We start from the raw sequence: 72,089 nt of genomic DNA on the forward strand, positions 1-72,089 counted from the left end.
CCTTTCACTGTGTACATCCCCCTCCTCACAGATTATTAATTCGTCCCCACTGGAATCCACCATCTCAGATCCCCGTGTACTTTCTGGTGGCAATTGCTGCTGGTGAATGTCTCCATGGAGTAATTGATTATAATTCATTTTAATGAACATCATCTTCTCCACATTTTCTGGAAGTAACCTCGTACGCCGATTGCTGACAAGGTGAGCGGTGGCACTAAACACTCTTTCGGAGTACACACTGGAGGGAGGGCAACTTAGGTAGAATAAAGCCAGTTTGTGCAAGGGCCTCCAAATTGCCTCTTTTCCCTGCCAGTATACGTACGGACTGTCTGACGTGCCTACTTGGATGCGGTCACTCATATAATCCTCCACCATTCTTTCAATGGTGAGAGAATCATATGCAGTGACAGTAGACGACATGTCAGTAATCGTTGGCAGGTCCTTCAGTCCGGACCAGATGTCAGCATCAGCAGTCGCTCCAGACTGCCCTGCATCACCGCCAGCGGGTGGGCTCGGAATTCGTAGCCTTTTCCTCGCACCCCTAGTTGCGGGAGAATGTGAAGGAGGAGATGTTGACAGGTCGCGTTCCGCTTGACTTGACAATTTTCTCACCAGCAGTTCTTTGAACCCCTGCAGACTTGTGTCTGCTGGAAAGAGAGATCCAACGTAGGTTTTAAATCTAGGATCGAGCACGGTGGCCAAAATGTAGTGCTCTGATTTCAACAGATTGACCACACGTGAATTCTGGTTAAGCGAATGAAGGGCTCCATCCACAAGTCCCACATGCCTAGCGGAATCGCTCTGTTTTAGCTCCTCCTTCAATGCCTCCAGCTGCTTCTGCAAAAGCCTGATGAGGGGAATGACCTGACTCAGGCTGGCAGTGTCTGAACTGACTTCACGTGTGGCAAGTTCAAAGGGCAGCAGAACCTTGCACAACGTTGAAATCATTCTCCACTGCGCTTGAGACAGGTGCATTCCACCTCCTTTGCCTATATCGTTGGCAGATGTATAGGCTTGAATGGCCTTTTGCTGCTCCTCCATCCTCTGAAGCATATAGAGGGTTGAATTCCACCTCGTTACCACCTCTTGCTTCAGATGATGGCAGGGCAGGTTCAGGTTTTTTTTGGTGGTGCTCCAGTCTTCTGTATGCGGTGCCTGCACGCCGAAAGTGGCCCGCAATTCTTCTGGCCACCGACAGCATCTCTTGCACGCCCCTTTCGTTTTTTAAATAATTCTGCACCACCAAATTCAAGGTATGTGCAAAACATGGGACGTGCTGGAATTTGCCCAGATGTAATGCACGCACAATATTGCTGGCGTTGTCCGATGCCACAAATCCCCAGGAGAGTCCAATTGGGGTAAGCCATTCTGCGATGATCATCCTCAGTTGCCGTAAGAGGTTTTCAGCTGTGTGCGTATTCTGGAAAGCGGTGATACAAAGCGTAGCCTGCCTAGGAACGAGTTGGCGTTTGCGAGATGCTGCTACTGGTGCCGCCGCTGCTGTTCTTGCAGCGGGAGGCAATACATCTACCCAGTGGGCTGTCACAGTCATGTAGTCCTGAGTCTGCCCTGCTCCACTTGTCCACATGTCCGTGGTTAAGTGGACATTGGGTACAACTGCATTTTTTAGGACACTGTGGAGTCTTTTTCTGACGTCCGTGTACATTCTCGGTATCGCCTGCCTAGAGAAGTGGAACCTAGATGGTATTTGGTAACGGGGGCACACTACCTCAAGAAATTGTCTAGTTCCCTGTGAACTAACGGCGGATACCGGACGCACGTCTAACACCAACATAGTTGTCAAGGCCTCAGTTATCCGCTTTGCAACAGGATGACTGCTGTGATATTTCATCTTCCTCGCAAAGGACTGTTGGACAGTCAATTGCTTACTGGAAGTAGTACAAGTGGTCTTCCGACTTCCCCTCTGGGATGACGATCGACTCCCAGCAGCAACAACAGCAGCGCCAGCAGCAGTAGGCGTTACACTCAAGGATGCATCGGAGGAATCCCAGGCAGGAGAGGACTCGTCAGACTTGCCAGTGACATGGCCTGCAGGACTATTGGCTTTCCTGGGTAAGGAGGAAATTGACACTGAGGGAGTTGGTGGTGTGGTTTGCGCGAGCTTGGTTACAAGAGGAAGGGATTTACTGGTCAGTGGACTGCTTCCGCTGTCGCCCAAAGTTTTTGAACTTGTCACTGACTTATTATGAATGCGCTGCAGGTGACGTATAAGGGAGGATGTTCCGAGGTGGTTAACGTCCTTACCCCTACTTATTACAGCTTGACAAAGGCAACACACGGCTTGACACCTGTTGTCCGCATTTCTGTTGAAATACTTCCACACTGAAGAGCTGATTTTTTGGGTATTTTCACCAGGCATGTCAATGGCCATATTCCTCCCACGGACAACAGGTGTCTCCCCGGGTGCCTGACTTAAATAAACCACCTCACCATCAGAATCCTCCTTGTCAATTTCCTCCCCAGCGCCAGCAACACCCATATCCTCATCCTGGTGTACTTCAACACTGACATCTTCAATTTCACTATCAGGAACTGGACTGCGGGTGCTCCTTTCAACACTTGCAGGGGGCGTGCAAATGGTGGAAGGCGCAAGCTCTTCCCGTCCAGTGTTGGGAAGGTCAGGCATCGCAACCGACACAATTGGACTCTCCTTGGGGATTTGTGATTTCGAAGAACGCACAGTTCTTTGCTGTGCTTTTGCCGCAAGTCTTTTCTTTTTTCTAGCGAGAGGATGAGTGCTTCCATCCTCATGTGAAGCTGAACCACTAGCCATGAACATAGGCCAGGGCCTCAGCCGTTCCTTGCCACTCCGTGTCATAAATGGCATATTGACAAGTTTACGCTTCTCCTCAGACGCTTTTAATTTTGATTTTTGGGTCATTTTTTTACTGATCTTTTGTGTTTTGGATTTTACATGCTCTGTACTATGACATTGGGCATCTGCCTTGAAAGACGACGTTGATGGCATTTCATCGTCTCGGCCATGACTCCTGGCAGCAGCTTCAGCACGAGGTGGAAGTGGATCTTGATCTTTCCCTATTTTTTTAACCTCCACATTTTTGTTCTCCATATTTTGCGCACAACTAAAAGCCACCACAGGTATACAATGTAGATGGATGGATAGTATAGTATTACTTATACTTATGGACGACGAGTGACGACACAGAGGTAGGTACAGCCGTGGCCTACCGTACTGCTGCTTAGTGCTTATATATAAATATAATATACTGTATAACGGACCTGGTGGACAGTGTCAGCAGACTGCTAAACTAGTATGAAGAAAGAAAAAAAAACCACCACAGGTATACAATGTAGATGGATGGATAGTATAGTATTACTTATACTTATGGACGATGAGTGACGACACAGAGGTAGGTACAGCCGTGGCCTACCGTACTGCTGCTTAGTGCTTATATATAAATATAATATACTGTATAACGGACCTGGTGGACAGTGTCAGCAGACTGCTAAACTAGTATGAAGAAAGAAAAAAAAAAACACCACAGGTATACAATGTAGATGGATGGATAGTATAGTATTACTTATACTTATGGATGACGAGTGACGACACAGAGGTAGGTACAGCCGTGGCCTACCGTACTGCTGCTTAGTGCTTATATATAAATATAATATACTGTATAACGGACCTGGTGGACAGTGTCAGCAGACTGCTAAACTAGTATGAAGAAAGAAAAAAAAACCACCACAGGTATACAATGTAGATGGATGGATAGTATAGTATTACTTATACTTATGGACGACGAGTGACGACACAGAGGTAGGTACAGCCGTGGCCTACCGTACTGCTGCTTAGTGCTTATATATAAATATAATATACTGTATAACGGACCTGGTGGACAGTGTCAGCAGACTGCTAAACTAGTATGAAGAAAGAAAAAAAAACCACCACAGGTATACAATGTAGATGGATGGATAGTATAGTATTACTTATACTTATGGACGACGAGTGCACTGATGACACAGAGGTAGGTACAGCCGTGGCCTACCGTACTGCTGCTTAGTGCTTATATATAAATATAATATACTGTGTGTATAACGGACCTGGTGGACAGTGTCAGCAGACTGCTAAACTAGTATGAAGAAAGAAAAAAAAAAACACCACAGGTATACAATGTAGATGGATGGATAGTATAGTATTATTTATACTTATGGACGACGAGTGACGACACAGAGGTAGGTACAGCCGTGGCCTACCGTACTGCTGCTTAGTGCTTATATATAAATATAATATACTGTATAACGGACCTGGTGGACAGTGTCAGCAGCAGACTGCTAAACTAGTATGAAGAAAGAAAAAAAAAACACCACAGGTATACAATGTAGATGGATGGATAGTATTACTTATACTTATGGACGACGAGTGACGAGTCGACACAGAGGTAGGTACAGCCGTGGCCTTACCGTACTGCTGCTTAGTGCTTAATTATATATATAATATACTGTATAACGGACCTGGTGGACACTGCAGTGTCAGCAGACTGCTAAACAAACTAGCATGAAGAAAGAAAAAAAAAAAACAGTGTTTTTCAGGCAGACAAACGTATACTGGACTGGTGGTCACTGTCAGCAAAACTGTGCACTGTACTCCTGCTATAACTGCTCCCCAGTCCCCACAATTAGGCAGTGTGAGCAGTGCACTCAGCACAGATATATCATGCAGCAGTGCAGCACACTGAGTGAGCACAGATATGGTGGAGCATTTTTTTTCAGGCAGAGAAACAACGGATTAAACTCAAAACCCTGCACTGTACTCCCTAACAGCTGCTCCCCGTCCCCAATCCTCCCCACAATTATAACTAACTAAGTTCTAATATAATACAACGGACTCGGAGAGGACGCCAGCCACGTCCTCTCCCTCTCAATCTCAATGCACGTGTGAAAATGGCGGCGACGCGCGGCTCCTTATATAGAATCCGAGTCTCGCGAGAATCCGACAGCGGGATGATGACGTTCGGGCGCGCTCGGGTTAACCGAGCAGGGACCCGTGTAAAAAAAAAGGTGAAGTTCGGGCGGGTTCGGATTCCGAGGAACCGAACCCGCTCATCACTACCAGGGTGTACCCAAAAGTAATAACTGCAGATACAGTACGCACTGGGACGGGCGCCCAGCATCCTCTACGGACTAAGAGAAAAGGATTTACCGGTAGGTACTAAAATCCTATTTTCTCATACGTCCTAGAGGATGCTGGGGACTCCGTAAGGACCGTGGGGTTTATACCAAAGCTCCAAAACGGGCGGGAGAGTGCGGACGACTTTGCAGCACCAAATGAGCAAACATAAGGTCCCCAAAACACAGGGTATCAAACTTGTAGAGCATAGCAAAAGCGTTTGATCCCGACCAAGAATCCGCTCGGCAAAGTTGAACCGCCGAGACTCCTTGGGCATCCGCCCAAGAAAAACCCATCTTCCCAAAAAAAATGGTCCTCCACCGACTTCGGTGACGGCAATTCAACCGTAGAACGAACATGCCAAACCGCATCACAGATTCAGCGTGTAACAGACTGCATATCGCAGTCTCCCAAACCATGCTGGGAACATACCAGACAAACAGAGCCTCTGTTTCTCCAAACTGAACCTAATTTACGACCTACATACCCAAATCTCTGGCTAGATCGAGGGAATTTGAATCAGCTAATGACTAAGTAACCACCGGCATCAAAATAGGCCGAATTCTGTGAAACCTAGAAACCCTACCAACTGAGTACTCAATTCCTCTCCATCCACCTGAAAGATCAAACAAGGCTCTTGTGAGACAAAACCACCACTTCCGACACCCGCCCTAGCTGAAAGTCCTCCATAATAGCCTTCCTGGATACACACCGAGACACACAATTACTCCAACTACGGTGGTAACGCTTTGCCGTTAGTTCTTTCCTAGCCTGAAGAATTGAGGAAACGACTTCACTGGGAACACCCGATCGGCTTAGGATATGGCATTCAACCGCCCCCACATCAGACGCAGTCGCAGGAAGTCCGGATACACGCCCTGATCTTGTTGTAACATTACCTCACGTAGAGGAAGAGGGCAGTAATCTTCTATGAGGAAACCATGAAACTGGATAGCCAACCCTCGCTGGCTAGACCGGATTCAAGAGGATCAGTCGACCAGGAGTTGACTGTCATAATTTTCTCTCCGCGTTGTGAACAGAATAATATTCGGACTCCTTGAGAGGATCAAAACCAACTCGTCACGGCCAATCTAGAGCTTAATCAACAGAGCGACCAGCACATGATAAGAATACCATTATTTCAGCATTCATGGATATACCTCATGTAATACACAATAAAACACATATATCCTAACCATGCATATAGAACCTATCTCCTATATAATAGTCCAGATCTGTGACTTTGTGACTCATTTGCTAACGCTGGGCGGAGTCACAACACTGGGTGGAGTTAGTCAAATGAGTCACAGATCTGGCCAAATCTATAGGAGACTAGGAGCAGAAGCAGATAGTATGGGCATGGCACAGGCAGGGGTGCATATCTCCCAGCTTTCTTCAGGAAGAAGGAGGGACACACACGTGGCGAAAATGGGGCGTGGTCAACAAAAAGGGGGCGTGGCTTCACGGGAGGGCCCCCGTTTTCGTCAGTGAGGGCATGCCCAGCGCTCTGTGAGCTGCTGGCATGCCCCCAGGGGCTGATTATGAGTCCGGGGGGCCCAGGGCACTTAAGACAGGGGAGCCCTATCTCATTGCTGTGCCTGCTGTGGGGTTGGGGGCGTAGCCTAATCGCGGGATGCAAGGCCACGCCCCCTTATGCAAATTCCAGGATATTTTTTTTAATGGAATATTGGCCCCTCAGCTAGGGCTAAATCCAGAGGAGGTGGTCGCTCCCCCCTACACACCCGCACAGGCAGAAGAAAGCAGGGATACTGCTGCCTCCCTGCAACACCACAGACCTGCCAATACACAGCAGCGTGTGCTGACTGTAGCACAATGCTGCCGCTGTTGCTGGCAGGACGGGGAAGCTTCTGAGATGGGACAGAGCTACTCCAGCCAGGGGCCCCCTAAAACTGTGGGGCCAACGGTACGTACCCCCTGCCCCCCCCCCCTTAATCCGGCTCTGCTGCTGGAACCCCCCCTTAATCCATACCCCCTGATGCCCCCTCTCCCTCTGTCTCCACTATTCACCGCTGCTCTGCTAAGCAGAACAGCGAGTACAGGAGCTTTCCAACTGCCCCCCGCCCCCCACCGTGGGACACTGCGACCCACAGGCGGGACAGCGGGACAGACCCCAAAAAATGGGACTGTCCCGCGAAAATCGGGACAGTTGGGAGGTATGGGGGTGTGTGAGGGGGTATGCCATACAGACAGACGGGCACCGGCTATGCAAAAAGAGAGGTAACCAATTACTTGGAAGGGGCGCTCAAGCTGTGGCTCCAATTTAATAAGTGATTAGCAGCTGTCTGTATAGGCTAGTCACGCCTATAACATAATACAAACAAAATTACCCAAAAAATTAGACAGCGCTGACTGAGATGAATTGTAAAAATAGTTTGCAGTGTTATTTAATAATAATTATACAATAAAATACATAAAAAACATAAAATAAATGGATATCTCACTGCGCTAATGAGCTCATAGTCACCATATGTGGGATATAATTCGTTTGCTGCTTGATGAAATGTCCCTGTAGGATCCGCACATTAGAAAATCCCTTATCCTGGGGTTGTAGCACAGTCCCCGGGCCGAAGAATTTATGAAGACGACGCTGGAGGAATAACTGTCCCAGTAGTTTGGCAATACAACGGGGGGTCCTCACCAGTGATGCGTGGTAGTCTTGATATTCGGTCCTTGTTAGTGGATATGGGTGTAAATAGCGCTATTTTTGCGGAGTCCTTAGGGGTCCAAGTGATAGTAGATATCCAATGGAGGTGACACAGGCTCACACCTGACGCGTTTCACAGCTACCTGCTGTTTTTTCAAAGGTGACTTGTTCCTTGCTGGCAGTGTATTTATACCTAAATTGATTACTCTATTCATTACAGCTGATAGAACAATTCATCTCATCACACATTTTAAAATTTACTAAAAACATCATAGGATAAAGATAGACTCAAGGCAATAAAGGAGATTATATATAATTCATAAGTTTTAGTGATTTATTGATTAAGAAACTGTATTTAAATCAGTCCGCTCGTGCTGGAACGCATGCGGACTTCCGGACTTCCGGTTTATGACGTGTGTGGGCTTCCGTACTTCCGGCTTTTGACCCGCATTCGTCACTAGGGGGGGGGCGGGGGGGGAGAGAGACGGAGTTTCTCTGTTTGCATGTCTCGGACAGGGTTCTGTATGGTCCGTGACGTACATCAGTTGTCATGGAGATAGAGTCCGTCTCTCCTCCAATCATAGGGTGTGTATATGGTCACGTGATCAGTGCTCCGTGGAGCGCTTAGTAAGTTACATTGTTTCTAATCCGTGACCCGCATGGATTGTTTATGGAGATTAAGTCCTCCCTCTTCCAATTGTATTAGATACACACTCACATATGATCAGAACTAATAGGATACATAGTACATTCATATGTAATCTAGTAAATATGAATGTAAATTAATTTTTTCTGTTGTTTTATTGTTTTTTTGGACGTAAATAGAATACAAAAAGAATTTCATTTCATAGGACAATCCTATCTGAGCAATCAATATGGAGAGTTGTCTAACGATCTTCCAATACATTGTCGTTAGTGTAAACGAAGTGCCTATACTTCATATAATTGGTTAGATAGCTATATACAGATATCTCAATGAAAACATATCGATTTAAAATTACTACATAATTTCCAAATAGCAAATATTTCTTATTTCTTATATCAATTATATTCAAAAGACAATTTATAAACATGACAGTAGATTCCTCTCAACTAAGAAACTCATCGTCATGTCCATAATATTTAATTATTGAAAGAGCATGGAATAGGCATAGGGGGTGTGTATGAGAAATGGGGAGGGTGGAAAGGAATCATGGAATTAGTTTTATATATTGTATCAGGCAGGTATCTATAGTTTAAATCACACAATTAAGCTCTACCGACTCGTTTAGACCTGACGGAAAAATACTATTCATTTTAAGCATCCAGAATACTTCTTGTTTGCAAAGGGTCTTATATCGGTCTCCCCCTCTTATTGTCTTATTGATGAATTCTAGACCTATCACCTTCAGACATTTAGGGTTTCCTTTATGGGAATCTGCATAATGTTTTGATACACTATGTGTTAACACTTTTTTTAGAATATTTCTGCGGTGTTCAAGGAATCTTATTTTTAAAGGACGTGTAGTCCTACCAATATATTTTAAATTACAGTCGCAGGTTAACATGTAAATTACATAAGATGTATTGCAGTTTATGTATGTTTTTATCTCATATGGTTTTTCTTTCTCATCTATGTTAACCGTTGTAGTACGGTCAGTTATAAAATTACAGGTTAGGCATCTATTCCTGCCACATTTGAAGAACCCTTTGGTTTTATTTCCTAGCTGTGTGAGCCAGTCTGTTCCTTCTGTATCTCTTTTAGGATCTTTCTTCACCTCAGTTTTTCTAAGGTGGCTGGGAGCCAACATATTTTTAAGAGATTTATTTTTTCGGAAAATGAAATTTGGTGCTTTCGGAAGAATATTTACTAGTATGTTATCTTGTTTAAGTATGTTGTAATTTTTTGATATAATTTCTCTTACCTCTGCATGACAGTTATTGTAAGTTGAGATAAATGATATATCAGAGGACAGGTTCACCTCTATATTATTTTTATTTTTATTTTTAGAATTATCTCTGGATGGATTCAGAAGTTGGTCTCTTTCTATATTTTTTACCTCATTTAATGCTTTTTCTAATATATGACTCGGATATCCTCTATCTGTAAAAGAATCTATCATAGTTTTTGCTTGGGAATTAAAAGAAGTCAGAGTGGAGCAATTTCTTTTGATGCGTAGTAATTGACTCTTAGGGATACTTTTTTTCCATGCTGAATGGTGTGCACTATTAAAGTGTAAATAGGCACTGGTGCCAGTCTCTTTTATATAATTACATGTGACTATTTCATTATTAATCACTTCTAATGAAACATCTAAAAAATTGATACAAGAAGTGTTGAAGGAGTGAGAGAAAGTGAGATTAAATAGATTCTTATTAAGGTGTGTAACAAATGAAAGTGCTGATGCAGAATCCCCATCCCAAATAATAAATAAATCATCTATATATCGCCCATAGAGGACCAGGTGCGCGTCGAACCCGCCTCCCCACACGAGCTGGTCTTCGACCTCGCCCATGTAGAGGTTGGCGTAGCTCGGCGCGAACCTGGTCCCCATGGCTGTGCCCATCACCTGAAGGTAAAACATGTCCAAGAATAAAAAATAGTTGTGCTTTAAAATGAAAGAAATAGAGTCCAGAATAAATTGTTTGTGTTTCTCCCTGAGGTCTCCATCTTTTTCCAATCTCTTAGCAATTGTATGTATGCCAATATCGTGCGGAATGTTCGAATAAAGACTCTGTACGTCTAATGTCAAAAATGCATAAGAGTCTTTCCATTTTATTGTTTTTATCATGTTTAAAAAATGTGTAGTATCTTTGATGTGAGACCTCAGGGTAGAAACACGTGGTTGTAAATATGAATCAACATAATGGGATAAATTAGAAGTGAGGGAACTGATGCCAGAAATAATAGGACGACCAGGAGGTGAAGTGAGGGACTTGTGTATCTTAGGGAGGTGATAGTAGGTGGGTACAATTGGGTGAGAACAGAAAAGGAATTGATATTCTTCTTTAGTGATAACCTGCTCCTCAACTGCAGCTGTGAGTAAGTATTTAAGTTCTGTTAGATATTTCTCTGTTGGATCAGTTGGCAGTATTAAATAAAAGGTTTTGTCTCCCAACTGTCTCTCCGCTTCATTTATGTAGTCTGTCCTATCTTGTATAATGAGACCCCCCCCCCCTTATCTGCAGCCTTGATAATAATTGAACTATCTTTGGTGAGTTTTTTTAAGGCTTTCTTTTCCCATTTGTTTATATTCTGTTTTTTCTTTACAATTTTAGTATTATCTGCGCATAGTGTTTTAAAGTCATCCAGTGTAGTTTTGTAAAAACTTTCTATACTAACACCCTTGGATTTAATCGGATAAAAATCTGATTTATTTTTGAAGAATTTTCGTTCTCCTTTGATGTCAAAAATCTTCTCAGGGGAAGACGTTTCTGGGTTCTCCTCTAAGAGTTCGGTGAGTATCTGTATAGCTGCTGTATCTCCCGTATCTAATAATATGGGGTATGCTTCTCCATTTTTTATTAAATTTTATTTTGCAAAATATTTTTTGCGACACAAGGTCCTCACGAACCGATTTAGTTCTACAAATAAGTCAAAGATATTTGGTGGTGCCGTGGGGGAGAATTTTAATCCTTTAGTTAATATTTGTATCTCATTTTCTGATAGTTTTTTTGACGATAGGTTAAATATGTTTTTACTTTGGTTCTTTCTCTTAAGGGCCTTCAGTCTCTTGAGTATTTCTTTCTTACCTCCTCTTCTTCCTCTAAACTTGGATTTCTTCCTCTCTTTTGGGAGTCCCTTTGCCACTCTCTGTCTCTGTCCCAAGTCCCCTGTTTTCGTTGTTCTAAAAAACCTTCTCTATTATTAGTTGGTGTAGGTTCCTTATATTTTGGCCTTGCTCCAGGTTCTAAAGTTGTTCTTTTTTTGTTATATTCTATTGATTCTATTTTATTTTCTCCTTCCACTGTTCTATCCCTGTCAGAGAAACGATATTTATTTTGTGGGCGATATTGTTGTCTGCCTCTGTTTCTCAGATTTCTAGGACTGTCTGTCCTGAAGTCACTAGATTGAGTGTGTCCCATGTTCTTGGTGTCATATTTCTATTTCCATTTTGGCTTTTATCCCTATTTTTCTGATACCTATAGGTCCTAACATTACCTAATCGGTAATCTTCCAGATCTCGTTGGAATTTTTTGCATTTAGTGTTAATCAGGGACTGCTCAAATTTTGTAACTTGTTCGGTTACAAATGAATCTCTCTCTTTGTATTCCCTATCTTGACAGAATGGCTCTAATTCAATTTTTAAGGCTTCAATTTCAGTTTCTAGTTTTTTTACTTTGGAGCTTCTATACTCCATTACCAGTTCCATCAATGAAAAAGAGCATTTGTCTAATATTCCTTCCCATTTAGTTTGAAATTCTGTTACATCCTGGAATATGGAGGGTTTGAAGAGTCTGAGTCCTCTTGGTATTAATTTTTTATCTAAATATTTTTGTAAGTTGACGCTGTCCAGCCAGTGTCTGGACTCAGACTTTAACATATCCTCTAGTTTCCTAAAATTATTCCTAAGTTTATCATCAAATGTTCCTTCTTTGTTTTTTTCTACAGGCATATCCCATTTTGAAAGATATGATTGCCTTCTATTGAGTCTATCTTGAAAATTGGAGAAACAGCTCATGCTGCCCCTTAGTGACTATGTGTATATGCAAAAAGAGAGGTAACCAATTACTTGGAAGGGGCGCTCAAGCTGTGGCTCCAATTTAATAAGTGATTAGCAGCTGTCTGTATAGGCTAGTCACGCCTATAACATAATACAAACAAAATTACCCAAAAAATTAGACAGCGCTGACTGAGATGAATTGTAAAAATAGTTTGCAGTGTTATTTAATAATAATTATACAATAAAATACATAAAAAACATAAAATAAATGGATATCTCACTGCGCTAATGAGCTCATAGTCACCATATGTGGGATATTATTCGTTTGCTGCTTGATGAAATGTCCCTGTAGGATCCGCACATTAGAAAATCCCTTATCCTGGGGTTGTAGCACAGTCCCCGGGCCGAAGAATTTATGAAGACGACGCTGGAGGAATAACTGTCCCAGTAGTTTGGCAATACAACGGGGGGTCCTCACCAGTGATGCGTGGTAGTCTTGATATTCGGTCCTTGTTAGTGGATATGGGTGTAAATAGCGCTATTTTTGCGGAGTCCTTAGGGGTCCAAGTGATAGTAGATATCCAATGGAGGTGACACAGGCTCACACCTGACGCGTTTCACAGCTACCTGCTGTTTTTTCAAAGGTGACTTGTTCCTTGCTGGCAGTGTATTTATACCTAAGTTGATTACTCTATTCATTACAGCTGATAGAACAATTCATCTCATCACACATTTTAAAATTTACTAAAAACATCATAGGATAAAGATAGACTCAAGGCAATAAAGGAGATTATATATAATTCATAAGTTTTAGTGATTTATTGATTAAGAAACTGTATTTAAATCAGTCCGCTCGTGCTGGAACGCACGCGGACTTCCGGACTTCCGGTTTATGACGTGTGTGGGCTTCCGTACTTCCGGCTTTTGACCCGCATTCGTCACTAGGGGGGGGGAGAGAGACGGAGTTTCTCTGTTTGCATGTCTCGGACAGGGTTCTGTATGGTCCGTGACGTACATCAGTTGTCATGGAGATAGAGTCCGTCTCTCCTCCAATCATAGGGTGTGTATATGGTCACGTGATCAGTGCTCCGTGGAGCGCTTAGTAAGTTACATTGTTTCTAATCCGTGACCCGCATGGATTGTTTATGGAGATTAAGTCCTCCCTCTTCCAATTGTATTAGATACACACTCACATATGATCAGAACTAATAGGATACATAGTACATTCATATGTAATCTAGTAAATATGAATGTAAATTAATTTTTTCTGTTTTATTGTTTTTTTGGACGTAAATAGAATACAAAAAGAATTTCATTTCATAGGACAATCCTATCTGAGCAATCAATATGGAGAGTTGTCTAACGATCTTCCAATACATTGTCGTTAGTGTAAACGAAGTGCCTATACTTCATATAATTGGTTAGATAGCTATATACAGATATCTCAATGAAAACATATCGATTTAAAATTACTACATAATTTCCAAATAGCAAATATTTCTTATTTCTTATATCAATTATATTCAAAAGACAATTTATAAACATGACAGTAGATTCCTCTCAACTAAGAAACTCATCGTCATGTCCATAATATTTAATTATTGAAAGAGCATGGAATAGGCATAGGGTGTGTGTATGAGAAATGGGGAGGGTAATTAAGCTCTACCGACTCGTTTAGACCTGCCGGAAAAATACTATTCATTTTAAGCATCCAGAATACTTCTTGTTTGCAAAGGGTCTTATATCGGTCTCCCCCTCTTATTGTCTTATTGATGAATTCTAGACCTATCACCTTCAGACATTTAGGGTTTCCTTTATGGGAATCTGCATAATGTTTTGATACACTATGTGTTAACACTTTTTTTAGAATATTTCTGCGGTGTTCAAGGAATCTTATTTTTAAAGGACGTGTAGTCCTACCAATATATTTTAAATTACAGCCGCAGGTTAACATGTAAATTACATAAGATGTATTGCAGTTTATGTATGTTTTTATCTCATATGGTTTTTCTTTCTCATCTATGTTAACCGTTGTAGTACGGTCAGTTATAAAATTACAGGTTAGGCATCTATTCCTGCCACATTTGAAGAACCCTTTGGTTTTATTTCCTAGCTGTGTGAGCCAGTCTGTTCCTTCTGTATCTCTTTTAGGATCTTTCTTCACCTCAGTTTTTCTAAGGTGGCTGGGAGCCAACATATTTTTAAGAGATTTATTTTTTCGGAAAATGAAATTTGGTGCTTTCGGAAGAATATTTACTAGTATGTTATCTTGTTTAAGTATGTTGTAATTTTTTGATATCATTTCTCTTACCTCTGCATGACAGTTATTGTAAGTTGAGATAAATGATATATCAGAGGACAGGTTCTCCTCTATATTATTTTTATTTTTATTTTTAGAATTATCTCTGGATGGATTCAGAAGTTGGTCTCTTTCTATATTTTTTACCTCATTTAATGCTTTTTCTAATATATGACTCGGATATCCTCTATCTGTAAAAGAATCTATCATAGTTTTTGCTTGGGAATTAAAAGAAGTCAGAGTGGAGCAATTTCTTTTGATGCGTAGTAATTGACTCTTAGGGATACTTTTTTTCCATGCTGAATGGTGTGCACTATTAAAGTGTAAATAGGCACTGGTGCCAGTCTCTTTTATATAATTACATGTGACTATTTCATTATTAATCACTTCTAATGAAACATCTAAAAAATTGATACAAGAAGTGTTGAAGGAGTGAGAGAAAGTGAGATTAAATAGATTCTTATTAAGGTGTGTAACAAATGAAAGTGCTGATGCAGAATCCCCATCCCAAATAATAAATAAATCATCTATATATCGCCCATAGAGGACCAGGTGCGCGTCGAACCCGCCTCCCCACATGAGCTGGTCTTCGACCTCGCCCATGTAGAGGTTGGCGTAGCTCGGCGCGAACCTGGTCCCCATGGCTGTGCCCATCACCTGAAGGTAAAACGTGTCCAAGAATAAAAAATAGTTGTGCTTTAAAATGAAAGAAATAGAGTCCAGAATAAATTGTTTGTGTTTCTCCCTGAGGTCTCCATCTTTTTCCAATCTCTTAGCAATTGTATGTATGCCAATATCGTGCGGAATGTTCGAATAAAGACTCTGTACGTCTAATGTCAAAAATGCATAAGAGTCTTTCCATTTTATTGTTTTTATCATGTTTAAAAAATGTGTAGTATCTTTGATGTGAGACCTCAGGGTAGAAACACGTGGTTGTAAATATGAATCAACATAATGGGATAAATTAGAAGTGAGGGAACTGATGCCAGAAATAATAGGACGACCAGGAGGTGAAGTGAGGGACTTGTGTATCTTAGGGAGGTGATAGTAGGTGGGTACAATTGGGTGAGAACAGAAAAGGAATTGATATTCTTCTTTAGTGATAACCTGCTCCTCAACTGCAGCTGTGAGTAAGTATTTAAGTTCTGTTAGATATTTCTCTGTTGGATCAGTTGGCAGTATTAAATAAAAGGTTTTGTCTCCCAACTGTCTCTCCGCTTCTTTTATGTAGTCTGTCCTATCTTGTATAATGAGACCCCCCCCCCCCCTCCCTTATCTGCAGCCTTGATAATAATTGAACTATCTTTGGTGAGTTTTTCTAAGGCTTTCTTTTCCCATTTGTTTATATTCTGTTTTTTCTTTACAATTTTAGTATTATCTGCGCATAGTGTTTTAAAGTCATCCAGTGTAGTTTTGTAAAAACTTTCTATACTAACACCCTTGGATTTAATCGGATAAAAATCTGATTTATTTTTGAAGAATTTTCGTTCTCCTTTGATGTCAAAAATCTTCTCAGGGGAAGACGTTTCTGGGTTCTCCTCTAAGAGTTCGGTGAGTATCTGTATAGCTGCTGTATCTCCCGTATCTAATAATATGGGGTATGCTTCTTCTCCATTTTTTATTAAATTTTGTTTTGCAAAATATTTTTTGCGACACAAGGTCCTCACGAACCGATTTAGTTCTACAAATAAGTCAAAGATATTTGGCGGTGCCGTGGGGGAGAATTTTAATCCTTTAGTTAATATTTGTATCTCATTTTCTGATAGTTTTTTTGACGATAGGTTAAATATGTTTTTACTTTGGTTCTTTCTCTTAAGGGCCTTCAGTCTCTTGAGTATTTCTTTCTTACCTCCTCTTCTTCCTCTAAACTTGGATTTCTTCCTCTCTTTTGGGAGTCCCTTTGCCACTCTCTGTCTCTGTCCCAAGTCCCCTGTTTTCGTTGTTCTAAAAAACCTTCTCTATTATTAGTTGGTGTAGGTTCCTTATATTTTGGCCTTGCTCCAGGTTCTAAAGTTGACGGGCACCGGCTCACTGTGTACTTGACCCCCCACATCAGCATACTCAGCAGGGGCTCTCTGGCGTGGAGGAGCGTCACTTTCTGGCACACTCCACGCTTCTTAGCTGCAGTTTTGTGGGGCACCTGCCGCTGTGCAGGTTCCGTACTGCCTCTGTTATCTCCAGCCCCGGCAACCCCACCGCTAGCTGCAGCGCTGCCACCCGCAGTGAGGTGCGCCCAGCTCCTTCACACACTTTAGCCGGCGGCTAGCGTTGTAGAAGTCCGAGCTGCTTGCAGGCTCCGAACCCCTCCTCCCTCCAGCCGCAGCGTCTCCTGGGAGCTAACCAGTCACTCCCAGTCTCCCCTTACCACAGTGCCCAGCAGCCGCGAGGTCCGCGCCGCGTGCATGCTATGACCCCCTCCTCCCTCCAGCCGCAGCGTCTCCTGGGGGCTAACCAGTCACTCCCAGTCTCCCCTTACCACAGTGCCCGGCAGCTGCACGAGGTCTGCGGTGTGTGACTGAGATGGGGGGACGGATGCGGACGGGCAGAGGAAGCAGGACTCCAGCCTAAGAGAGTCAGCCATGCCAAGTCTCCACCAGCAGCAGATCCCAACAGGTTGGAGTGGAACAGCAGCAGCCAGCAGCAGTGTCTCCAGTAAGACACATCTGTCTGTCACCACTGTTTTGTCCCTAATACCAATCTCTCCTGCGCCCTGTGTTCTGTCATGTCCCTGTCACCCCTGGCCTTGCCCTGTCACCCTTATCCTGGCGCTTTCACCCTTTATCCTGGCCCTTTCACCCTTATCCTGGCCCTTTCACCCTTATCCTGGCCCTGTCACCCTTATGCTGGCCCTGTTACCCCTATCCTGGCGCTGTCACCCCTGTGCTTACTCTGTCAACCCTATACTGGCCATGTCACCCCTGTCCTGGTCCTGCCGCCCCTACCCTGGCCCTGTAACCCCTATCCTGTCCCTGTCATTTCTGTCCTGGCCCCCGTCGCCCCTGTCCTGGCCCCGTCACCCCTGTCCTGGCCCCGTCACCCCTGTTCTGACCCTGTCACCCCTGTCCTGGCCCTGTTACTGCATACCCTACAACTACCTTTTTGGCAGGTACAGTACCCGCAGTGCCTCCAGACCCCTCCCCAATGCACCACACCTCTACACCTTCCCCTCCACCACATGCGGCACTCCACCCCTCCCCCACACGCTGTGCCTCCAGACCCCCTACACTACCCACGGCTCACACTCCTCTGCCCCTTCACCACCCACAGCACCTCCAAACCCCCTCCACCATCCACCCCCCATATATGTCTCCCCCCACACCTGCCCCCCTCCACCCGCAGCATCTGCAGACACCCTCCTCCATCCACGGTCCCCCCCTCAACCACCCCTCCCCCACCCATGGCACCCCTGCACCTGCCCCTCCACCACCTGCAGCACCTCCGGACCTCCTTCCCCATCCGCCGCACCACCCGTACCTGCCCCTCCCCTACCCACGGCGCCTGCGGACCCCTACCCCACCCCCGGCACCCCCGCCCCTTCCCATCCCACAGCACCTCTGGAACCCTTCACCCATCCGCAACATCCCCACACCTGCCCCTCTCCCACCCATGGCACCCCTGCCCCTCTCCCACCTGCAGTGCCTCCGGACCCCTCCCCCATCTGCAGCCCCCACTCCTCTGCCCCTCCCCCACCCGCAGCATCTCCCGACCCTTCCCCATCCGGGCCCCCCCCGCTTCCGCCCCCTCCACCCGCAGCATCTACAGACACCCTCCCCCATCCGCAGTCCCCCCCGCACCCGCTACATTCTGTACATCGTGCCTTGCAGGTGCTGTTCACGCCGTCGCAAGGGGCTGCGCCTCCTTCACCATCGCACGCCCTTTCATTGTGCAATATTTAACCACTAACAAAGGAATGCAGGTAATACTCCATATAATACAAATATTGAACCCCAGAAAGGCATGCAAGGGTTAAGGGGGCGTAGCCCCTTGCGACGGTGTGAAGAGCGCCCGTAGGGCGCGATAAAGCACCTAGTATCTACAAATATACACATATAGACATAACCTATAGGCAAGTGGATTGTCCAGACCTGTCAGGTCCCTAGTGACAGTAATGTGTTGCGAATGTGTATGACCATGTACTGACATGCCCCCGATGTGGATCTACCAGGAACGTTATGGTCGACAGAAACTTAGCAAATGTTGCCAGCAAGGAATATTAAGTGGGCAAATAATAATAATAATCACGGAAGGGAAGCATACAAATACAATTTTGATAAAACTCCCCCCACATATACCTCTACAGATAGATATATATATATATATATATATATATATATATATATATACAGGTACCAGGCAATAACCGCCTGATAACATCTTTACCCAGGAAATACCGTTGATGTCGACAGGGCATCCACAAACAACTGTCTCTTGCCTATCGTGTTTACTGTTTTAAGCACACAAACACCAATTTGTTAATACTTAATTTTCCGAATCAAGTACCGCCAAGCGCCGACGAAGCCGACCGTTATCCCCACAGTAGTTTGTGACAAAACCCTCACACCTGTCGACATATGTTGACCAACCAATAGTGGGTACAAACCGGGAAACAGTGAATTGATGTATTACAACAAGGATTGTGCGACCATTATCAACATAATGCTAAAGGAAACCCATATAGCATTAAAAAACCACTGTGCCCCCCCACCTTCCTACTATACAGTAAGGCTTGTCGGGGACCGGAGGAAATTGGAGCTGACTCCTTCGTGAGGGCTAAGCTCCGCCCCTTCCCGGCGCGCTTAAGCCCGCTCATAATAGTATAACATTATACATATATATATAAATACACAAGCCGGTCTGGCACCGTATATAGTGTAAAGACACTATATACCATAAGAAACAAATGCCGCACAGGGCGCTCCCCCCCCCCGTGCGCCCTGCACCCAAACAGACCCTCGGCATGTGGGAGCACCGGCGCTCAACGCGCCCCTGCTATCAAATGGCGGTGTTATCATATGGGGCGCCCGGGACCACAAACAACCCACGAGAATCCATATAGATATATAAGCTGCCCAGGGCGCCTCCCCCCCCCCCAGTGCCCTGCACCCGGCGGCGGGGAGAAATGGCACGCATCTCGCTACAACATGCTGGCAGTGGTCCGGGACATGGAGCCCCGGCACCGCCAGTTTAAGCTCACAAAGTACCGTAATATGTTGCCCAGGGCGCTCCTCCCCCCCCCCCCCCCCCCAGCGCCCTGCACCCGTGGGAGCCGGCGGCAAGGGAGAAATGGCGCACAGTGCGCCATAACATGCTGGCGGGGGTCCGGGCCACGGAGCCCCGGCACCACCAGTGTAACCTCTCACAGCCCAGAAACTAAGAACTGTAACATGCTGCCCAGGGCGCTCCCCCCCAGTGCCCTGTGAGTGCCGTTGGTGTGTGGGAGCAAGGAGCGCAGCGCGACCGCTGTACCTCCGTTACTGAAGTCTTCTGCCGTCCTGAAGTCTTCTGGTCTTCACATACTCACTCGGCTTCTTTCTTCTGGCTTCTGTGAGGGGGGGTGACGGCGTGGCTCCGGGAACAAGCAGCAAGGCGCACCAAGTGATCGAACCCTCTGGAGCTAATGGAGTCCAGTAGCCGTGAGGCAGAGCCCTTGAACTAAGAAGAAGTAGGTCTGCTTCTCTCCCCTCAGTCCCACGATGCAGGGAACCTGTAGCCAGCAGGTCTACCTGAAAATAAAAAAGCCTAACATAAAGTCTTTTAGAGAAACTCAGGAGAGCTCCCCTAGTGTGTGACCCATCACTCCTGGGCACAAAGTCTAACTGAGGTCTGGAGGAGGGGCATAGAGGGAGTAGCCAGTTCACACCCAGTTCAAGTCTTTATAGTGTGCCCAAGCTCCTGCGGATCTGTCTATACCCCATGGTCCTTACGGAGTCCCCAGCATCCTCTAGGACGTATGAGAAAATGTAAGGAGCATGAATAAGGATTGTATTTTTCCCCTGTGGTGGCCAATGTCTGGGCATGCAGGTTGCAAACCAGGGCTATAAGGTAGACTTTTCTGCAAGGCTATGCACCTTGCAGCAAGGCCACACCCTAGAGTGAGGTCATGCCCTTTTTTTGGCTTGCACGCTGCAAATTCTTTCTTCTTATGAAGGAAAATTCTTTATTCTTACAAAGGTGCCCCACCCATTGTAGCGCCGCTCACATTACCTACAGCTTCGTCCGCCGCTGCCCACCCCCAGGAGTTCCTGAACCTATTTTTATACAAGAATAGCACTGGTAATAACTATACTCCTTTCACCTCTCTCTCCTGCACTGCCTTGACCTGAGTTTTCATTCCCAGCTTCTGGGCCATGGGAGTGAATCTCACTACCAAGTATGTGTTGTGGAACCTTAAACAGAACTAAGCAAGTAACAATAACACAACAATTACATGACTGAGAATGTCTCAAAAAGTATTTAACATTTTCAGTATGTCTGAGAATAGCAATAGGTGAAACAGTCATTTAAGTAATCTAATTAAAATTTCAAAACGCCATGGGGACACTAACATTGCCAACTTTCCCCTGCACCCCATAGAGGTACATAGGTAAATTCCAGCATTGGGCTTAAGTACTGTAATTCTCACTGATCTCCACAGCCAATCATCACAACCACATATTGAAAAGAATTGATTTCCCTTCATAGAACCCTAAGTTGGAAGAAAAGGACATACAGTCAGAAGGGCAGGTTAGGCTAATATCATATAGATGCCATCATAAATACACAACCGTACTCCACACAGGAGAGTAGTAGGTACGCTATAAAGAAATGAATCTGCCTTCAGGTAACAGCCCAAACAAACATGTACAACCTTAGGTATAGGTGGTATACAAAAATGTTCTGGAAAGCAAATGTTTTCAGCAAGAATCTTATTTTAAACTAACAGACCCAGCTGAGCCCCCCACCCTTTCTCTGTGGCCTTGTGTTCTTTCTAACAAAGTGCACATGTTGTAACCACCTGCCTTGCTTTCCATTCTGCTCCTCATCAGTTGTCAAGTAAAAGCATATGTTTTAAGAACATTTATTGGAAATACGACCCCATTTTTAATACATTGACGGGATTCAATATACAAACTGCAAACACAATTTTCCATATTACCCAGCTAATGCAGTTCTGGGGGACATCTGTGCAAGGATTATGTTGACATGCAACCTCAGCAGACATCTAAACACGTCTGAAGGCAAGTTGTAAGGTCCAGAAACAGCAAGTATTGCTGGATGCTTTATTTATATAGTGGGGAAATATATGTAGATGGAGAGTGGGCTGGGTTATTGCAGGAACACAATGCTCTGTATTCAATAGTCCCTAAACATTGCAGGAGAATTGTCTGAACAGTGAAAGTTTTTGGACACAGCCAATGTCAGGTGACGTTTTATATTTTATAGCAATACGGGATAGAATGCCTTATTACCATCATTTTGCAGAATCAATAGGATTTCTTTACACATTTAATTTTTATTTGAAAATTTTAAAAAGAAAATAGTAAAAAAAAACATATTGTAAGAACATTTACATACTCTGTGGCCACAGAAAATTCATTTGCAAAGGGATGGAATCAGGGCCGCATTATCCTTAAGGATGACTAGGCAGAGGCCTAGGGACCCCACGGGGACTAGGGGCCTGTCCAGAGCTGGCCCTAACCAATATGATGCCCTAGGCAAGATTTTGGCTGGTGCCCCCTAGCACCACCACTGGTTCCGCCTCTGACCTTGCGCCTCTTTCCCAGCACCATCACCCCTCACCCATAGCAATCCTTATTTTGTTGTTTGTACCCCCTATATTTTAAATAGGAACAGTTTGCACATTTGGCGCACAGCCCATAAAGGGGTGTGTTTTTGCTGGCAAGGGGCATGGCCACACAATAGTAATTCCAATTACGCCACACAGTACTGCAACTTCATTCACATTTGATCATGCGACAGTGTTCATAATTCATATTACATCCCACAGTAGTATCACTTTTCCTTATAAACTTTACTACTCACAGTAGAGTCCCTTATTCACATTACATCACACCCTATTGCTCTTTATTCACATTAGATGACACAGTAGTGCCCTTTCTATACGCAACACCACACAGTAGAGCACCTTATACACATACCACACATTAGTAATGCATTTATACACATAATTCCACACAGTAATGCCCCTTACACATAAGCCGCACATTATGAATGCTCTTATACACAGAATGACACACATAGTGGCCCCTACACATTTGCTGCACATTATTAGTGCCCCTATACACATAATGATACATATACAGTAGAACCCTTTTACACATATGCCGCACATTAATGCCATTATACACATAATGACACGCATAGTGCCCCTTACACATGTTGCACATTATAAATGCATTTTTACATGACACATAATGCTCCTTACACATATTCCGAACACTACTGCACAACCAACCCACTCACATGCACACAGCAATCACACTGCCACTAACACTGTGACCTCTGCCTCTACTTGGATACAGATGTGTCCTCATAAATATTGCCACAATGCTAACATCTGGCACCTTTTTTTAATGAAAATGCAGCTTATTTGCATTGCAATGTGGCTAGGATGCACAAGCAGCTTCTGCTGTTTAAAATGATATGCAGCATGCCTATATACTGTGTGAGACTGGCTGTATCTGCATATGAAATGCTACACAGAATATAGGCATGCCACATATCATTTTAATCAGCAGAAGGTGCTGATGCCCTAGGCATATCAAATGCCCTAGGCAATTGCCTAGTTTGCCTATGCCTATGGCCGGCTCTGGGCCTGTCAATTCTTTTTGCATTAATTCACGGAAGGATGCAATTGCAGAGTGAGTGAGCGGGCTTTTGGGGGTGGGGAAGCAGCATTGGGTCGGAGGGCAGCGCCTCATGGCCGTTCCCGGAGTGGCCCAATGACATCACCTGCATTTCCTGTGATAGGAAACATGTCAGCAGTTCGTCTGCATATGCAGCTTGGCTGCGTATGCAGGGGGCTTTCACTATTCACTGATTTCTTCGATGCGATCGCATTGCTGAGCGGCACTTCACATGCTGAGCGGCCTTGCCCTATGCTGGGCGGCACTCAGCATGCGATTGTAAGTAGTAGCAGTTTTGTTTTTTTTGTGGCAGAACTGCTACTGAAGCTGAATGCGGTCCAGTTTCAACATTATTGATAAGCCTGAGACTTTGGTTACATTAAAAAGGGATCTAGTACAAACTGTGGTTATTTTCCTGGATGCATTTGGTGAAGGTTGGAGAGTGGATACTTATGTAAAAAAGCCTGGTTTAGCATTTATTCCTATTGCCGTTTTGAAAATATTGTTCAAAACCAACAATGATTGGGCACTTTGACACACTGCTCCTTAGTACATCTACTCCAAGAGTACAGTATATTTGAAGAAAAAAATTTGTACAACTTTTTCTCTGAATCTTTGACATACCATTTATTCTGTACTTTAATGTGGCTAATACCCATTTCCATTCTAAGCTTATAGAGTCCAATAAGTTCTTGTAATACTTCATCCGTGGCAGAAGGGGTTGTATTATGTATTGGAAATAAGGCCAAACCATTCAGACAAGTCTGCCCATAATGCTGCACAGATGAGTTCTTAGAAGCTTTATAGAAGTAAATCTGTGCTCAGACTCGCAGGTAGTGACTGGAGAGACACGTAATATCCTCAGCAGGCCGCTGATATTAGGATATGTCAGCTTAATAGTTTCAAGAAGATATACACCCATGGCTCTATTTAAGCCGACTAATTCATAATTACCCAGGTAGACATACAGAGTAATTAACCCTGTCATTCCATGCCTGGTTTAATACTTTTATCCATACATGGGCACATATACATACCTAGAATACACATTTACATCCATTGCATACTTACTTCATAGATAATTCAACCCATCCATACTAATGTTAATAGCTGTACCAGTTTATTCTTTTCATTCATACAGGTGACCTCAAGCCCAGGGCTTAAAGTGGTCTTGGAGAGGTGGGGGAACTCACCTGCAATGCCGCAGAAAGGGTGTGGCCTCACAAGGAAGGGGCGTGGCCACACCAAAGTACCACAAATTCAAAATAATGCTTCACAGTAGCACAATCTTATTCACATTGCCCGCCCCACATACTAGTGCCCTTTACACACACAATGCCCACAATAGCAGAGTCCCCCTTTTACACAGTACGGGAGGCGGAGCCCCCTTTTACACAGTACGGCAGACAGCATCCCCTTTTACACAGTACGACAGGTAGAGCCCCTTCCAGGGGCAAATGCAGGATTTTATGAGGGGGTTTTCTATATATATATATATATATATATACATACATACATACACACTCAGAGTCTTGAAAGTGCAAAAACAGACAAAAAGAGTGACATGGCAAGAGAGGGTGAGAGAGACATGGAGATAGAGACATTGCAAGAGAGAGAGAGAGACATGGCAAAAGAGAGAGAGATGAAGGGGAGACATGGCAAAATAGAGTGACATGGAGAGAGAGAGAGACATGGAGAGAGAGAGAGAGAGAGAGAGAGAGAGAGAGAGAGAGAGAATATCAGCAGCAGAAAGACTGGGCACCCAGAGCTGTGAATTGTGGCAGCAGTTACCTGGAGGTCTTCATGAGGAGGGCGAGTTGACTCTCCTACCAGACGCCCAGGGGTGTGCTATGGTTAGGATAGGGCCTCGGACTGTCATTCCCTTGCAGAAAGCGTTTCGGTGGAGGTGGGGAGGGCATTACAGGCCGCGGGTCACTAAGCTTAGGGGTGGGGTGGAATTTAAGCTGCTGCGCTGGCAGGGAGATGGGGAGAGGGCACGGGCATTACTGGCCGCTGCTCAGCCTCACGGTTAACAGTTAACTCCGGCGGCTGCGGGGGGGGGGATCGGGCGTTACAGCCCGCGGCTCAGTCACACTCCGGCGGCTGTGGCAGTGGCAGATGGGGGGAGAGAGGGCACTTTGAACCTGGCACCGGCTGTGCGCCATTTACGGCTCCTGGACTGTCAGCTAATGAGAAGCTGCCGCTTGGCAGCTTCTCATTGGCTGGCGGTCTGCGAGCCGTGATTGGCTCACGCCAGATTTTAAAAAAGCCTCATCTACTTCTAATTGGTGCTGCAGACGGTCCGCGAGCCGTGATTGGCTGGCGGCCTCTGCCACCTTTGCAATGGAACAGGGACATGATGCTGTGGTCGGGCGGAGGCGGAACTGGTTCCGCCTGCAATTAGAGGTGACGGAACGCGGTTCCGTCCCGTTCCGGTCCACTTTAACCACTGCTCAAGCCTAATTATCAAAGAAGAGTATGAGAGTTGTGCCAGGAAGAGTGGAAAGAGAAGAAAGAGTGTTTGTGCCGTACACTTGTGTCGCTTAGCTTAGTCATACAGCTACCTCATTGCACCTCTTTTTCTTCTTTGCATGATGTGCTGTTTGGGGCCTAGTTTTTTTAAGTGCCATCCTGTCTTCCATGTATAATGTTGGATGTGTGAATGGAAAAAGGAGGCTTTTGATTTCCTCCATTGCATCTGGTAATGAAGCCTCTACCCCATGGAGCACCCATCACACTTTATATGTTTATGATAATAGAGATGAGCGGGTTCGGTTCCCTGAGAACCGAACCCGCCCGGACGTCACCACCCGAGCCCGGATCCGAGCCAGGCTCTGGGTTTGCCGCCTGACTCGGAAACCAGAATGAAGCAAAACATCATCATCCCGCTGTCGGATTCTCGCAGGGTTTGGATTCCATATAAGGAGCCGCTCGTCGACGCCGTTTTCACTCTCATTGGAGAGTGTAGAGAGAGGATGTGTCTCTGTCCTCAGTGTCCTGCATCTGTTCAGTGTTAGTGTCTTGTGCTGCATCAGTCCAGTCACATTGGTAGTGTCCTCTGCTGCCATATGTCCAGTGCTGCTGTATCAGTCCAGTCCATTGGTGCTGTGTTGTGCTGCATCAGTTCAGAGGTGGTGTATTGTGCTGCATCAGTCCAGTCACAGTGGTGGTGTCCTCTGCTGTCATATGTCCAGTGCTGCTGTATAAGTCCAGACCATTGCAGTGGTGCTGTGTTGTCCATCAGTACAGTAGTAGTGTCTTGTGCTGCAGCAGTTCAGTCACAGTGGTGGTGTCCTATGCTGCCATATGTCCAGTGCTGCTGTATAAATCCAGTTCATTGCAGTGGTGCTGTGTTGTCCTGCATCAGTCCAGTGGTGGTGTCCCTGTGCTGCTGTATATGTCCAGTGGTACTGCCGTACATGGCCAGTGATACTGCCGTATATGTCCAGCGGTACAGCCGTATAAATCAAGTGATCCTGCCGTATAATTCCAGTGACCCTGCCGTATAATTCCAGTGACCCTGCCGTATAATTCCAGTGACCCTGCCGTATAATTCCAGTGAACCTGCTGTATAATTCCAGTGATACTGGCGTATAATTCCAGTGGTACTGGCGTACAATTCCAGTGATCCTGCCGTATAATTCTAGTGCTATTGGCGTATAATTCCAGTGATCCTGCCGTATAATTCCAGTGATCCTGCCGTATAATTCCAGTGGTCCTGCAGTATAATTCCAGTGACCCTGCCGTATAATTCCAGTGACCCTGCCATATAATTCCAGTGGTACTGGTGTATAATTTCAGTGATCCTGCCGTATAATTCCAGTGATCCTGCTGTATAATTCCAGTGGTACTGACGTATAATTCCAGTGATCCTGCCGTATAATTCCAGTGATCATGCCGTATATATACATATATATATATATATATATATATATATATATACCCTGTTGCAAAGCGGATTACTGAGGCCATAACAACTACGCTGGTGTTAGATGTGTGTCCAGTATCTGCCATTAGTGCAGTGCGACTGCAGTGCCACTCCTAGATGGGCCAGGTGTTTATGTCGCTTAGCTTAGTCATACAGCTACCTCATTGCACCTCTTTTATTTCTTTTCATGATGTGCTGTTTGGGGCCAAGTTTTTTAAGTGCACTCCTGTCTGCCACTGCAGTGCCACTCCTAGATGGGCCAGGTGTTTGTGCCGTACACTTGTGTCGCTTAGCTTAGTCATACAGCAAACCTCATTGCACCTCTTTTTCTTCTTTGCATGATGTGCTGTTTGGGGCCTAGTTTTTTTAAGTGCCATCCTGTCTTCCATTGCAGTGCTACTCCTAGATGGGCCAGGTGTTTGTGCCAGACACTTGTGTCGCTTAGCTTAGTCATACAGCTACCTCATTGCATCTCTTTTACTTATTTGCATGATGTGCTGTTTGGGGACTATTTTTGTTTAAGTGCCATCCTGTCTACCACTGCAGTGCCACTCCTAGGTGGGCCAGATGTTTGTGCCGCACACTTGTGTCGCTTAGCTTAGTCATACAGCTACCTCATCGCACCTCTTTTCCTTCTTTGCATGATGTGCTGTTTGGGGCCTAGTTTTTTTAAGTGCCATCCTGTCTTCCATTGCAGTGCTACTCCTAGATGGGCCAGGTGTTTGTGCCAGACACTTGTGTCGCTTAGCTTAGTCATACAGCTACCTCATTGCATCTCTTTTACTTATTTGCATGATGTGCTGTTTGGGGACTATTTTTGTTTAAGTGCCATCCTGTCTACCACTGCAGTGCCACTCCTAGGTGGGCCAGATGTTTGTGCCGCACACTTGTGTCGCTTAGCTTAGTCATACAGCTACCTCATCGCACCTCTTTTCCTTCTTTGCATGATGTGCTGTTTGGGGACTATTTTTCCTGTCTGTAACTGCAGTGCCACTCCTATATGGGCCAGGTGTTTGTGCCGCACACTTGTGTCGCTTAGCTTAGTAATACAGCCACCTCTGTGCAACCTTTTAGCCTAAAACAATATTGTGAGGTGTGAGGTGTTCAGAATAGACTGGAAATGAGTGGAAATTAATGTTATTTAGGTTAATAATATGATAGGATCAAAATGACTCCCAAATTCTGTGATTTTAGCTGTTTTTATGTTTTTTTCAAAAATCATCCAGATCCAAAACCAAAACACAAAAGTGTGGTTTTGGCAAAACTAATCCAGATCCAAAACACAAGGATGGAACCAGAACCAAAACCAATACACAAAACACGAAAAGTGCCCGCCGCACATCTCTAGCTAATACCTGAAGAAACCTCTCCACAAATAAACGTTTCTGCTTTTATCTCAGTATGCTGCTCATGTAATTCTCATGTATGTTTCCTTAGTAGATTATTTTGTATGGTTATAAAGATTTAGAAAGGTGGTATATGTCAGAGGCAAACGCAGCATTTCTAGAGTGGGATTTCTAAATGCCTGATTTTACAGCGAGTGTGGTCAGCTCATGAAGAGGGCATAAATACTGCTGCAGGTAAACACTCTGAAGTGTATGTAATACTGCAGCAGACTTGGTAGGAGAAGCAGCTGCCACTGGGCATGCCTAGCAGGTCAATTCCATCCCTTATAGTGCATGTTGTGGTCTCAGTTCTAGCAGTGTCAGATTAAGGGCTTCATGGGCCTGGAGCTGAAATTTATCAAGGGCCTATTGTGCGCTGTTGCAGGGGGTGTGACCAGTATGGTGGGGGTATAGTCTATGTCATGAGTTGCGGCTAGCACTAAGGAGGGCATAGCTACCAGTAGCCAAAGTAGAAAAGTGGTTGAAGTACAAAATTTGAAGTGGGGGTATGGAAATATCAGAGGGGCTTTACTTAGGCAGGCCCAAGGGCTGTAACCTCTTGCTGCTGCCGCCAGGCCGCCATCACCGAGCTCTGGGTGTGACTGCACTGCAAACTGCACAGCGCTGTGTTGGTAGTCTGGGTGCGGAGGAGGTGGAGTGGTACTTGCGTAACCTCGAGCACCCTGACATCACATGGGTCAGAGGAGGCGCCGAGTTATAGTACTGTATATGCAGCACAGGGAGGGCTGGGAAAGCCTAAGCCTACCACTGTGCCGCTGCCGTTATACGTAAGATATCTATGCCGGCGATGGCATTTTACTCACCGTGCACTGGCGGGCAGGGAGAGGAGTAAGGCCGGGGGTGGGTGGCCGGTCCTAGAACAGAACGCTCTAGTAGAAGGAGTGTGTTTTATCCTGTCCACTGCAGCAAAAACATCTGCCACTGTTGTGGGCCTATTTTGGAGCATGGACCTGGAGCTGCAGCTCCATTAGCCCCATTGTTAATCCAGCCCTAGTAATGAGCATGAACATGTATCAGTTCATTAAATTACTGTGGGCATGATACTAAGTTAAACCAGTGGTGCAAGTAGGAAAAAAACATTCTCAGTGGTACTGTGTGAACGTGCCAAAAATGGGCGTGGTCACATGCTGCATGGGGCGTGGCCAATAAAAATTGGGGCGTGATACACATATGACCCCAATAGTGCAGTGCAAGATACACATATACCCACACAGTGCCAGATACACATGCCCTACAGTGCCAGATACACATATGCACCTACAGTGCCAGATACACATATGCCCCCACAGTGCCAGATATGCCCCCACATTGCCAGATACACATGCCCCCACAGTGCCAGATACACATATGCCCCAACAGTGCCTGATACAGATAGGCCCCCATGGTGCTAAATATGCGCCCACAGTGCCAGATACACATATGCCCCCAATAGTGTGAGATATGCCCAACAGTGCCAGATACACATATGCCTCCATGATGCCAGATATGCCCCCACGGTGCCAGACACACATGCCCCCACAGTGCCAGCTATGCCCCCACAGTGCCAGATCTGCCCCACATTGCCAGATACACATGCCTTTATGGTGCCAGATATGCCCCCACAGTGCCAGATACACATGCCCTCACAGTGCCAGATATGCCCAACAGCACCAGATATGCCCCCAAATTGCCAGAAACACATGCCCTCACGGTGCCAGATCTGCCCCCACAGTGCCAGATATTCCCCCAGCAGTGCAACTCACCGTTGTTTCTGCTGCTGCCTGGGACCGGTACTGTCTGTTGCTGCTGCTGTTGGGGAGCAAGAGAGGAGAGGAGAGCACAGCACGCGCATCTCCTGTATCTCTCTTGCCCTCAGTCCGGACTCCTCCCGCGGAGGCAGCCTGTATCTCACTGAGATCTGGTGCCTGTCCACGAGCCAATCAGAGCTCGTGGTATGGCAGCAGCGGCTCCTGACTGGCTGCCGGTCTGCAAGCTCTGATTGGCTCATGAACCGGCGTTTGTGTACACGCTGCTGCCGCCACCGCCGCCAGACTTGGAGAGAAGCCGCCAGACCAGTCACCGGACTGACTGGGGGAGGGGGGGGGGGGGGGCAGGAGAGGTGCACCAGTGCCTGCAAGGTGGCGGCCCAGCGGTACTGCATACCGACTGGGAATTTCTTACCGGTATGCCATACTGCCCCGTACCGTCATACTTGCAGCACTGAGTTAAACCCAAGTCAGCTGTAATTGCTCCTGCATTGGTGCATAGTAGGGATGGTCATCGGTGGGTTATCCATTGATGGTTACCATCAATGGTACCATTGATTGATAACCTCGATGGTGGGAAACCATCTGTAAGGGAACCATTGATGGTTTCACCCATCAATGGTTACCCCTACTTTAGTATTGAGCAAGTTGCGGGCCAATCAGGGGCTGGGGCATGGCTTCATGCATGTCAGGGGGCGGAGCTATGCACTGTGTCCCTGACACCCTGGAGAAAAAAATATATATAAATATTCTGTAACATTTTATTTTCTATTGCAGGAAACCATCTGGTTCTCTCCCATTGATGGTAAAGATGGTAAAAGTAGTTACCATTGGTCATAGACCAGCGATGATTTTGAATCATCAATAGTCGATGGCGATCCCTAGTGCATAGAACTGAAAGGGGATAGAACAAACATCACATAGCATAAGTACATATTCACAACTTTACATAAATATATAATTACAAATATGCAGTTAATATAGTTATATAGAAAAAACAAAGGAGAGAGGGCCTTGCCCACAAGAGCTTACGAACAACATTATTAATTAGCTGGAGACTTTGCTAAAATAAAACATGTTCCATGGCATTTCAGGGCTATATTTCATCAATGCATTTTGTAAGGGTAGGAGAGTGAGACAACTTTATTTAAACTTACCCACTCTCCTGCTAAACACAGCAGCAAATTGCATGGTTCAGAGTTCATTGGAATTAGGCCTTTGTAGGGTTACTGGATCAATTAATGAAATCTAGAAAACTTGAACTGTGAAAAATTTTAATAAATGTGAAGTATTTTAAAATGTCATCAAAGTCTATAGAAAATAGTTTAAAGAAGATAAGAAGAAATTGTGGGTAATACATAAAAAATATATTTTTAAATAGCTAATTTTATAAATATATTTATAATTATATTATTCTAATTATATTATAATTAATTATATATTATATATTACTATTATTAAAAATATATTTTTATGGGTGGGCTTTCAAATGCTTGTTTTGGAATAAAGCATGCATGCATTTGCCATATTAAGTCTGCAACACACACTTTATGCAGTCAAACTGTTTTAATGAAAGTACAGCTTCATCAAGTGTTGCTTACTTGCACCTTCTGTTCCATGGGTGGTTTCAGTCCTCTCTGAGCCTGTATGTACAATTATAATCCTCGTATGCAAGATTGCCCGCATCACCTGCCCAAAAGCTTAAATTGATATTTGTCATAATCATCATCATCAGCCTATACTTGGTGCAAATACATTGTTCATGGGTACATGACTGAAGTGCGTAGGACTGTGCATCACCAATGCTTGCATAAGCTCTAATCAATAACATGCACAGTGCAAGATCACCCAAGATATGCTCTGCACACTCAGCATGGGTATATTAGTATTGAGTAGGTGAGTAATGGTTGATCTTGCCATGCACGTTGCTGTCTTAGGTGATTACTATTGCGCTGTGTGCAGTGGTGAATTTCGCCCAAGGGTGGCACTTGTTTGGGGGCGGCACTTGGATGCATGTGTTGGTAACGTCAGCCCAAAAAGTACCAGTAACTGCAAAATATTTCCACTATACTGTACCATATGCCATCTTGAATGGAGTGTAAACGGGAAGGACATGCACATTCTGCCCCTGTAAGCTGTCCCACTTAGTAAATATGTGTACATAATTAAAAATAAAAATAAGTCATAGTTACCGGCTTTTTTATTATTCTATTAAATTGGTTATCATCAAATAAGGGCTTATAACCAATCAATATAAATAATACAATTAGGCAGGCGAGGGGCGGCCATTACTATTGTGCCAAGGGGCAATCTCACCCCTAAATCCACCCCTGGCTGTGTGTGGGCTATAATATTCCAACTACACCAACTGGCTACTATGTACTGTAAGCCAGAAGCTATTTAACCACCCATTAAAAAATATTCCGCCACCTCACTATATTTATCAGTAAAGGACTCGGGCATTCTGGGCCAAGAGGGTGGCTTATGATTGGTTAGCTGTGGTACATGACCAATCAGGTGACATCCTCTTTGGGACAAGTTGCCCTGAGCCTCTGTCTTTGTAGATCGCTGTCAAATACAGCAATTGCTTTACCTCTTAGAGGTGATCCATCTATCCCGTCTGACAGTACTTTCTTTGTTTACTCCTCTATGCTTCCGCTTCTTTGTCATGTAATTAAATTACTTATTTTGGTAAGGGTGATTCAGTAAGATATGTAATTTATCACAGCTGAACCCAGTATGAAGGCTAAATATTCCCATCCCATCTTGCAATCAGAAATATCTTGCAATCAAAATATCTAGCAAACTGTTTTCTGCTAAGCATCCACTAAAGTGGAGACCTCAGCTTATTTCATCTATTTAAAGACAAAGCGTTGTTTGGACGATCAGTTTAATACATCTTGGCATTGTGCTGAAAATATGCTAAATGCACAGAATAAATGTAACTCAATAGCCACTGAGGTTTAGAAGTAAAAGGATTTGTGAGTTGATCACCACTACGGACAGTTACAGACCCAGTCTGTGTCTGTGTTTACACTGCTCCCTGTTAGACACATATGGTGTCAGGCAGATGGGCCTTTTCCCCTGGAAAGGGAGCCTCACAAGGAGGAGATTAAAGAGAGTTTAAGTATTTAAACAAGGTTCTGTGTCTCTGGCTTTGTGTGTGTCAGCATTTTCCATAGACTGGGATTAGCCACCAGTGAAAAGCTGTTTTGAATATATATTAAAGAGACACCTTATTTACCTAAATGCTTTAATGTTAAGGTGTTATAATGAACAACGCAGAGCAGGGCATCAAAACTTTTTCTCTCCGCAACTGTCAATCCGAAGAGTTAAGGAGGAATAAAAATGAAGCTTACATTTATTGTCACTAAATATAATCCACACTAATAATAGCAGCTCTTGAAGTGAAAATAATAAATATATGTATTAAAATAAAATAATGGAGCTAATGCAGAGATTAGGGCAAATCAGACATAATTCCGCCCACATTTCGTGCACGGGACTAAATGCACATACAGTAGTTACCCATAAGTGAGAATCTTTGTAACCAGACCATTTGCTAATTTAGCGGTAATGTTATTGATGGAGAGGAATCTTCCAATCAGTCCCTGGCAGTCTCCGTGCTCCTCCTCTCCCAGACAGAGCACTTGTGCAGCTTTCCTAGATGGCAATGAGTAAGTGGTTCTCAAAAAGTTTTGACTCACAGCGCCCTTGAATATCAATTTATTTCACAGCACTCCTAGGCCAAAAGTTTCTTATCGAGAAATTTAGACAGAAATACTAAATTAAGTAAATTGTGTTTATATGTCATCCTTAGGCTCAGTTATGTGGTGAGGGACACATTTTTGTTCTGTTTGTCCACATATTTTATGTTTGGCAGCCACCAGCACTGGTATTGCTCATTACATTAACCATGAATAAATTGAATTGGTCCATGACCACCAATCCAAGGCACCCCTGCAAGGTCCTGGACCAAAAATACAAGGCACCCCTTCAGGGGTGGATTGGGATGGAAAACAAGCTCTGGAAATTTATGGAAGAAGCCCTAATAGGGGTGCGGTCTGAGGAGGGGGTGCGGTCTGTTGAGGGGGCGGAATCCCTCCTCATAGGGCCTGATTGTGCATAATTGCAGCCTTCCTTGCATCTTTTGCTGCAGTTGTGTCTGAGACCAGGGGCAGATTGGGAACTAAAAGTATCCCGGTAAAATGTTGTAGAAGTGTGACATGGGCATGTAGATGAGGTATAATATACAGATGCCAGAGTTGCTGTACTGCAGAGATGGAATTACAGAATGAATGGGGACAATGCAGTGTACTGAGTGCAGTGGGCTGCCTGTCGTGTGGGGGGTGGGGCCAAATGACAACACATAAAACAGGCCCCACAGACACGTCTGCCTACCAGGAGTCTTTGTGTAAAGCCCTATGGCCAATTCACCCCTGCACCCCTGCAAGTGCCCTAAACCAACACAGGGTGCCTAGGCACACAGTTTGAGAACCGCTGTAATAAATGATAGTAAAATAACAGCAAAGGTGATAATTACCACCTTGCCAACAATATCTTCACAAGGACAGTTTCCTACAGGAGCTGCTGTACTAGGAAGAGTTTTCTGATACACAGCCCTAAAAACATTCCTTATTTCTAGGAATGATACTTTCAGTGTCCCCTCTGCCACTTATGATAAATAGGCCCCATTGTCAGTTGATAGCAAGATAGGTAATTATATGAACTGAGTTACTATTCCTGCATAATAAGAAGACAATTTCTTTATTTTCTCTCACTTTACTGCTACAATATGATGAACAATGTTTGTTTGGGTTTTTTCACCACTAAGGAAAACATGGGGGTATATTTACTAAGCTCCCGATTTTGACCGATTTGGTGTTTTTTGTTCAAAGTGTCATCTCGGGAATTTACTAAACTCAAATCTCGGCAGTGACGAGAGCATTCGTATTTTTTTACGGCTGTGTTGTAAAAATACGAATGAATACACCATCGGTCAAACGCGGCTGTTTAGGTATAGAACTCGGTCATTTACTATGCATTCATATTTGAAATCTCTACCGTGAAAGAGCATTTGCGCTCGTAAAAAAATACAATTCGTAAAAAATCACGGGAAAAAAATAGACCTGCTTTTGAGAAGCGTGTTTACATGTGTTCCGACTTCCTCATTAATCACACCTGCATTTTTGGCCCTTTAAAACGTGGGCCAGCACATTTGCCAAATCAATCACTCTGAAATGGCTGCTGCCGTGTGTAGCAGTGAATTTGGTTTTGCTGTGGGATTCCTGAGACTGCTCCATGAGGCTACAAGAAACCAGGGCCAGGAAACTGAACATGGTCAGCAGGTTGTACAGATGCCGCGGAGGCTGCGCAGGCCTCGGTTTTTTAGGGGGCGTTTGAACTTAAACGCATTGGCCGATGACCAGGTCATACAGATGTTCAGGCTAAATACGACCAACATTTTCCGTCTGTATGACCTAGTCAAACTGGACCTAGACCCTGAGACAGCACACTCTCGCTCTGTCTCAGGCCTGCACAAACTCCTGGCTGTGTTGCACTTTATGGCTACTGGCAGCTTTCAGGCTGTGGCAGGCGATGTAATAGGAATCTCACAGCCCACCTTTTCAAAATCTTTAAATCAGGTGAGGCAAACCATACATACTCCTCTATGCCCTATTTCTGTATTGTGTAATGTGAATTTAAAACAGTATATTTGAACAAAGTGCTTAAGACACTCACCTTATATTTTTGACTGTACACTCAGATTTTGGATGCATTTGAACCACACATAGATGCCTCTATCTGCTTCCCTACCCAGGAGTCTCAGTGGCATGCAGTCAGGGTAGCTTTCTATGAGCTTGCTGATATGCCAAATGTGCTGGGTGCCATAGATTGCACACACGTTGAGCTGAGACCACCTAGGGGCAGGCAATATATTTATATAAATAGACATTTTGGCCAATCAACTAATGTCCAGGTGGTTTGTGATGCAAATCTCAAAATTATGAGTGTTGTTGCGGGTTACCCTGGCGGCTGCCATGACTCCTTCATCCTCAGTCAGTCATCCCTCTGGAGAAATGCCGGATGGCTGGCTGCTGGGTATGTACCAAGTATTTGTGTTTAATTTTGTGCTTACCTCAACCTGCACATTATGTTAGCACTGTGTTTGTGCATCAATATTTTACAATGCTGCTAATCTCTGTTTTTCAGGTGATGGGGGTTATGGCTGCTACTCTTGGCTTCTCCACCCCTGATTCCCCTGCTGAACACAATTACAATCATGCACATAAGTCTATGCTGAATGTGATAGAACGATGTTTTGGTGTACTGAAATCAAGGTTTCGGTGTCTGGATAAGTCTGCCGGGCTTTTGTTGTATAGTCCCTTAAAGGTGACTAGGATTGTGTTCTGCTGCTGTTTTCTTCATAACATGTGTTTGCAGCAACATCTGCCACATGATGATGATGATGATGATGATGATGATGAAGAAAACAGTCAGCAAGCAGAGGAGTTAGAAACATCTGGCGACACTGTGAGTACAGATATAGGGAGGCAGGTAAGGCAAGACCTGATTTTGGCACATTTTAGTGGTAAGTAAATTTGCCTGTGTGCTTTGTATATGAACAATTAAGGCACACCAATGTATTTTCTGTAGTAATGTGGCTCTTGCTCCCTCTTGAGCTAGTCAGCTGAGTGTTGTTCATTTGCTTGATATGTGTTTATGTCTAACTGTTGGGTATCAGTTACTTAGCTATTTGTATAGCAGTTTTGGTTAGTAATTATGTGTTTATAATGTTAAAAGGTTTTTTTTCACATTCAAAGGTAATGTTTGCCACAATACTACATAATAATTTAGTATGCACTAACAACCATTATTGTTTAGCCTATTGTTTGTGTTTGTTGTGTGTCAACTTTCTTCTAAAGCTGTGTTTGAAATGTTACCTCATTAGCACAACATAATGGACATTGAGTATTGTGTGCCAGTCAGCCAAACATACATTGACTAACACCAACCTTACAAAATTGTTTACACATATTTATGGCTGTGATGTGGTAAACGTTCATGTTAGTAATGTTAACTCTAAGAATTTACCTCTTACACTGACAGTTTTTTGCACATAACACATTGCACATCAATCACTTTTCACATTTATTACTGTACAACATGTGTTTTCATTACAAATAACTGCTATTTTGTAGACCTAGTTTTGTCAACAATGTGTCTCCAGCTGCAGGGTGGCCTATTTCTTAGGCTGTTCTTTGGTGGCTGACGTGGGTTTGGTTTGGGCAGTGGAGTGGATTCGGCTGGATCTTCGAACTGGTGATGAAATTGGGGTCTGTGTAGGTGTGTTGGTCCCTGAGCTGGAACCTTGTTGGTGTTGTGCCAACAAATTAATATTTTGACTGAGGTTAGCCAGGGTTGCCGTAAGTTGTGTTGTGGCTGTTGTGTTGTTGTCTATGATGCGAGACATGGTTTCTGATATAATTTGATTACTTTGAATTAACTGAATGAGGGCCTGTTGATGTTGGTGTTGCTCATCCATTATGCGTTGAAAGGTAACAATAAGTTGGCTGTTATCTGCTCTCATCTGCTCCATACTGTTTGCAACTCTGCATAGCTGGACATTGAGCCTGCTTGTGTTTCTACACAGTCTCGGGAGATGATGGGGCAGACAGGCTAGGTATTGGGTGTGTGTGCGTAGGCAATCAGTATTCTGTGCCTGTTGTTGGTTCCATGTTACCCAAAATGATGGTTCAGGTTGTTGCGGGGGGGGGGGGGGTTGTTTGGCTCAATTGTGGGTGTGGTGACATCTGAGGTGGCGGGGTACTTTCCTGAGGCGTGCTTGGTTGGTTAACATCTATTGCTTGCAGATGTAGGGTGTATGTTTCCTGTTCAGATTACTGCTGGGCTTCCGGGGGCATGATGTCTGGTTCTGTATGGGGTTTAAGGGGACAACATTTGAGTGTATTCGAAACTTATGCTGGTTTTGATATTTAGTTTAACTTTCTAGACTTGTTTGTCAAACATTTTTCTTATGCAAATTAGGATGTTCACCAAGACTCGTATACACAATCAAAAAGGACAATTATGTTGGTTTTTATGTTGACAAAAATGACTTCAAAACAAAAGTGGACACATGTTTGACAAATAACACACTTACGAAACAAACACACAGAGGTACAAAGTTTACACCATGAAAAAAAGGTGTACTTGCATTAAAATTTCAAACAGTAAATGACAATATGAATTCTATCACCATTGTGAAAGGGTGTGAATCTACCTGAAGCTCAATATTTTACTATTCAAATAAATAATGACAACACAATACTACTGTAAGGCGCAAGAGAACACTCTAAATGTTTTCAAATTTTTAATTGGTTTTTGAATTTTAACAATTTGCAAGCTATGTGCTTGCTGCTGTGGATAAGTACTAGGATTATTAAATTTTTTGGCTGATGTGTAATTTGTGTTTTGTGTTTACTCACCAGACAGCTGAGGGGAATGTGGTCCCTGTGATTGAGTACTCTCCAAAATGTGTTCTGGTGGCTGAGGCAACACAGTAGAAATACGACGTGGGGGTGTGCTTAATGCTGGTGTTGGTGCGACATCAGGATGTCGTCTCTTGCTAGGCCTGCTCGTGTGGCTGCCAGACCCCTGTGAAGGACGTCTTTGTGGACTGTGATGCGATGTTAAAGTTCCTATGGATTAATGCAAACATTAGTTTTTTGTTTTTTTTGTGGTGGCCACATTAACAGGTGTCATTTTTGCGTTACCTGTATCGCCAGCATCCACAGCTCTTGACAGTGTTGCTTGTGTTCTGGAAGTGGTGGCTTGCTTTCGTACTGTAAAAATGAAACATTGGTGTTTATGACCTTTAATTACAGTGTGTACTTTTGTAAGCAGCAACATTTAGTGATGTGGACATATGATTACCATTATGGGTACAGTTTCTAACAATAAATGTTGAAACAATGGGTTGCTTCATTTTTGGTAAACAGGCTAATGAGGTTCCATTTCCAAAGACATAAACATAGCCAAGTAGTCTAATTTTTCATGGCCAACAGCAGAATATACACACATGTATTACCATATATTTTACATTATTACATTAATGAGTAATTTAAAAAAAAAATATTAAAAACAGAAAAATTAGAAATTTTGTAAAAAAAAAAAAAAACATACAATACTTAGCCATCTACACTAACATATTGGCCACAAAGACAAGTAAAATACAGCAGACATTAAACAAAAAAAACAAAAAAAACATTACTACCTAACACCTCACTATACAAACACAAAATATTTTTAACAAAAACAGAAATAGATAATCAATTTAGAACATAAAAATATATTAACAATACGATATCATTTTAAAAATACTAATTAGACATAAACACATATGCAGATATAACAGATTTGTAAAAATAAACTCACCATCAGGCCTAGGACGATCCGAATCCCGCACATTAGTCGCACCAACAACTTCATGCGGAATAAGGGTCCGCACAGGTTCCTCCCACTCCCAATAAGACGCTATAAAGGGATGGCCACCCCCTGTTTGCCTGGCTGGCAGCCTCCTTTGCCATCTTGGCCTTGATACGGCGCTTGATGTCGTAGAATCTCTTCCGACACGTGTCCTTGGTCCTCTTCACCACACCCTCACTGTTTACTGCCGCTACTACCTTCCCCCACAGAACAGTTTTCCTGCGCGAAGGCACCTTGGCCGCATCACGCCCAAACAGCTGGCGATGATGGCGCATCAACTCATGCACCAAAGCCATATTTTCCGCAAAGCTAAATTTAACATTTAGTAGTGGTGCGTGGCTGCGGAGCAACACCACCATCACTGTCACTATCACTCGAGGCCACAGCAGCAACCTCACCCTCCTCCACCTCACTAACCTCCTCACCCTCACTCACTTCCTCCACCTCACTCATCTCCTCCCTCTCACTCACCTCTGACTGGGACATAATAATGACAAACAACAAATAACACTAATAAAAAAAACCCACAAAACACACTCCTCCACTACCACTGCACACCGACCACACACACTCACTCACAAACAAACAATGACAATAGACTGAAAGTAAAATGCACAAACACTAAAAATGACACAAACTTTTAAGAGACCACACAACAATTACCACAAGACTACTTACACACACAATACAGCACTCAACAATCGCAAGAAACCTCCAAAACCGACCAACAAATCACCAACTCCAAAACACCAACTTCCTCTCACCTCTCCACTAGCTAAACCCACGAGGTGCGGCTGGGTGGGGGCGTTTTTATACTAACGAGCACAGACACTCCTCCATGACAAACACAACCAATCACGGACGAGTGACGAAAACGAAAGTAAGAAAATAACGCGTCCGGGAAGGGTCAAAAACACTGCCGTGGAAATTAAAGATACGAATTCGTAAAAAGACCAACAAAATACGGCCGGAAAAACAAGAGTCGGCCACGATCACATCAAATATATTACGAATGACATCGACATCGGAAAATACGAAAACACAAATTACGAACGCTTAGTAAATGAGCCGTAAAAAAAACAAAAAGTTGCAAATTCACACTACCGATGTCAGTCGTGTTTCAATTTCAAACAAATTCAGAACATTACGAATCTTAGAAAATATACCCCATGGAGTTCAGGAGCCTGAGCTGATTTTCCCAGCGCAGAATTCATCTTCCAAAAGTGGTATGACCCTCTTCATACACCCAACTGAACCTGACAAAATTCCCCAAAATAATTTGAACCATGCCTTGATCCATCCATGTTCATTTCTGGTGAAGAAGTGTAACACTGTGCATTAAAGAAAAATCTCCCAGAAGCTGTACATATAGGGGGTCATTCCGAGTTGTTCGCTCGCAAGCTGCTTTTAGCAGCTTTGCACACGCTAAGCCGCCGCCTACTGGGAGTGAATCTTAGCATAGTAAAATTGCGAACGAAAGATTAGCAGAATTGCAAAAAGACACTTCTTAGCAGTTTCTGAGTAGCTCCAGACTTACTCGGCATCTGCGATCAGTTCAGTCAGTTTCGTTCCTGGTTTGACGTCACAAACACACCCAGCGTTCGCCCAGACACTCCTCCGTTTCTCCAGCCACTCCCGCGTTTGTCCCAGAAACGGTAGCGTTTTTTCGCACACACCCATAAAACGGCCAGTTTCCGCCCAGAAACACCCACTTCCTGTCAATCACATTACGATCACCAGAACGAAGAAAAAACCTCGTAATGCCGTGAGTAAAATACCTAACTGCATAGCAAATTTACTTGGCGCAGTCGCACTGCGGACATTGCGCATGCGCATTAGCGACTAATCGCTCCGTTGCGAGAAAAAAATAACGAGCGAACAACTCGGAATGACCCCCATAAATTGAATTTATTAAAATAAAACATATAACAGTTGAAAAAAATATATTGACTGCATTCATAAATAATAAAATATGATATATATAGACACCCGGGTCCGTATGTAATGCCGCCCGAGTTCAGCAGCCGTGCGGGACTTTTTTAAAAGAGGCAATCACATACAAGGCATAGTTTTGCCGAAACTGAATGGAATGCTGACTCCGGCATCCCAACATGGATAACCATGCCGGCACCGGCATGCCGAACGTTGGAATCCCAAATGAAGAGCCAACACAAGTCTCCACTGAAAAGCCGCGGGGGGGGGGGGGGGTTAGGTTTAGGCATTGGGGGGAGGGTTAGGGTTAGGCTGTGCCCCGGGGAGGTTAGGGTTAGGCTGCCGGGAGAGGGGGTTAGGCACCCTCCAGGGAAGGTTAGAGTTAGGCTGCAGGGAAAGGAGGGTTAGGCTGAGGGGAGAGTGGGTTAGGGATGGGCACCACTGGGGAAGGCTAGGGTTAGGCTGCGGGGGCAGGGTTAGGGTCAGGCTGCAATAAATGTGACTTAGGGTTATGGGTGGAAGGGATCAGAGTTGCCATACCTTTTTACCTGCTGCCGGGATTTTGAACTCCAGGATTCCAGTGTTGGGATTTTGACAGATGGCATCCCGGGTGCCGGTATACCATATGTATCCTATATATGTACTGATGGCAGCCCTGTACATGGACGCCAGTACATTCTAAAATCTCTAAATCCAGGATCTAATTTCCAAAGTGTACTGGATGAGTACTTTATATCACTTTAGTGTCACCTGTGTTTGCCTAGAATTAGTTTGGGCTGTACGGATAGTGTAATTTTTAGCATTCCTGCTTCACAGCACTGAGGTCATAGGTTCAATTCCCACCACAGCCATTTCCAGTCTATTCTGAACACCTCACACCTCACAATAATATTTTTAGTCCTAAAATTTGCACCGAGGTCGCTGGATGACTAAGCTAAGCGACCCAAGTGGGCGGCACAAACACCTGGTCCATCTAGGAGTGGCACTGCAGTGTCAGACAGGATGGCACTTAAAAAAATTGGCCCCAAACATCACATGATGCAAAGATAAATAAATAAATAAAAGGTGCAAGATGGAATTGTCCTTGGGCCCTCCCACCCACCCTTATGTTGTATAAACAGGACATGCACACTTTAACAAACACATAATTTCAGCGACAGGTTCTGCCACATGACTGTGGCTGAAATGACTGGTTGGTTTGGGCCCCCACCAAAAAAGAAGCAATCAATCTCTCCTTGCTCAAACTGGCTCTACAGAGGCAAGATGTCGACCTCATCATCATCCTCCGATTCCTCACCCCTTTCACTGTGTACAACCCCCACCTCACAGAGTATTAATTCGTCCCCACTGGAATCCACCATCACAGGTCCCTGTGTACTTTCTGGAGGCAATTGCTGGTAAATGTCTCCACGGAGGAATTGATTATAATTTATTTTGATGAACATCATCTTCTCCACATTTTGTGGAAGTAACCTCATACGCCGATCGCTGACAAGGTGACCGGCTGCACTAAACACTCTTTCGGAGTACACACTGGAGGGGGGGCAACTTAGGTAAAATAAAGCCAGTTTGTGCAAGGGGCTCCAAATTGCCTCTTTTTCCTGCCAGTATACGTACGGACTGTCTGTCGTGCCTACTTGGATGCTGTCACTCATATAATTCTCTACCATTCTTTCAATGGTGACAGAATAATATGCAGTGACAATAGACATGTCAGTAATCGTTGGCAGGTCCTTCAGTCCAGACCAGATGTCAGTTTTCGCTCCTGACTGCCCTGCATCACCGCCAGCGGGTGGTTTTGGAAATCTGATCCTTTTCCTGGCAGCTCCAGTGGTGGTAGAAAATGAAGGAGGAGCTGTTGGCGGGTCACGTTCCGCTTGACTTGACAAGTGTCTCACCAGCAGGTCTTGGAACATCTGCAGACTTGTGTTAGAGATGAGCGGGTTCGGTTTCTTTGAATCCGAACCCGCACGAACTTCACTTTTTTTTCCACGGGTCCGAGCGACTCGGATCTTCCCGCCTTGCTCGGTTAACCCGAGCGCGCCCGAACGTCATCATGACGCTGTCGGATTCTTGCGAGGCTCGGATTCTATCGCGAGACTCGGATTCTATATAAGGAGCCGCGCGTCGCCGCCATTTTCACTCGTGCATTGAGATTGATAGGGAGAGGACGTGTCTGGCGTCCTCTCCATTAGAATAGAGATAGATAGATTAGATAGAGAGAGATTGTGCAGAGTCGCAGACAGAGTTAGTTTACCACAGTCAGTGACCAGTGCAGTTGCTAGTTAACTTTTATTTAATATAATATATCCGTTCACTTCTCTCTGCTATATCCGTTCTCTGCCTGAAAAAAAAAACGATACACAGCACAGTCAGTCACACAGTGTGACTCAGTCTGTGTGCACTCAGCTCAGCCCAGTGTGCTGCACAGTCATCAATGTATAAATTAAAAGCTTATAATTAATTGTGGGGGAGACTGGGGAGCACTGCAGGTTGTTAGCAGGAGCCAGGAGTACAATTATATTAATTAACAGTGCACACTTTTGCTGCAGGAGTGGTGACCAGTGCCTGACCACCAGTATAGTATTGTTGTATACTACTAATATCTCTTTAAATATCAACCAGTCTATATTAGCAGCAGACACAGTACAGTGCGGTAGTTCACGGCTGTGGCTACCTCTGTGTCGGCACACGGCAGGCAGTCCGTCCGACCAGAATTGTATTATTTATTATTATATACCTACCACCTAACCGTGGTTTTTTTTTCATTCTTTATACCGTCATAGTGTCATCCTAATTGTTACGAGTATACTACTATCTCTTTATCAACCAGTGTACAGTGCGGTAGTTCACGGCTGTGGCTACCTCTGTGTCGGCACACGGCAGGCAGTCCGTCCGACCAGAATTGTATTATTTATTATTATATACCTACCACCTAACCGTGGTTTTTTTTTCATTCTTTATACCGTCATAGTGTCATCCTAATTGTTACGAGTATACTACTATCTCTTTATCAACCAGTGTACAGTGCGGTAGTTCACGGCTGTGGCTACCTCTGTGTCGGCACACGGCAGGCAGTCCGTCCGACCAGAATTGTATTATTTATTATTATATACCTACCACCTAACCGTGGTTTTTTTTTCATTCTTTATACCGTCATAGTGTCATCCTAATTGTTACGAGTATACTACTATCTCTTTATCAACCAGTGTACAGTGCGGTAGTTCACGGCTGTGGCTACCTCTGTGTCGGCACACGGCAGGCAGTCCGTCCGACCAGAATTGTATTATTTATTATTATATACCTACCACCTAACCGTGGTTTTTTTTTCATTCTTTATACCGTCATAGTGTCATCCTAATTGTTACGAGTATACTACTATCTCTTTATCAACCAGTGTACAGTGCGGTAGTTCACGGCTGTGGCTACCTCTGTGTCGGCACACGGCAGGCAGTCCGTCCGACCAGAATTGTATTATTTATTATTATATACCTACCACCTAACCGTGGTTTTTTTTTCATTCTTTATACCGTCATAGTGTCATCCTAATTGTTACGAGTATACTACTATCTCTTTATCAACCAGTGTACAGTGCGGTAGTTCACGGCTGTGGCTACCTCTGTGTCGGCAGTCGGCAGGCAGTCCGTCCATCCATAATTGTATTATTATTATAATATATACCACCTAACCGTGGTTTTTTTTTCATTCTTTATACCGTCGTCATAGTGTCATACTAGTTGTTACGAGTATACTACTATCTCTTTATCAACCAGTGTACAGTGCGGTAGTTCACGGCTGTGGCTACCTCTGTGTCGGCAGTCGGCAGGCAGTCCGTCCATCCATAATTGTATTATTATTATAATATATACCACCTAACCGTGGTTTTTTTTGCATTCTTTATACCGTCGTCATAGTGTCATACTAGTTGTTACGAGTATACTACTATCTCTTTATCAACCAGTGTACAGTGCGGTAGTTCACGGCTGTGGCTACCTCTGTGTCGGCAGTCGGCAGGCAGTCCGTCCATCCATAATTGTATTATTATTATAATATATACCACCTAACCGTGGTTTTTTTTTCATTCTTTATACCGTCGTCATAGTGTCATACTAGTTGTTACGAGTATACTACTATCTCTTTATCAACCAGTGTACAGTGCGGTAGTTCACGGCTGTGGCTACCTCTGTGTCGGCAGTCGGCAGGCAGTCCGTCCATCCATAATTGTATTATTATTACAATATATACCACCTAACCGTGGTTTTTTTATACCACCTAACCGTGGCAGTCCGTCCATAATTGTATACTAGTATCCAATCCATCCATCTCCATTGTTTACCTGAGGTGCCTTTTAGTTCTGCCTATAAAATATGGAGAACAAAAAAGTTGAGGTTCCAAAATTAGGGAAAGATCAAGATCCACTTCCACCTCGTGCTGAAGCTGCTGCCACTAGTCATGGCCGAGACGATGAAATGCCAGCAACGTCGTCTGCCAAGGCCGATGCCCAATGTCATAGTACAGAGCATGTCAAATCCAAAACACCAAATAACCGAAAAAAAAGGACTCCAAAACCTAAAATAAAATTGTCGGAGGAGAAGCGTAAACTTGCCAATATGCCATTTACCACACGGAGTGGCAAGGAACGGCTGAGGCCCTGGCCTATGTTCATGGCTAGTGGTTCAGCTTCACATGAGGATGGAAGCACTCAGCCTCTCGCTAGAAAACTGAAAAGACTCAAGCTGGCAAAAGCACCGCAAAGAACTGTGCGTTCTTTGAAATCCCAAATCCACAAGGAGAGTCCAATTGTGTCGTTTGCGATGCCTGACCTTCCCAACACTGGACGTGAAGAGCATGCGCCTTCCACTATTTGCATGCCCCCTGCAAGTGCTGGAAGGAGCACCCGCAGTCCAGTTCCTGATAGTCAGATTGAAGATGTCAGTGTTGAAGTACACCAGGATGAGGAGGATATGGGTGTTGCTGGCGCTGGGGAGGAAATTGACCAGGAGGATTCTGATGGTGAGGTGGTTTGTTTAAGTCAGGCACCCGGGGAGACACCTGTTGTCCGTGGGAGGAATATGGCCGTTGACATGCCAGGTGAAAATACCAAAAAAATCAGCTCTTCGGTGTGGAGGTATTTCACCAGAAATGCGGACAACAGGTGTCAAGCCGTGTGTTCCCTTTGTCAAGCTGTAATAAGTAGGGGTAAGGACGTTAACCACCTCGGAACATCCTCCCTTATACGTCACCTGCAGCGCATTCATAATAAGTCAGTGACAAGTTCAAAAACTTTGGGTGACAGCGGAAGCAGTCCACTGACCAGTAAATCCCTTCCTCTTGTAACCAAGCTCACGCAAACCACCCCACCAACTCCCTCAGTGTCAATTTCCTCCTTCCCCAGGAATGCCAATAGTCCTGCAGGCCATGTCACTGGCAAGTCTGACGAGTCCTCTCCTGCCTGGGATTCCTCCGATGCATCCTTGCGTGTAACGCCTACTGCTGCTGGCGCTGCTGTTGTTGCCGCTGGGAGTCGATGGTCATCCCAGAGGGGAAGTCGTAAGCCCACTTGTACTACTTCCAGTAAGCAATTGACTGTTCAACAGTCCTTTGCGAGGAAGATGAAATATCACAGCAGTCATCCTACTGCAAAGCGGATAACTGAGTCCTTGACAACTATGTTGGTGTTAGACGTGCGTCCGGTATCCGCCGTTAGTTCACAGGGAACTAGACAATTTATTGAGGCAGTGTGCCCCCGTTACCAAATACCATCTAGGTTCCACTTCTCTAGGCAGGCGATACCGAGAATGTACACGGACGTCAGAAAAAGACTCACCAGTCTCCTAAAAAATGCAGTTGTACCCAATGTCCACTTAACCACGGACATGTGGACAAGTGGAGCAGGGCAGGGTCAGGACTATATGACTGTGACAGCCCACTGGGTAGATGTATGGACTCCCGCCGCAAGAACAGCAGCGGCGGCACCAGTAGCAGCATCTCGCAAACGCCAACTCTTTCCTAGGCAGGCTACGCTTTGTATCACCGCTTTCCAGAATACGCACACAGCTGAAAACCTCTTACGGCAACTGAGGAAGATCATCGCGGAATGGCTTACCCCAATTGGACTCTCCTGTGGATTTGTGGCATCGGACAACGCCAGCAATATTGTGTGTGCATTAAATATGGGCAAATTCCAGCACGTCCCATGTTTTGCACATACCTTGAATTTGGTGGTGCAGAATTTTTTAAAAAACGACAGGGGCGTGCAAGAGATGCTGTCGGTGGCCAGAAAAATTGCGGGACACTTTCGGCGTACAGGCACCACGTACAGAAGACTGGAGCACCACCAAAAACTACTGAACCTGCCCTGCCATCATCTGAAGCAAGAAGTGGTAACGAGGTGGAATTCAACCCTCTATATGCTTCAGAGGTTGGAGGAGCAGCAAAAGGCCATTCAAGCCTATACAATTGAGCACGATATAGGAGATGGAATGCACCTGTCTCAAGTGCAGTGGAGAATGATTTCAACGTTGTGCAAGGTTCTGATGCCCTTTGAACTTGCCACACGTGAAGTCAGTTCAGACACTGCCAGCCTGAGTCAGGTCATTCCCCTCATCAGGCTTTTGCAGAAGAAGCTGGAGGCATTGAAGAAGGAGCTAACACGGAGCGATTCCGCTAGGCATGTGGGACTTGTGGATGCAGCCCTTAATTCGCTTAACAAGGATTCACGGGTGGTCAATCTGTTGAAATCAGAGCACTACATTTTGGCCACCGTGCTCGATCCTAGATTTAAAGCCTACCTTGGATCTCTCTTTCCGGCAGACACAGGTCTGCTGGGGTTGAAAGACCTGCTGGTGACAAAATTGTCAAGTCAAGCGGAACGCGACCTGTCAACATCTCCTCCTTCACATTCTCCCGCAACTGGGGGTGCGAGGAAAAGGCTCAGAATTCCGAGCCCACCCGCTGGCGGTGATGCAGGGCAGTCTGGAGCGACTGCTGATGCTGACATCTGGTCCGGACTGAAGGACCTGACAACGATTACGGACATGTCGTCTACTGTCACTGCATATGATTCTCTCAACATTGATAGAATGGTGGAGGATTATATGAGTGACCGCATCCAAGTAGGCACGTCACACAGTCCGTACTTATACTGGCAGGAAAAAGAGGCAATTTGGAGGCCCTTGCACAAACTGGCTTTATTCTACCTAAGTTGCCCTCCCACAAGTGTGTACTCCGAAAGAGTGTTTAGTGCCGCCGCTCACCTTGTCAGCAATCGGCGTACGAGGTTACATCCAGAAAATGTGGAGAAGATGATGTTCATTAAAATGAATTATAATCAATTCCTCCGCGGAGACATTGACCAGCAGCAATTGCCTCCACAAAGTACACAGGGAGCTGAGATGGTGGATTCCAGTGGGGACGAATTGATAATCTGTGAGGAGGGGGATGTACACGGTGATATATCGGAGGGTGAAGATGAGGTGGACATCTTGCCTCTGTAGAGCCAGTTTGTGCAAGGAGAGATTAATTGCTTCTTTTTTGGGGGGGGTCCAAACCAACCCGTCATATCAGTCACAGTCGTGTGGCAGACCCTGTCACTGAAATGATGGGTTGGTTAAAGTGTGCATGTCCTGTTTTGTTTATACAACATAAGGGTGGGTGGGAGGGCCCAAGGATAATTCCATCTTGCACCTCTTTTTTCTTTTCTTTTTCTTTGCATCATGTGCTGATTGGGGAGGGTTTTTTGGAAGGGACATCCTGCGTGACACTGCAGTGCCACTCCTAGATGGGCCCGGTGTTTGTGTCGGCCACTAGGGTCGCTAATCTTACTCACACAGCTACCTCATTGCGCCTCTTTTTTTCTTTGCGTCATGTGCTGTTTGGGGAGGGTTTTTTGGAAGGGACATCCTGCGTGACACTGCAGTGCCACTCCTAGATGTGCCCGGTGTTTGTGTCGGCCACTAGGGTCGCTAATCTTACTCACACAGTCAGCTACCTCATTGCGCCTCTTTTTTTCTTTGCGTCATGTGCTGTTTGGGGAGGGTTTTTTGGAAGGGCCATCCTGCGTGACACTGCAGTGCCACTCCTAGATGGGCCCGGTGTTTGTGTCGGCCACTAGGGTCGCTTATCTTACTCACACAGTGACCTCGGTGCAAATTTTAGGACTAAAAATAATATTGTGAGGTGTGATGTGTTCAGAATAGGCTGAAAATGAGTGTAAATTATGTTTTTTGAGGTTAATAATACTTTGGGATCAAAATTACCCCCAAATTCTATGATTTAAGCTGTTTTTTAGGGTTTTTTTAAAAAAACACCCGAATCCAAAACACACCCGAATCCGACAAAAAAAATTCGGTGAGGTTTTGCCAAAACGCGGTCGAACCCAAAACACGGCCGCGGAACCGAACCCAAAACCAAAACACAAAACCCGAAAAATTTCCGGCGCTCATCTCTAACTTGTGTCTGCCGGAAAGAGAGATACAACGTAGGCTTTAAACCTAGGATCGAGCACGGTGGCCAAAATGTAGTGCTCTGATTTCAACAGATTGACCACCCTTGAATCCTGATTAAGCGACTTAAGGACTCCATCCACAAGTTCCACATGCCTAGCAGAATTGCTCTGTTTTAGCTCCTCCTTCAATCTCTCCAGCTGCTTCTGCAAAAGCCTGATGAGGGGAATGACCTGACTCAGGCTGGCAGTGTCTGAACTGACTTCACGTGTGGCAAGTTCAAAGGGTTGCAGAACCTTGCACAACGTTGAAATCATTCTCCACTGCGCTTGAGTCAGGTGCATTCCCCCTCCTTTGCCTATATCGTGGGCAGATGTATAGGCTTGAATGGCCTTTGCTGCTCCTCCATCCTCTGAAGCATATAGAGGGTTAAATTCCACCTTGTTACCACCTCTTGCTTCAGCTGATGGCGGGGCAGGTTCAGGAGTGTTTGCTGGTGCTCCAGTCTTCGGCACGCGGTGGCTGAATGCCGAAAGTGTCCCGCAATTCTTCGGGCCACCGAAAGCATCTCTTGCACGCCACTGTCGTTTTTAAAAAAATTCTGCACCACCAAATTCATTGTATGTGCAAAACATGGGACGTGCTGGAATTTGCCCACATGTAATGCACGCACAATATTGGTGGCATTGTCCGATATCACAAATCCCCAGGAGAGTCCAATTGGGGCAAGCCAATCTGTGATGATGTTGCTCAGTTTCCGTAAGAGGTATAGCTGTATGCCTCTTATGGAAAGTGGTGATACAAAGCACAGCCTGCCTAGGAATGAGTTGGCGTTTGCGAGATGCTGCTACTGGTACAGCCGCTGCTGTTGTTGCTGCGGGAGGCAATACATCTACCCAGTGGGCTGTTACAGTCAAATAGTCCTGAGTCTGCCCTGCTCCACTTGTCCACATGTCCGTGGTTAAGTGGACATTGGGTACAACTGCATTTTTTAGGACACTGGTGACTCTTTTTCTTACGTCTGTGTACATTCTCGGTATCGCCTGCCTAGAGAAATGGAACCTAAATGGCATTTGGTCCTGGGGACACACTACCTCAAGAAATTCTCTAAGTCCCTGTGAACTAACGGTGGATACCGGACGCACGTCTAACACCAACACAGCTGCCAAGGCCTGAGTTATCCGCTTTGCAAAAGGATGACTGCTGTGATATTTCATCTTCCTCGTAAAGGACTGTTGGACAGTCAATTGCTTACTGGAAGTAGTACCAGTGGTCTTCCGACTTCCCCTCTGGGATGACGATCGACTCCCAGCAGCAACAACAGCAGCACCAGCAGCAGTAGGCATTACACTCAAGGATCCATCGGAGGAATCCCAGTCAGGAGAGGACTCGTCAGACTTGCCAGTGACATGGCCTGCAGGACTATTGGCGTTCCTGTCTAAGGAGGAAATTGACACTGAGGGAGTTGGTGGGGTGGTTTGCAGGAGCTTGGGTACAAGAGGAAGAAGGGATTTAGTTGTCAGTGGACTGCCTCCGCTGTCACCCAAAGTTTTCGAACTTGTCAATGACTTCTGATGAATGCGCTCCAGGTGACATATAAGGGAGGATGTTCCTAGGTGGTTAACGTCCTTACCCCTACTTATTACAGCTTGACAAAGGCAACACACGGCTTGACACCTGTTGTCCGCATTTCTGTTAAAATAATTCCACACCGAAGAGGTGATTTTTTTTGTATTTTGACCAGGCATGTCAATGGCCATATTCATCCCACGAACAACAGGTGTCTCCCCGGGTGCCTGACTTAAACAAACCACCTCACCATCAGAATCCTCCTTGTTAATTTCCTCCTCAGCGCCAGCAACACCCATATTCTCATCCTGGTGTACTTCAGCAGTGACATCTTCAATTTGACTATCAGGAACTGGACTGTGGGTGCTCCTTCCAGCACTTGCAGGGGGTGTGCAAATGGTGGAAGGCGCCACCTCTTCCCGTCCAGTGTTGGGAAAGTCAGACATCGCAACCGACACAATTGGACTCTCCTTGGGGATTTGTGATTTAGAAGAACGCACAGTTCTTTGCGGTGCTTTTGCCAGCTTAACTCTTTTCATTTTTGTAGCGGGAGGATGAGTGCTCCCATCCTCATGTTAAGCTGAACCACTAGCCATGAGCATAGGCCAGGGCCTCAGCCGTTCCTTGCCACTCCGTGTCGTAAATGGCATATTGGCAAGTTTACGCTTCTCCTCAGACGCTTTCAATTTAGTTTTTTGGGTCATTTTACTGAACTTTTGTTTTTGGATTTTACATGCTCTCTACTATGACATTGGGCATCGGCCTTGGCAGACGACGTTGATGGCATTGAATCACCTCTGCCATGACTAGTGGCAGCAGCTTCAGCACTAGGTGAAAGTGGATCTTGATCTTTCCCTATTTTACCCTCCACATTTTTGTTCTCCATTTTTTAATGTGTGGAATTATATGCCAGTAATATTATTATATCAATAACAATGACCTACTGTACTGTACTACTATATACTGGTGGTCACCAAAATGCTGCACTGTACTACTATATACTGCTCACAACAATGCAGCACAGATATGGATACTAGAAGTGACACAGAGCTGCAAGATATAGCAATGGCCTACTGTACTGTACTACTATCAGGGACGTGCAGTCAGGGGAGGCAGGGGAGGCAGTGCCTCCCCTGTCATTAATGAGTAAAATAATACAAAGAAGATACTTATGACACATAAGTATCTTCTTTATTATTTTGCTCATCATTAAAGTGTTCCTAATCAGTTTGGGAGGCACCGATCGTGGTGCCTCCCGTAGTGATAGGGAAAAGATATGGGAGCGGGGGGCGGGCGCGGGCGGGGCCTAGCAATGGACAGGAAAAGCCCATTGAAATAACATGGGAAAGCGGCACCATTAGAGGTGCCGCTTTCCTACAGGGACGTGCTTTCAACCTATGAAAGCACGTCCCTGTGAGTGAGGCCACAGTGATTGGCCAGCGGATCCGTCACTGGATCCACTGTCAATCACTGTGTGGGCGTCGGTGGCGGCAGAGGTGCGGGCGGCGGAGGTGCGGGATGCGGCGGGCCGGGCGGCGGAGGTGCTGGCGGCAGAGATGCGGGCGACGGCATTCAGGCTTATTGTGCACTGTGCAGAGTTTGGCAGCGGAAGCGGTACCCATTTCAAAAATGGCGCCTCAGCGTCATTTTTTAAATTCAAGATGGCCGCCGCGAGCCAATCATGGCTCACCGCGTCATCGCCCCGCCCCCTCCCGCTGACTTATATAAGTCAGCGCGAGGCAGCGGCTGTCAGTCCGACGGCGGAGGAGGAGCAGAGAAGAGCTCCTGAAGATCGAAGACGTTGTGGAAGTCCTGGATGGGCGGCGGCTATGCAAAAGAGCTTAGCAGCCGCCGCCCACCAGGTGAAGTCACTGGAAGTCCTGGATGGGTGGCGGCTATGCAAAAGAGCTTAGCAGCCGCCGCCCACCAGGTGAAGACGCCGGAGGAAGACGCCAGAAGCCCTGGGGAGGTGGCGCCCCCCCAGGTGAAGACGCCGGAAGCCCTGGGAAGGCGGCGGCCACGCAAAAGAGCTTAAAGGCCGCCGCCCCCAGGTGAAGACCCAGTTTAATAAAGGTTTTTTTAAAGAATGTGTAGTGTTTTTTTATATTTTCTTTACAGGTGGACTACAGGTGCCAGCGGGCCCTTTATGTCCGGGCATGCTGGCACTTGTGGTTCTCCAAGTGCCAGCATGCTGGGGCAGGATTGCTGGGACCTGTAGGCCACCTGTAAAGAACAATATTACTATTCTTTGCAGGTGGACTACAGGTGCCAGTGGGCCATTTATGTCCGGGCATGCTGGCACTTGTGGTTCTCCAAGTGCCAGCGTGCTGGCGCAGGCTTGCTGGGATCTGTAGGCCACCTGTAAAGAACAGTATAAGCATACAATGAACCCCGCACCCACCGCCACCAGGGGTGCGGGGCATAGCACTGGGCTATCAGCCCAGTGCTGGTTGTTGCTCGGGAGGGGGGACCCCATTTTGATTTTTTGGGGGCCCCACTTTCCGAGGAACTCCAGCCCTGGGCTGACTGGTTTGGGGGGTGTTTAATGGCATGGCAGGGGGACCCCACACTGAGTGTCTCCCCTGCTATGGCATTATCCCCCCTGGCTGGTTCTGCCTGGTGCTGGTTTCAGTGGTGTGGGGGGACTGCACTTTTTTTTCTGGGGGGGGGGGGGGTGTTTAGCTGCAGTGCCTCCCCAGCCCCTGACCTCACCGCACGTCACTGACTACTATATATACTGGTGGTCACCAAAATGCTGCACTGTACTACTATATACTGCTCACAACAATGCAGCACAGATATGGATACTAGAAGTGACACAGAGCTGTAAGATACAGCAATGGCCTACTGTACTGTACTACTATATATACTGGTGGTCCCCAAAATGCTGAACTGTACTACTATATAGTAAACAATGCAGCAGATATTGAGCACTGATCAGGATACTAGAACTGAGTCTGACACGGAGCTGCAAGATACAGCAATGGCCTACTGTACTGTACTATTATAATATACCGGTGGTCACCACAATGCAGCACACTGAGCACAGATATTGAGCTTTTCAGGCAGAGAACTTAGCCATGTCCTCTCCGCTCAATCTACAATGCACGAGTGAAAATGGCGGCGGCGCGCGGCTCTTTATATGGAATATGAATCTTGCGAGAATCTGACAGCGGGATGATGACGTTCGGCCTCATTCGGGTTAACCGAGCAAGACGGGAAAATCCGAGGCTGCCTCGGACCCATGCAAAACACGTGTAGTTCAGGGGGGGGGGTCTCGACGAACTGAACCCGCTCATCTCTAATGAGTGTATATATATATATATATATATAAAATTAGAGATGAGCGGGTTCGGTTCTCAGAGAACCGAACCCTACCAGACTTTGCCTTCTGAGTTCGGTACCGAGCCATGATCGGGTTTTCCCGCCTGACTCGGAAACCCGAACGCGGCAAAACGTCATCATCCCGCTGTCGGATTCTCGCGGGATTTGGATTCCATATAAGGAGCCGCGCGTCGCAGCCATTTTCACTCCAGTCTCAGAGAGTGTATTGAGAGGACGTGTCCTCGGTGTTCAGTGTCTGTGTGGGGGCGGGAAAGTGGGGTGGCGAGTCTTGTGCTGTGTTGTGCTACTCAGTCCAGTGTAGTCAGTGTATTGTGCTGCATCAGTCCAGCCAGTCACAGTGTTCGTGTCCTCTGCTGCCATATATCCAGTGTAGCTGTATAAAGTGGTGCTATGTTGTGCTGTCCAGTCCAGTGTAGTCAGTGTATTGTGCTGCATCAGTCCAGCCAGTCACATTGTTAGTGTCCTCTGCTGCCATATATCCAGTGTAGCTATATAAAGTGGTGTTGTGTTGTGTTGTGTTGTGCTGCATCAGACCAGTGGTAGTGTCCTGTCCATCAGTCATTCCAGTGACGAGGCAGTCACAGTGGTATATGCTGCTGCTATATGTCCACTGCTACAGTATTATAATAATAATAATAATAATAATAATAATAGCAACAACAACCACAAGTCCCTTACAGTGTTGTTGTGTTGTGTTGCATCAGACCAGTGGTAGTGTCCTGGCCATCAGTCATTCCAGTGACGATATATGCTGCTGCTATATGTCCACTGCTACAGTATTATAATAATTATAACAACAACAACCACAAGTTCCTTACAGTGTTGCTGTGTTGTGCTGCATCAGACCAGTTATAGTGTCCTGTCCATCAGTTATTCCAGTGACGAGGCAGTCACAGTGGTATACGCTGCTGCCGTATAATAATAATTACAACAACAACAAGTCCCTTACAGGGTTGCTGTGTTGTGCTGCATCAGACCAGTGGTAGTGTCCTGGCCATCAGTCATTCCTGTGCCGCATATTGGCCCTCATTCCGAGTTGTTCGCTCGCAAGCGGATTTTAGCAGATTTGCTCATGCTAAGCCGCCGCCTACTGGGAGTGAATCTTAGCTTCTTAAAATTGCGAACGATGTATTCGCAATATTGCGATTACACACCTCGTAGCAGTTTCTGAGTAGCTCCAGACTTACTCGGCATCTGCGATCAGTTCAGTGCTTGTCGTTCCTGGTTTGACGTCACAAACACACCCAGCGTTGGCCCAGACACTCCTCCGTTTCTCCGGCCACTCCTGCGTTTTTTCCGGAAACGGTAGCGTTTTTTCCCACACGCCCATAAAACGGCCTGTTTCCGCCCAGTAACACCCATTTCCTGTCAATCACACTACGATCGCCTGAGCGAAGAAAAAGCCGTGAGTAAAAATCCAAACTTCATAACAAATTTACTTGGCGCAGTCGCAGTGCGGACATTGCGCATGCGCACTAAGCGGAAAAACGCTGCGATGCGAAGAAATTTTCCGAGCGAACGACTCGGAATGACCCCCATTGTCTTATATAACTCCCAAAAAATAATGGAGAACAAAAATTTGGAGGATAAAATAGGGAAAGATCAAGAACCACTTCCTCCTAGTGCAGAAGCTGTTGCCACTAGCCATGACATAGATGATGAAATGCCATCAACGTCGTCTGCCAAGGCCAATGCCCAATGTGATAGTAGAGGGCATGTAAAATCCAAAAAGCCAAGGTTCAGTAAAAAGAACCAAAAAAATGAATTTAAATCGTCTGAGGAGAAACGTAAACTTGCCAATATGCCATTTACGACATGGAGTGGCAAGGAACAGCTGAGGCCCTGGCCTATGTTCATGGCTAGTGGTTTAGCTTCACATGACGATGGAAGCCCTTATCCTCCCACTAGTAAAATTAAAAAAGTTAAGCTGGAAAGAACATAGAAAAGAACTGTGCGTTCTGAGATGGTATCACAAATCCCCAAGGAGAGTCAAGTGTGTTGGCAGTTGCGATGCCTGACCTTCCCAACACTGGACGGGAAGAGGTGGCTCCTTCCACCATTTGCACGCCCCATGGAAGTGCTGAAAGGAGCACCCACAGTCCAGTTCCTGATATTCAAATTGAAGGCGTCACTGTTGAAGTACACCAGGATGAGCATATGGGTGTTGCTGGCGCTGAGGAGGAAGTTGACAATGAGGATTCTGATGGTGATGTGGTTTGTTTAAATCAGGCACCGGGGGAGACACCTGTTGTCCGTGGGATGAAGAAGCACATTTTGATGCCTGGGCAAAATACCAAAAAACCCACCTCTTTGGTGTGGAATTATTTCTCCACAAATCCGGACAACAGGTGTCAAGCCATCTGTTGCCTCTGTCAATCTGTAATAAGTAGGGGTAAGGATGTTAACCACCTAGAAACATCCTCCCTTATACGTGACCTGCAGCTCATCCATCATAAGTCAGTGTCAAGTTGTAAGAGCGTAAGAAGTCCACTGACAACTAAGTCCCTTCTTCCTCTTGTACCCAAGCTCCTGCAAGCCACACCACCAACTCCCTCAACGTCAACTTCCTCCTCAGTCAGGAACATCAGTAGTCCTGCAGGCCATGTCACTGTCAAGACTCAGGAGTCCTCTCCTAACCGGGATTCCTCCGGAGGATCCTTGAGTGGAACGCCTGCTGTTGCTGCTGCTGTTGTTGCTGCTGGGAGTTGATTGTCATCCCAGAGGGAAAGTCGGAAGACCACTTGTACTACTTCCAGTAAGCAATTGACTGTCCAACAGTCCTTTGTGAGGAAGATGAAATATAACAGCAATCATCCTTTTGCAAAGCGGATAACTGAAGCCTTGACAGCTATGTTGGTGTTAGACGTGCGTCCGGTATCCGCCATTAGTTCAGTGTGACTTAGAGAATTGCGTGAGGTACTGTGTCCCCGGTATCAAATCCCATCTAGGTTCCACTTCTCTAGGCAGGCGATACCGAGAATGTACACAGACATCAGAAAAAGAGTCACCGGTGTCCTACAAAATGCGGTTGTATCCAGTGTCCACTTAACCACGGACATGTGGACAAGTGGAACAGGGCAGACTAAGGACTATATGACTGTGACAGCCCATTGGGCAGATGTATTGCCTCCCGCAGAAACAACAAAACAGCGGCCCCAGTAGCAGCATCTCGCAAACGCCAACTCATTCCTAGGCAGGCTACGCTATGTATCACCGAGTTCCATAAGAGGCACACAGCTGACAATCTCTTACGGAAACTGAGGAACATCATTGCAGAATGGCTTACCCCAATTGGACTCTCCTGGGGATTTGTGATATCAGACAACACCACCAATATTGTGCGTGCATTACATCTGGGAAAAGTCCAGCATGTCCCATGTTTTGCACATACAATTAATTTGGTGGTGCAGAATTTTTTTTTAAATGACAGTGGTGTGCAGAAGATGCTGTCGGTGACCCAAAAAATTGCGGGCCACTTTCGGCATTCTGCCACTGCGTGTCAAAGACTGGAGCGCCAGCAAACACTCCTGAACCTGCCCTGCCATCACCTGAAGCAAGAGGCGGTAACGAGGTGGAATTGAACACTCTATATGCTTCAGAGGATGGAGGAGCAGCAAAATGCCATTCAAGCCTATATATCCACCTACGATATAGGCAAAGGAGGGGGAATGCACCTGATTCAAGCACAGTGGAGAATGATTTCCGTCTTGTGCAAGGTTCTCCAACCCTTTCGAACTTGCCACACGTGAAGTCAGTTCAGACACTGGTGGTCATTCCGAGTTGTTCGCTCGCAAGCTGCTTTTAGCAGCTTTGCACACGCTAAGGCGCCGCCTACTGGGAGTGAATCTTAGCATATTAAAATTGCGAACGAAAGATTAGCAGAATTGCGAATAGACACTTCTTAGCAGTTTCTGAGTAGCTCCAAACTTACTCGGCATCTGCGATCAGTTCAGTGCTTGTCGTTCCTGGTTTGACGTCACAAACACACCCAGCGTTCGCCCAGACACTCCTCCGTTTCTCCAGCCACTCCCGCGTTTTTCCCAGAAACGGTAGCGTTTTTTCACACACTCCCAGAAAACGGCCTGTTTCCGCCCAGAAACACCCACTTCCTGTCAATCACATTACGATCACCAGAACGAAGAAAAAACCTCGTAATGCCATGAGTAAAATTCCTAACTGCATAGCAAATTTACTTGGCGCAGTCGCACTGCGGACATTGCGCATGCGCATTAGCGACTATTGGCTCCGTTGCGACAAAAAAAAAACGAGCGAACAACTCGGAATGACCCCCACTGCCAGCTTGAGTTAGGTCATTCCCCTCATCAGGCTTTTGCAGAAGCAGCTGGAGAAATTTAAGGAGGAGCTAAGACAGAGCGATTCTGCAAAGTATGTGTGACTTGTGGATGGAGCCCTTCATTCGCTTTGCCAGGATTCAAGGGTGGTCAATCTGTTGAAATCAAAGCACTACATTTTTGCCATCGTGCTCGATCCCATGTTTAAAGCCTACATTGTATCTCTCTTTCCAGCAGACATAAGTGTGCAGAGGTGCAAAGACCTGCTGGTTAGTAAATTGTCAACTCAAGCGGAACGTAACCTGTCAACAGCTCATCCTTCAATTTCTCCCACCACTAGGGCTGCAAGGAAAAGGATGAGATTTCCTAGACCACCCGCTGGTGGTGATGCAAGGCAGTCAGGAGAGAGTGCTGACATCTGGTCCGGATTGAAGGACCTGCCAATGATTACTGACATGTCTACTGTCACTGCATATGATTCTGTCACCATTGAAAGAATGGTGGAGGATTATATGAGTGACAGCATCCAAGTAGGCATGTCAGACAGTCCGTATGTATACTGGCAGGAAAAAGAGGCAATTTGGATGCCCTTGCACAAACTGGCTTTATTTTAGCTAAGTTGCCCCCCCCCCCTCCAGCGTGTACTCCGAAAGAGTGTTTAGTGCAGCCGGTAACCTTGTCAACGATCGGTGTAGGAGGTTACTTCCACAAAATGTGGAGAAGATGATGTTCATTAAAATGAATTATAAATTCCTCCAGGAAGACCTTTACCAGCAATTGCCTCCAGAAAGTACACAGGGACCTGTGATGGTGGATTCCAGTGGGGGCAAATTAATACTCTGTGAGGAGGAGGATGTACACAGTGAAAGGGGTGAGGAATAGGAGGATGAGGTCGACAACTTGCCTCTGTAGAGCCAGTTTGTGCGAGAGATTGATTGCTTCTTTTTTGTTGGGGGCCCAAACAAACCAGTCATTTCAGCCACAGTCATGTGGCAGACTCTGTCGCTGAAATGATGTGTTTGTTAAAGTGTGCATGTCCTGCTTATACAACATAAGAGTGGGTGGGAGGGCCCAAGGACAATTCCACCCTGCACCTCTTTTTCTTCTTTGCATCATGTGCTGTTTGGTGACTAGGTTTTATAAGTGTCGTCCTGTCTGTAACTGCAGTGCCACTCCTAGGTGTGCCAAGTGTTTCTTGTGTTGCTTAGCTTGGCATCCAGCTACCTCATTGCACCTCTTTTTCTTCTTTGCATGATGTGCTGTTTGGGGCCAATCTTTTAAATTTGCCATCCTGTCTGCCACTGCAGTGCCACTGCTAGATGGGCCAGGTGTTTGTGCCGCACACTTGTGTCGCTTAGCTTAGTCATACAGCCACCTCGGTGCAACTTTAAGGCCTAAAAACAATATTGTGAGGTGTGAGGTGTTCAGAATAAACTGGAAATGAGTGGAAATGAATGTTATTGAGGTTAAGAATACTGATCCAAAACGAAAACACGAAAGGGTGGTTTTGGCAAAACCAAACCAAAACCAAAACACGAAAGTGGAATTAGAACCAAAACACAAACACGAAAAGTGCCCGCTGCACATCTCTAAATGGAAGAATGCTGGCACTCATAGGACTTGTTTACAGTAAATCAGTTGCAGGTGTCAAATACCATCAGAAGTGGTCAATGTTTCAGTTTTATTAATTCAAAACTTTCGTCAGGAGTTTTTAATTAATAAACCTGAAACCTTGACCACTTCTGATGGTATTTGACGCCTGCAACTGATCTACTGTAAACAAGTCCTATGAGTGCCACAGATCTTCCATTTCACTACATTGGCCTTGCAGACGACCGGAGGGGGGCACCGAGGCAATTTCATCAAACACTTATTTGGAGTGTCCACTACTGCTTCGATATATTCATATATATATATATATATAACTTGAAAAAAAGACTGCGGCACTCAGGTTCTTGTGGCTGAATGATGTGTATTATAAATTCACAGCATGAGGCATCAACGTTTCGGGGTGTCTAACCCCTTTGTCAAGATGTGAGAGAGTGTGTGAAGTGAGAAAAGGACTTACCTAAATGGAGAAGGAGCCCGCCAAACCAAAGGAGTGCGACCGCCCGTGTTCCCGGTGCATGCCCTGTGCGGTGCTGATAGATGACGTGTTGGTGCGTCTCGATAGTGACGGAGTTGCTCCGTTGCTGGGCAACAGCGGGGACGCTGTGAGCCGCGCGGCTGTGTAGGAAATAAAGAGACATCACTGGGCTAAACACCACAAACCCCAATGAAACAATACAGTGCGGGTGAAGTGGCGACCTGTGTTAGGAATGAAGAATAGTTAACAAAGCCCTGATGAGTACATATAATGATATGAATGCAGTGGGGAAATTAACCCCATGAAAACCGCAGTTTGCTAAACAGTGACGTACGTGAGACAGGTCAGCCAAGGGAGCATATGGCAAGCCACTATATCTAAAAGGGGGAAAGAAAGCCGCCAAAGAAATAAGATTTAAAAACCAAGAACGCTGGGGAAACAGAAATAGCAAAAAATTAGGAATAGAGCAAATGCCCAATAAATCATGTGTACTGATACAGGACCCTGTAAAAAATCTGTTAATAAGTCCAGGGAAGCCTGACATATTATACTATAATAACTAGATAGCTATTAGTCCAGTTCGTAGGTCGACGCTAGGATCCCTTGTCGAATGGCTAGATACAGTCGAGGATTATCCAAAGGTACTCCACACTATTCTCTCGTTAAGGCCGTTTGGATGAGTGGTGTTGAGCCTAAAGATCCAGGACGCTTCTTTGCGGAGAAGTGAACCGTCCCGGTCCCCTCCCCGAAGAGATTTCGGAACATGATCTATAACAATGTGCTTGAGATCAGAAAGGCGATGTTTTGCTTCATAGAAATGCCTGGCGACCGGTTGTTCAGAAGGACTCCCGGCGAGGGCCGCCTTTATTGCAGAACGATGTAAGGCCATGCGTTCACGTAGAGATCTTATAGTCTTGCCCACGTAGCATAGGCCACATGGGCAGGTTATCAGATAGATAATGTGCGTAGATGTACATGTTACCACATGACGAATGACTATCTTCTTATCCGTCAATGGTACTGAAAAGGTAGAACCCGTCAACATGTGGCTGCAGGTTGTGCAGCCCAAACAACGATAGCAGCCTGGTTATTTAGTCAAAAAATTAGTCTCTCTGGGGCAGGGCAGAGGCACAAGAGGTGTTGGAAATGTCAGTGTGTACTACCAAGTCCTTGATGTTACGTCCCCTCTTGTAGCACATCATTGGAGTCTTATGCCTGAAAGGGAGATGAGGATCTGTGAACACGATGGGCCACAGGGCCCTATTCGCTCTGTTCAGCACTGGGCTGGAGGTGTCGAATGTCGTGGTCCATGTAATTCTGTTATCAATGGATCTTACTTTGGTTTGCAACAAACTGTTGCGTGGTAGCTGTAGCACCTCTCTTTTGATAGCTTCTAGGGCAGTACATTCATACCCTCTGGCAATGAACTTTAACACCATTCTGTCCAATTCCTTCTCCAGGGATTCAGGCTGACTATTGATTCGGGCTACCCTAACCATTTGGGACCTCGGAAGTCCTAACTTCAACGATCGAGGGTGATGGCTATTGGCCCGCAAGAGAGTGTTCTTATCGGTGGGCTTATTGTAGACACTGGTCTGTAATCTTCCCGCCCTGACAGTGACCTGAACGTCCAAGTAATTAATAGATGACATAGACAATTGGTAGGTGATTTTGAGTGACGAGGGTCTTACGTTGATAGATTCCAGCAAGAACTTCAAAGCTGGTTCGCCTCCCGTCCAAATTATGAACAGGTCATCTATGTACCTAATAAACAGTGTGATGTGTTGGGCAGTAGACTGATCCTGGAAAAACATGAGTGCCTCCTCCTTGAGCATGTATATGTTGGCATATGACGGTGCCACGTTCCCATCGCACAGCCGGTCCTCTGTTGGTAGAACCGGCCATCGAAAAGGAAATAATTTTTAGTGAGAGTTAATTCTAACAAGGTCATGAAAAAGTCCAGATCAACATCAGCCATCTTTTCTGTCACCAAGAAAGTTCTCATGGCTTCAAGGCCACCTGAGTGCGGGATGCTGGTATATAAACTGCAAATGTCCACCGTGCAGAGAATGGCCCCCTCCGGAACTATGCCATATCTGTCCAATAGACAGAGAAAGGAGGTGGTATCTTTCAGGCATGTTTGCTGTTTTTAAACCAGTGACTATAATATGCAGTCGAGGAATTGAGATATTGGTTGATATAACGACTGTCGAGCGGAGATTATGGGGCGACCGGGAGGGGTCTGAAGATTCTTGTGGATCTTGGGCACAGTAAAGAGAACAGGAACCACCGGGAATTTCTGCGTAAGAGCCTTATGTAATTTGTCAGAGATAAGTTCTTGTGAGTAGGCTGCTGACAGAATGGTGTCCAGTTCCCGCTTATATGTCGCCGTGGGGTCGCAGTTCAACTGGCTGTACGTGTTGGAATCTGCCAGTTGAGTCAAAATCTCTGAACGGTAGTATGACATGTCCAGAATCACCACTCCACCCCCTTTATCGGCGGGGCGGATGACGATATCTGTGTATGATCCCAAATTCCTGAGAGCTGCCCATTCTTGTTTAGATAAATTGTGATGATGTTGCTGGTTTGCCCTAGTGTATTTGTTGGAAGCTTCCTCGACCAGACGTATATATACGATTTGATGGAGGGGTTCGTGGATTGGGGATCAAAAGTAGATTGGCTCCTTTTGTTCAAAAAGGATTGAAAGACAGGTGTGTCGGCGGAGTTTTGCTTAGGATGTTGAGCAAAGTATTCCTGCCTGCGCAGCTTCCTGGCAAACTGGTAAAGGTCTATCTTCTTAGCCCAGTGATGTCTCTTTACCATCTTTATTTCCTACACAGCCGCCCAACTCACAGCGTCCCCGCCGTTGCCCAGCAACGGAGCAGCTCCGTCACTCTCGAGACGCACCAACACGTCATCTTTCAGCGCCGCACAGGGCACGCACCGGGAACACGGACGGTCGCACTCCTTTGGTTTGGCAGGCTCCTTCTCCATTTAGGTAAGTCCTTTTCTCACTTCACACACTCTCTCACATCTTGACAAAGGGGATAGACACCCCGAAACGTTGATGCCTCATGCTGTGAATTTATAATACACATCATTCAGCCACAAGACCCTGAGTGACGCAGTCTTTTTTTCAAGTTGACCATCACCTTTACTGAAGGCACCTGGGTGCATCATTCATCGGAGGAGTGCCGGGCTTTGTATGCTATACATATCCTCAGGAGCCGCCATTCTGACGCCCCCTGCTTGAGTCAGGGCACCCCAACCTAGTGATCTGTATATCCTATACAGGATGATTGAGCAGTCGCCTCACTAGCTGCAGTGCTTCACTGAATTTAACACTTCCTTAGCTGGATCACGGAAAGCACGAGTCCATGGCACTTAGCACTTTTGACTGCAGCAAGCACTTTTTGCACCGTCGCACTTTCATTGATATTGAGCATCCCACGGCTATAACCATGAACCCCTCTACTTCCACAGCATCTATAGCGGAGGTCAGGGGGTACAAGCACCTTATCAACAATAAAGGGGACCTGTACAGCTTCACTGACGAAGATGCCGACAGGCTGCGCTTCAAAGAGCAACTCTCTTTTGCAGACCAGCAACAAGGATCTGACGACTTGTTCCAACAGCTATTCAAACTTAAACGGAGGGAGATCGATTTTTTTATTGCATGGTATATCTCTCTCTGATTATCACAGAGAAAGTATGATCCCCAGAGGGTTTAGGGTTAGGAACTCCCCTACCATAGGGAGATATAACCCGGACTTCTGTAAAAAATGGATTGGGATCACCAACAAATGCAGTCTAGAACTTATGCTGCTGGTGATTGAGGAGGCCGGCAGAGAATTGAAGTTGGTCAAAGAAAAAATAATTTCCTTTGAAGCTGATCATTTATCCACACTACAAAGAGATGAGTCACACGACTGGCTACAGAAATTGCGCTCCCAATGCGGCAATTATCGCAGGGATCTAATCAAATTTAAGAAAAATAAGCACACTATTGTTCAAGAAGATTACGACAACAACAGAGTTTACAGGTGGTTAATGGGAGGCGGCTCCAACAACCTTCAGACATTCCGCTCCAAACCCAGACAGGGGTGGCGTCGACGCAGGGAGAACACGTCTAGATCTGCGGCCTCATCCAACAGTGACAGCGAATTCGCTGTTGCTGACTCCGATGGCACCCAAGAAACACATGCCGTCCCTTTAGATTCGGCAACTCCATCAACATTCAAAACAAGAGGACGGCCACCCGCAGGGGCGGCAAGAACACGAGACTCAAAAGAACGGGCTGCAAAAAACAAAACATGATCTACAATCTTTCTCAACGCACCCTTACTCCTGCCGAACTAGATGTTCTCAACAATGGTCTCTCATTTGTCCCCACCAACCAACACAGGGAACTTGATTGGAAGATAGACCTTGACCAGTTTGCCAGGAAGCTGCGCAGGCAGGAATACTTCGCTCAACATCCTAAGCAAAACTCCGCCGACACACCTGTCTTTCAATCCTTTTTGAACAAAAGGAGCCAATCTACTTTTGATCCCCAATCCACGAACCCCTCCATCAAATCGTATATACGTCTGGTCGATGAAGCTTCCAACAAATACACTAGGGCAAACCAGCAACATCATCACAATTTATCTAAACAAGAATGGGCAGCTCTCAGGAATTTGGGATCATACACAGATATCGTCATCCGCCCCGCCAATAAAGGGGGCGGAGTGGTGATTCTGGACATGTCATACTACCGTTCAGAGATTTTGACTCAACTGGCAGATTCCAACACGTACAGCCAGTTGGACTACGACCCCACGGCGACATATAAGCGGGAACTGGACACCATTCTGTCAGCAGCCTACTCACAAGAACTTATCTCTGACAAATTACATAAGGCTCTTACGCAGAAATTCCCGGTGGTTCCTGTTCTCTTTACTGTGCCCAAGATCCACAAGAATCTTCAGACCCCTCCCGGTCGCCCCATAATCTCCGCTCGACAGTTGTTATATCAACCAATATCTCAATTCCTCGACTGCATATTATAGTCACTGGTTTTAAAACAGCAAACATGCCTGAAAGATACCACCTCCTTTCTCTGTCTATTGGACAGATATGGCATAGTTCCGGAGGGGGCCATTCTCTGCACGGTGGACATTTGCAGTTTATATACCAGCATCCCGCACTCAGGTGGCCTTGAAGCCATGAGAACTTTCTTGGTGACAGAAAAGATGGCTGATGTTGATCTGGACTTTTTCATGACCTTGTTAGAATTAACTCTCACTAAAAATTATTTCCTTTTCGATGGCCGGTTCTACCAACAGAGAACCGGCTGTGCGATGGGAAGTAACGTGGCACCATCATATGCCAACATATACATGCTCAAGGAGGAGGCACTCATGTTTTTCCAGGATCAGTCTACTGCCCAACACATCATACTGTTTATTAGGTACATAGATGACCTGTTCAGAATTTGGACAGGAGGCGAACCAGCTTTGAAGTTCTTGCTGGAATCCATCAACGTAAGACCCTCGTCACTCAAAATCACCTACCAATTGTCTATGTCATCTATTAATTACTTGGACGTTCAGGTCACTGTTAGGGCGGGAAGATTACAGACCAGTGTCTACAATAAGCCCACCGATAAGAACACTCTCTTGCGGGCCAATAGCCATCACCCTCGATCGTTGAAGTTAGGACTTCCGAGGTCCCAAATGATTAGGGTAGCCCGAATCAATAGTCAGCCTGAATCCCTGGAGAAGGAATTGGACAGAATGGTGTTAAAGTTCATTGCCAGAGGGTATGAATGTACTGCCCTAGAAGCTATCAAAAGAGAGGTGCTACAGCTACCACGCAACAGTTTGTTGCAAACCAAAGTAAGATCCACTGATAACAGAATTACATGGACCACGACATTCGACACCTCCAGCCCAGTGCTGAACAGAGCGAATAGGGCCCTGTGGCCCATCGTGTTCACAGATCCTCATCTCCCTTTCAGGCATAAGACTCCAATGATGTGCTACAAGAGGGGACATAACATCAAGGACTTGGTAGTACACACTGACATTTCCAACACCTCCTGTGCCTCTGCCCTGCCCCAGAGAGACTCATTTTTGACTAAAAAACCAGGCTGCTATCGTTGTTTGGGCTGCACAACCTGCAGCCACATGTTGACGGGTTCTACCTTTTCAGTACCATTGACGGATAAGAAGATAGTCATTCGTCATGTGGTAACATGTACATCTACGCACATTATCTATCTGATAACCTGCCCATGTGGCCTATGCTACGTGGGCAAGACTATAAGATCTCTACGTGAACGCATGGCCTTACATCGTTCTGCAATAAATGCGGCCCTCGCCGGGATCCCTTCTGAACAACCGGTCGCCAGGCATTTCTATGAAGCAAAACATCGCCTTTCTGATCTCAAGCACATTGTTATAGATCATGTTCCGAAATCTTTTCGGGGAGGGGACCGGGACGGTTCACTTCTCCACAAAGAAGCGTCCTGGATCTTTAGGCTCAACACCACTCATCCAAACGGCTTTAACGAGAGAATAGTGTGGAGTACCTTTGGATAATCCTCGACTGTATCTAGCCATTCGACAAGGGATCCTAGCGTCGACCTACGAACTGGACTAATAGCTATCTAGCCATTATAGTATAATATGTCAGGCTTCTCTGGACTTATTAACAGATTTTTTACAGGGTCCTGTATCAGTACACATGATTTATTGGGCATTTGCTCTATTCCTAATTTTTTGCTATTTCTGTTTCCCCAGCGTTCTTGGTTTTTAAATCTTATTTCTTTGGCGGCTTTCTTTCCCCCTTTTAGATATAGTGGCTTGCCATATGCTCCCTTGGCTGACCTGTCTCACGTACGTCACTGTTTAGCAAACTGCGGTTTTCATGGGGTTAATTTCCCCACTGCATTCATATCATTATATGTACTCATCAGGGCTTTGTTAACTATTCTTCATTCCTAACACAGGTCGCCACTTCACCCGCACTGTATTGTTTCATTGGGGTTCGTGGTGTTTAGCCCAGTGATGTCTCTTTACCATCTTTATTTCCTACACAGCCGCCCGGCTCACAGCGTCCCCGCTGTTGCCCAGCAACGGAGCAGCTCCGTCACTCTCGAGACGCACCAACACGTCATCTTTCAGCACCGCACAGGGCACGCACCGGGAACACGGGCGGTCGCACTCCTTTGGTTTGGCGGGCTCCTTCTCCATTTAGGTAAGTCTATTTCTCACTTCACACACTCTCTCACATCTTGACAAAGGGGTTAGACACCCCGAAACGTTGATGCCTCATGCTGTGAATTTATAATACACATTATTCAGCCACAAGACCCAGAGTGCCGCAGTCTTTTTTTCAAGTTGTCCATCACCTTTACTGAAGGCACCGGGGCGCATCATTCATCGGAGAAGTGCCGGGATTTGTATGCTATATATATATATATATATATATATATATATATACACTGCTCAAAAAAATAAAGGGAACACTTAAACAACATATCCTACTGTAGATCTGAATGAATGAAATATTCTTATTAAATACTTTGTTCTTTACATAGTTGAATGTGCTGACAACAAAATCACACAAAAATTATCAATGGAAATCAAATTTATTAACCCATGGACGTCTGGATTTGGAGTCATACTCAAAATTAAAGTGGAAAAACACACTACAGGCTGATCCAACTTTGATGTAATGTCCTTAAAACAAGTCAAAATGAGGCTCAGTAGTGTGTGTGGCCTCCACGTGCCTGTATGACCTCCCTACCACGCCTGGGCATGCTCCTGATGAAGTGGCGGATGGTCTCCTGAGGGATCTCCTCCCAGACCTGGACTAAAGCATCCGCAAACTCCTGGACAGTCTGTGGTGCAACGTGGCGTTGGTGGATGGAGCGAGACATGATGTCCCAGATGTGCTCAATTGGATTCAGGTCTGGGGAACGGGCGGGTAAGTCCATAGCATCAATGCCTTCGTCTTGCAGGAACTGCTGACACACTCCGAGGTCTAGCATTGTCTTGCATTAGGAGGAACCCAGGGCCAACCGCACCAGCATATGGTCTCACAAGGGGTCTGAGGATCTCACCTCGGTACCTAAGGGCAGTCAGGCTACCTCTGGTGAGCACATGGAGGGCTGTGCGGCCCCCCAAATAAATGCTACCCCACACCATTACTGACCCACTGCCAAACCGGTCATGCTGGAGGATGTTGCAGGCAGCAGAACGTTCTCTTTGGCGTCTCCAGACTCTGTCACGTCTGTCACATGTGCTCAGTGAGAACCTGCTTTCATCTGTGAAGAGCACAGGGCGCCAGTGGTGAATTTGCCAATCTTGGTGTTCTCTGGCAAATGCCAAATGTCCTGCACGGTGTTGGGCTGTAAGTACAACCCCCACCTGTGGACGTCGGGTCCTCATACCACCCTCATGGAGTCTGTTTCTGATCGTTTGAGAAGACACATTGTTATGCACACCAGTGCCAGCAGGAATGTACTGGTGTCTGAACGGTGAGGGATGCAAAACAAATGAACTCACAGACAGACTGGGGAATATGACATTACATACACAGAAGGTGATAGGGTAACAAAATAAACACAAAGTGAACAGAGAAGCCCAAAGGCTAAGAAACTGGGTGTCTCCCTAGTATTAGGAATGCTCAGATGGAAAGAAGCGAGATGTAGTGATTTAATATGTAGAGAACCCGAAATGCTGTTGCTAAGGGCAACAGCAAAACCCTAAAGGGTTACCAATGGGTGTGGCAGTAAACTCCTTGGTCAGAGATGGAATAATAGACACAAGGAGAGTCTCCACAATCCTAGTCCTCACTTGCAGTGCACTGGTTCAGCTTACTGCCACTAAACTGACACCTGAACACCTTGCACAGTGAGAAAGGATTTTGTCAGGCAAGTCTGAGAATACAGCCGCAAACTTGCTAGGTTCACAGAGTAGCAAAAGAACCCCAGCAGGTTAAACGACTGACTCCAGTCTTACTGCTAGGTCTGGATTGGCAGAGTGTAATACCAAATCCCAAGGCCTATTTGCAGTAAGCAACAAACAAATACAAAGTTTACACAGTACTAGCTAGCTTTCAGGAACTGACTAACCAACAAAGATTCAGCACCATCTGCCAAACCTGAGAAGAGGGTTTATATAGCAGGTGCTGTCCACGCCCCACTCAGACCTCACAGACTGTGAGCACAAAAACCAGCACCGGATCCCCTGCCGTGCACAGAGCCTGTAACCACTGCACAGCAAAAGACCCGAACCGGAGTATCAGCTACGCTCAGGTTACTCCGCTAGCACTTGTCTCCCGGTTGCCATGACGACGTGGCAGCACAGAGCAGGAGACCCTAACAGTACCCCCCCTCTGACGAGGGGTCAAAGAACCCCTTCCACCGGGTTTATCGGGGAACTGCGAGAAGAAAGAGCGTAACAGTCTGGGGGCATGAAGATCACAACTGCGCACCCACGACCGCTCCTCCGGGCCATACCCCTTCCAGTGCACCAAAAATGACAGCCGACCCCGAACCATCTTGGAGTCAAGAATCCTTTCAACAACAAACTCCCTCTGGCCACGTATCAGAAGAGGGGAAGGTCTTCCACTGGAAGAAGGATTACTAATCGCCCGTTTTAAAAGGGAACAATGAAATGTTTTATTGATACCCAAAGAATGGGGTAGATCTAACTGAAATGCCACCGGATTGATAACCCTAGTGATCTTATAAGGACCGATGAACCGGGGGCCTAACTTATGAGATGGCTGTCTCAACTTCAAATTCTTGGTAGACAACCAGACGAAGTCTCCTAATTTGAAGCTGCAGGGTCTTTTCCGCTTATCAAAAACCCTTTTGGTCACTAATGACACAGACACAAGGGCTTTCTTCACTTTCCTCTAAATACCTCTAAGGACCGAAACCACAGAGGAACCACCAGGCGTGGAGTCCAGGGGGTCAAAAGAATTGGCCTTAGGATGATGCCCATACACACAAAGGAAGGGAGAGATCCCTGTAGCAGAGTGAGCCGCGTTGTTATAGGCAAACTCCGCCATGGACAGATGAGCAACCCAGTCAGTCTGACACTTGGAGACATAACACCTGAGGAACTGCTCCAAGGACTGGTTCACCCTTTCAGTCTGCCCATTAGACTGCGGATGGTAGCCTGATGACAAGCTGACAGAAATCTGGAGATCGGAACAAAATGCCCACCAGAATTTGGCCACAAACTGGGATCC

This window comes from Pseudophryne corroboree, chromosome 7, assembly GCF_028390025.1.
Source record: "Pseudophryne corroboree isolate aPseCor3 chromosome 7, aPseCor3.hap2, whole genome shotgun sequence".
Lineage (NCBI taxonomy): Eukaryota > Metazoa > Chordata > Amphibia > Anura > Myobatrachidae > Pseudophryne > Pseudophryne corroboree.